This window comes from Pieris brassicae, chromosome W (assembly GCF_905147105.1).
Source record: "Pieris brassicae chromosome W, ilPieBrab1.1, whole genome shotgun sequence".
Classification (NCBI taxonomy): Eukaryota; Metazoa; Arthropoda; class Insecta; order Lepidoptera; family Pieridae; genus Pieris; species Pieris brassicae.
Window position 1 is genome coordinate 2,629,109 of NC_059679.1, and position 72,089 is coordinate 2,701,197.

General features: G+C 38.3%; 1 protein-coding gene and 1 long non-coding RNA gene across 2 annotated transcripts; one reads left to right on the forward strand and one right to left on the reverse strand.

Annotated features, from left to right (window-relative positions):
• Positions 1 to 1,523: 1,523 nt before the first annotated feature.
• Positions 1,524 to 52,921, reverse strand: LOC123718344 (ankyrin repeat and zinc finger domain-containing protein 1-like). The gene is given in 12 exon segments (XM_045674760.1): positions 1,524 to 1,664; positions 2,990 to 3,143; positions 3,629 to 3,769; positions 4,283 to 4,440; positions 5,499 to 5,545; positions 32,582 to 32,589; positions 40,223 to 40,393; positions 42,263 to 42,482; positions 42,485 to 42,524; positions 51,637 to 51,797; positions 52,033 to 52,242; positions 52,627 to 52,921. Coding segments are annotated over 12 exon segments (1,575 nt in total). The 5' UTR covers positions 52,751 to 52,921.
• A 2,885-nt stretch (positions 52,922 to 55,806) lies between these two features.
• Positions 55,807 to 56,231, forward strand: LOC123718311. The gene is made up of 2 exons (XR_006754988.1): positions 55,807 to 55,913; positions 56,022 to 56,231. It is a non-coding gene; the product is annotated as an uncharacterized LOC123718311 (long non-coding RNA).
• Positions 56,232 to 72,089: the final 15,858 nt, after the last annotated feature.

A 72,089-nucleotide genomic window follows, 5' to 3' on the forward strand; every position in this document is an offset into this window, starting at 1 on the left:
TTTATAATTGAACAGAAGGCTAGGAAATGCTCCCTTGTTTCCAAATTTCTAGTTTCCATGTTAAAATTGGCAAATCTTATTATCATACTATTTTGCTTTACGTGTGAAACGTCAGGAGTACAATCCAGTATTATAGAAAAATATTTATTAATTCGACATAAATTTAAAATAAAGTGTTGAATTTATATACCGAGTATGAAAATTAATTATTTGATTTTATCAAGGTATGTCAGCATATAATTGAAATCATAAGACATAAACACAATCAAATCCGTTCTTTTGATTCTCTAAGTAATTTATGTAAACTAAAACTCAAGGAAACTTCAAACGTAAATATTATTGGCATAACTTACTTTATAGAAGAGCTTATCACTACCTTAGAGGCCGCAACCCACTTACAAACCTGGTGTTATAATTGTCCATGGGCGGCTGGTAACATTTAAACAAGGGATATAACCGTTTGTTTATTTATTAACTTCTTAGACCTCGACTGATTTGCTGTTTATAATTTAACAGCTATTAATATAAACCATGCTACATTATGGAAGACTTTAGCAATGTGACGATACATGACGAAGCGTCATGTATTCGTATACGTCAATACACGCTAATAACGCACAATACACAGTACTTTACATTAACTTCCTTTACCCAGTAGATTTTTGGTGAAACAAGTTAAAAATACAACTTACTTACAGAATCGTCACATCTTAATTCTTTTGTCAAACAAACACATAAATTCGTGATAATTAACTTTGCTCTAATTTTTTTTTTGTATTGTCAAAGGTGTGAGAATTCAATGACAAGAATTCAACTATTTATTATAAGTGTCTGTAATATTTTTAACTATACAGGTATTTTTTAATATTTTTTTTATGTACTAGCAGGCAAACGGGCAAGAGGCTCACCTGATGTGAAGCGATACCGCCGCCCATGGACACTCACATTGCCAGAAGGCTTGCAAGTTGCCGGCCTTTTAAAAATTGGTACGCTCTTTTCTTGAAGGACCCTAAGTCGAATTGGTTCGGAAATACTTTAGTGGGCAGTGGGCATATTCTATGGCTTGTTACTCCTAATTAATTCTGTTTATTTATTTCCTTTTTTTTTAAATTTCTTCTGTCGAGACAAGCTCGGAATTTAAGGGTCCAATTAGTTATTGAAAATCCCAGATGGGATTATTATAATAAGAACTGCTCACTTGACGAAAATTATGGCGAAATTTCAATTTTTTATTGTAATCTTTGCAAAAAGGAACTAAAAGATACGCAAGGAATAATAAAAATATCTTCGAACAGATAAAATTTGGGAAAAAAGAGATGACGCCCACCAGAATCCTAGGAACATGGAAAGAAAGGGATAGAGAAGTAGGACTGGAAAATAGTGGCGAGGGTAAGACAAGTAGAAATAATATAATCCTAAATATGTATACAAGCTATTTTTATTATTATGTTATAACAACAGTTCCCTCCAACATTTTAACCGCGCCCAAATAAAACACAAAACTATGTAAAAAATATATATTTTCAAGCACTTTTATGTAGAGGTCTCACGTTTCTGTGATTCTGAAGGCACTTGACTGTACAAAACTTGTATGAGTCATACTCAAAGGGCACTTTTGGTAGATTCGAAGCACAGAGGAAACATCTTGGCACCTCAACTTTGACCTGTTAAAAAAACCTAAGTCTATCATCATATTTAAGACAAAAAATACCTACACTTAAAGTAGTAAAATCCGCATTAATACATTTGACCAAAAATACGCTAAGAAAAGCGATAAACCACAATTGTTTTTTTAATGTACAATGTAAACTCCATGTAACGTCCCTATATTTAACAACGTAAAGCGTCGAAAACAATTGGCTTTGGTTGGTTTAGCTTGTCTTCAATACAATGATACACTACATAGCATTACGCCTACTCCCAATAACGACCTTTATTATCCTAGCCCGCAATAAATTCGACTGTCGTCATCATGCATACGAACTTTCTAAGAAATTCGTTCTTTTGTTTACAAATTTGGATTGCTTGCATGTTTAGACTGTGGTTGACCAAGACTAAAAAGTATGAGTCATGTATTATCTATACGTTTATCTTCTCTCGATTTATCGACCACTTTGTAACGCCATAAATTTACCTAATAATTGGCTTATTGGCGATACCAAACTTAGTTAGGCCTTGGGTAACAATACTTTAAAACAGATAATGCCAGTGTGTCAAATTAACTAATGCAAACTATAAAAAAAAATAACTCAATGGCGCTACAACCTTTTCTTTTTTTAGGTCTGGGCCTCAGATTTCTGTATCTGTTTCATGATCATTTGTTAATCTAATAGGCAAGAAGGTGATCAGCCTTCTGTGCCTGGATCGGACTTATTGGGTCTTAGGTAAGCCGGTTTCCTCACGATGTTTTCCTTCACCGTTCGAGCTAATGTTTAATGCGCACATAGAAAGAAAATCCATTGCTGCACAGCCGGGGATCGAACCTACGACCTCATGGATGAGAGTCGAACGCTGAAGCCGCTAGGCCAACACTGCTCTTAACTCAAACCATAGATGGCGCAATTATCAGTAATGGTCATATTAATAATGAGTGTTTATTCAAAAATTAAGCAATCGCAATTAATCTAAAACATTCAAGGTGCCAGATAAATTTGTTTTCAAATTATTTGCAGATTAGCTATTCCCTAATTTTTGGCCTGGTCTTCATGAAATAGTTGGTTGTCGTGGGTCATGTCGTAATTAATTTACCTATCTAGCTACGACATTGAGGACACAAGGTCGTGTATTGATATAGGTCACACGTTCAAATCCGGATCGAAGGACCGAAATGTATACTTTGACAGATGACAGATTTTACTTAAGAATTCCATTCGCGTGAAACAGAATTCTAATCATGTACCTTATACAGTAAGTTATAAAACTAAGATAATCTAGGCAAACAGAAACGTAGGTTTGTACTTACAATATCAAGAAACAAATATCCAAATACCTTCTGGGCGTCCGTTAAATGTAAGAAGTGATAAGTCTTATTCTTCTCCACTTGTTTCTCTTTCTCTCTTAATCTCTTCGCGCGTTTCTGTTGTAACTTCTTCTCTTTCTCAATCTCTAACATTTCAGGTGTTAACGGACCCGGTATTTGTGACGTTAAGGAATGTTATATTTTTATAATACATAACGAATAACAGCATGCGCTACCTCGATCAAATAGCAAATTATAAAATAATTGTATTAGAATTATTCGAAAAGATTGAACTCCAATGAAAAGATAGAATTTCACTAACAGAACTCATGAATTTATTCAAAATATAATTAATGAACTCTAACGAAGAACGAGATCGATCGAGCGATCTTTAAGCTCATATTTTCCCAAGATCCACCCTTGAAAATCTCAGGAATTATTATAGTCCATTGAAAAAAATGTTTATTACGGAAAATAAGATACAGGTATAAGTTATTGATAACTTTTGTACTTGAATCGCAAGATATGTTTAGATTTGTACAAGAAATTACCTTCTTTGATCTCAGACTGACTTATCTTTTTCACTGCTCTACAATTGTCCATGAAAATATTATGAATTTAATGAAGCGCTTCGACCATTTTGTTAAACAATCAAAACATTATAATACCTTATTGTAATTATATTTTTCGGGATATTGAGCCTGGAACATTCTGAATGCGACTCGAGTATCGTGATGGGGTGTCGCTGCGTATGGAGTTTGAAGCTGATGATTCTTTATACATGGGTCTCCACCGGCTGTCAGGATTTGACTAAAAGATTTTTGATACAAAATAAAAACTATAAAGATATTAATTACTAATCAAAACTTAAAGTACAAGTAATTTTTTACATGTAGGTTACATTATTGATCAGTATTGCCCTCTTTTAGGACGTGACGTCTCATTCGTGAATTTTTCAATCTGCACGATTAACACTTCATCAGAGTAAAGACAAACACCGTGTGAAAACCGGCAAGTCTCACAACCCGAAAATCTACATGTCAGGCACAGAAGGTTGACAAACTATTTGTCTACAAAAGGAAAATTTACAAAATGTTCAATCTGGGGCTAAGCGTCACTTATCAAAAAAACTTTCTAAATTTGTTTGCCAGTAAACAAATCAAAAAAATAAAACTTTTGTTTTCTTTACTTTAATTTTAATTAAATTTCCTTCCGTCCGTAGTCCATAGACGAAAACCAGTGAATTGATAAGAAATAAATTAATATATCCTTTTATTAAAATATAAAATTTGCCTCAGAAAATCGACCAGCTAGATAACTTACGTAACCATATCTAGTTTGGCAGCTATGGCAGCCTTATGAAGGGCTGTGTTGCCATCAGTCGGATGTTGAGTGTTACACGCCTCTTCTAAATCACCTTCCCAAGTCTCAATTATTGTCTCGAGTGAATTCTGTTCATTGCCAGATATTTCTTTCCACATCTGAAATTAAAATATGTATTTAAGTGTTACAAATACTCATCAAGTTTTTTCGTTACGGAGTTACGTGCATTTTATAACAGACTGAGTAAAAGAAAAAAATGAGAATTATATTTTTTGTTTGGCATCTCTTTAAGTGAGGGAGACAATTTGACTATGGTAAAACACAGTACAGGTAATAATTGTGTAATTTATTTTTAGAAAATGGCGAGCAATCCGGCGATGGAGCCGATGGATGCTCGTGAGTACTACTTATTACTAGTTGGAACTGAATTCGGGTATATATTAATTATTTCCCGCTGTGATTCATCTTGATACTATGTATTTGCTTGTTGTTCCCACAGTAATGTATATGCATGCTCCTTTCACCATTCCTATTGCTGCTAGGGATGGTGATAGGATGCATTTGTTTTTGTATTTTTATGTATATTTTTTTATTATTATAATTAATAATAATAATAATAAACTTCTTTATTTCTCTCATATAATATTACAGTTAAGAAGGTATTGGGAGACTGGATCCCAAGCTAGTTAAGAACCTGTGATATGGATAACCAGGCTTCTATTACACAGTAAAGTCATACTGAGTCATAACAACAAAACAGTCAACTAGATTACTACAGAAATAAGGTTAACTGAAAATAATGTATAATATATACGATTAATTTATTTTTGGATTTGTGTGCGTGTATGTTAGGATGTGTTAGTGTGTATGTGAGAGGGTGTGAGTGTAGTGTGTGTGAGAGGGAGTGGGAGTCTGTGTATTAGTGTGTATGTGTGTAAGTGCATATGTGTGGGTACGTAAAGAGGCATGATTTTATGGTTTCTTACAAGCATTTTGGAGAAAAGAATGACCAAATCAACTTGAGAACTGGGAGTAAATCTTAATTTAATGAAATTTTTGACGTATTAATATTTTATTGAACTTTATCAATATTAAACACGTTCAAAATTTTATGCAAGATATATCAGAAAATTTAGACATCGCTTCCCGCTTTGTACCCATAATATTCATAAATGTATGTAAATGTAAAGAATATACTTTGTAAGTTATTGCAAACCTTTTTAACATTTGCTGGTATTTTAACTACAACTTTTTTCAGCTTCTCTAGTAGTTGGGATTCCCGGCGACTGCCTCACATCAAAGTTCCCCAAAAACGTAAAAATCATGGTTGGCCAAACCTAAAAAAAAAAGTTTGTACTCTACCCCCACTAAACAGGCCGTGTGGAGTCGAATGCACTCACTCCTGACGTGATAGCTCTAACCGTTCCAGAGATAGCTTTCCCAAAACCCTTGCTAATTACTTACTAATCACCACCTTATCAGCTACGAATGCATCGTTATCTACCGGGCCATAGATCGATGTTGCTACATTCACTAACCCGATCTATGGCTCTAACCTAACCTACGGGTCTAAGCAAACAACAATAAATATACCTAACCTACATTAACACCATTATCTACAATAAAATTAGATGTAAGGGTTACATATTTAAATAAAACATTTTTATTCCAGGTATTATTCTTTTATGTATACGTCCATTATATTTCTATACAAATTTACTAGCACCGTATCATTGTTCTCTGAGTCACATGTAAAATTTCTAAGGAAGTCTTCTAATCTCATCCCCCTGAACTTGTAATATATGTATACCAAACAGTACTCTCCGCACACCGCCGATCGGTAATCCTGAACCGTAAGGCTATTGTATCTCCACATGCAACAATTCCTCCTTAAAAATCCTTCTATTGCTTCAATAGGTTTACGTCCAAACGAATCAAAGTATTCCCCAACTCTTTCAACGTTTATATGAATAGCCACCCAATGAGACCCCGGCTGTGAATCAGGGTCAAGATTGCATATGATAAGTGCTGGCACCTGAGCATACATCGGCAATCGATTTGAAGGATATACGTTGCTCTGGAGGCTGGGATGTATTCTACGATGACTCATTTGCACTTCTAGCGTGTTCATACTTTAATACGCGTTTACTCCCCTACTCTTTCACTCTTTTACTGACTACATTTATTACTATTGTTACGAGCTAGGGGATCGGATAGAAAATGCCGTAGATTTCTTCAAGGGTTTATTTCTTGAAAAATCAATGAGGAATTTATGGGCACAAAATTAATTGCAGAGATTCACTAATAACACACAAAAACACAGTCACTAAATACTTCACTTATGCACACTTCACACAGTACTTTATCACTTTATCGTTTCGGTGTTTCTCTTTTGTTATCGCATTCAAAACTAAAGGCGACTAGTCGCGTTTCGGCTCGCTTATATATCCCTGGGAATAATTCTAAACAATATTCGAGAACTTTCTAGGCGGGCTTGCTACTGAGTAGCGATTGCACAATTCTAGAACGTCCGCACTCTTTGTCTCTTTCGCACGTTGCGAAAATGAGAATTATATCAAAATTCTGATCTTCTCTCTCTCTCTCTCGTATCATTTCGTCCTTGTCTCACACCTAGAAAGTTCGGTCTAGAATATTCCTTCATCAAAGGGGTATAACTAGGCCTGAAAACGCCTGAAAACGGGTCTCCTGAAAACTGCACCACTCGACTACACATGTTCTGAAACCGACTGAAAGGAAAACTAGGGTAACATTATTGAAAATTAAAATTTTCTAATATGTGATTGACCCTCTCCTGAAACGGTCAGAAATCATATTACAGCTTGCTGAAAAGTTCTCTAACTAGTGGAAAAATCTAGAAACATGGCAGTCGACCCGTCTTCGTAACACTACCCCCTCCTTAGACATGCTCGTCCCGAGCATCATTACCTTCTTTACAGGAGGCCATTATCTTTTCCCATCGAGATCTAGTCTGCGGATCCTTAACAGCTGCACAAGCTCTACATTTCTTGATCCAGTCGTCTACATCTGCACGATAATGTATCCAATAAAACATTTCCTTAACCTTCATAAGAGTCCGATTTACTCCTAAATGTCCACTAGACAAGTCACTATGACACATTTCTAATATGTCGCGAACCTTGAATCTTGGCACAACGAACTGCAAATGATCGCCTTGAGCATTTTTCAATTTGCGACATAACACTCCATTATGTAGAACTAAATTATCCCATTCAGCCCAGTAACTCTTAGTAGTGGTACTTGTTGTTGCAACTTTACTCCATTGTGGCTTGACAGCTGAAGATTTCATCCAATCCAGAATTGGTTTAATGTCGGAATCTTGTTGTTGCTGTTCCTGAATTAATTTCCCACACCAATCTGTAGTTATGGTGTCTGTCCGTAGTATCCTCACGTGGTCATTTACCATTCCATCCTGTTCGTTAACTTTTTCGCTCGGTCTTTGAGACACATCATCTGAACTCCTTCTTAGCTCTCTTTCATGGGTAGATAACATGTCAGAAAATTTCTTTAACTGTCCCTCTGCCTTTGATAGAAGTATTGACAGGGCTTCCTTATAGTTATCCAGAACTGTTCGAACTGCGTTCCACTCTTGTTGATTACTAGCCTGTCCGTCCACATTGATTACTCTACAGGCGTCATAACCACTTTCTGAAGAGTTGCCTTTAAAGCAAACTTCCTGTTCTCCACACTTGAACATCCCTTTTTCCAGATCTATTTTACATTTATAATACTTCATGAAGTCTAATCCCATTATGCAGTCATCTACTATGTCGGCAAGAACAACCTTGTGTCTGTATAAACTTCCACCAATCTTGAAGGTTGCGATACCTTCTCCCCGGTCGGTTATGCGCTGACCTGTTGCCGTCACAAGCTGTACAATTCCTCTAGAAGGGCTTTTATAAAATGTCTTCAAAAGCTGGTATCTGATCACTGTTCGTGAAGCTCCGGTATCAAGTGTCAGATCACACTTAGTGCCATTGACTTCTCCTTCTATGACTAAGGTATTCCTACGTCTAACCTTCACATCACCTCGGAAGTCTTTCTTAGGGCACGAAAACCTCATGTGCCCTACTTCCCTACAGATATAACAGGTTGGCCCTCGTTGACCATTAGCTTTTTCTGTGATAGCCCTAATGCGGTAAGGTTGAGGGTCTTTCCGAAACGCCTCCACCTCCAACGCATGGGCGAGAGCATCCTTAAGTTCCTTATGGTGACCAAGGTTCACAGCCATTCGAATTTTACGGTCTCGAATACCGTCGACAAAAGCTTGAACCAACATCTTGTCTGCAACATCTGGTGAGGATGCGTAGGCCTTCCTTACCAGCTTCTCTATTTCAAGTCCCCATTTTTGCAAACTTTCATTTGTCTGTTGTATTCTATCCTTCAATTGCGCCCTATAAACGTGCTCTAAATGTGCGTCTCCATACCGTGATTCCAGGGCATCTAGCAGTTGCTTCAACGTCACCTTACCTTTCTTGGTATCTAATATGGAGAGGGCTTCGTCTCGCAGTCCCAGAATAAGGGCGGTAACAGCTTGATCGTCAGTCCACCCCTTTGACTCTGCTACATTCTCAAACTGCAGCTTGTACGCGCCCCAAGAAGATGTACCATCAAAGGGAGGCACTTTCATATATCCAGGTGGTGCAACAGATTTCATTTTCTATTCCAAGGATACGTTTATCCTGCTTGGATAGCTTACAATCCATATCAGATTCCAAATTCTCGATTTTTTTATCTACCTGTACTTTCAGGTCACAAAGTTTTTCTCCGATACGGCGAGCCTGTTCCTCCATCATCTGATGAGCCTGCTCCTCTTGACGTCGTGCCTTCTCCTCTATCATGCGATGTGTCTGAGCCTGTTCTTCCATCACTTGGCGTGTATGTTCTTCTTGACGGCGTGCCTGGTCTTCCATTATTTGTCGTGCCTGTTCTTCTTGACGGCGTGTCTGTTCTTCAATCATTTGGCGTGTCTGTTCTTCTTGACGGCGTGCCTGTTCTTCCATCATTAGTCTTGTCTGTTCTTCCTGACGGCGTACCTGTTCTTCCTGACGGCGTGCCTGGTCTTCCATCATTTGCTGCAGATTTATGCATCCCGCTCAACAAGCGACAGGGAGATTAAAAAATATTAAAAAAATATATATATCCCGTATTGAAAAAAATCGTTGGAGCTTCGACCGTTAGCCTCAGATTTTGGTATTTACATAATATTATATTTCCAGGTTGTATTGATCATGAAAGCCACGGCATTAACTTCAGCAGAGATGCCACAGATCTTCATGTATCTTGCTCTGACGCCACTTATTGGTGTCGTTCTGTGTGTGCCAATCAGAGCCTGCGTCAACACTTTTAAAATTTATAAATCACAAAATGTTCAAAAGATAACTTATTAGTTTTGTAAATACAATAAAATACATGAAAACACATGACCGTATTTTATTATACCACAGGTGATACTTCAAATAGCCTATAGTGATACCTATAATCAAAGGCTATGGTTATAAATAAAACAAATCAATGGCGCTACCACCTTTTTAGTTCTGGGCCTCAGATTTATGTATCTATTTCATGATAATGAGTAAATTGAAAAGGTAAGTAGGTGATCAGCCTTCTGTGCCTGAAGTACGCCTTTGACTTTTTGGGTCTAAGGCAAGTCGTTTTCCTCACGATGTTTTTCATCACCGTTCGAGCTAATGTTAAATGCGCACATTAAAAGAAAATCCATTGGTGCACAGCCGGGGATCGAACCTACGACCGCAGGGATGAGCGTCGCGCGCTAAAGCCACAAGGACAACACTGCTATGGTTATAAACAACTCCTTAATCTCAGCCACTCAGGCCTTGAAGCCAGTCAGCGGTTTGACTCGCCATGGCCTTCCTTCCTCCACAACCTCAATATATAAGGAACCTTGGGCTGACTACGAAACCGAAGTCACTGATGCTATAGGGAGTTACAAAACATTGCTGCTTACCATAAAACTTCCAATAGGGATCTGAATATTGAACTTATAAAAATAAATATGTGAAAATTAGGTTAAACGCCGTAAGAACGCGTCTTATAATGAAGCTTTTTGCATGGACCTACGCTCTGGTGTCCTTGGTGCGCAACTACCCACTTTCTTCGATTAAAATTACGATGTCTAAAGTGTATACAAATAGCACACTGGATATCAATATCTATAACATTTTTAAAACTCGTTCGAGATGAACTTAAAAGTTAAACAATAAAAAGACGCATTATGGTATAATTGTAACCTGTTACGTACCTTTGCTTAAGAAGCTCAAAGTATCTATTCCCTGTATATATATTTTAGGAATGTCCTTATTCGTTCTTCATAATCTACATAATGTACTTACTTTTGAAAAAAACCTTATTCGATTAATCGTTACTTGCGAGAAAAATTATAATTAATATAAATTTAATAATGTGACGATGTAGTTATAATAATATCTGCTACTTTGAATGGTCCAGTGAATAGGCTATCTCGCTCTTACAACTTGATTGATGATTGATGGGTTTTACAACAGTCTGACAAGTTACAGTAACCTTGTTATTAATGCTCTTAATGAGCTTTAAGTTTTCATTAAGTTTAGGTTATTTTGTTGTTTTATCTTTTTAGTTTTATTATTATTTTTTATTGTGTTTGTTGGTTTTAATTTTCTCCATTGATTCTCTAATATATAATAATTGATGTGTTTTTTATGTGTAATTTGTGATGTCATATTTTCTTGTATTTTTTAAGGCATGCACCTTGCACATTATTTTAGAACGTGGAAATAAATAAATAAATAAAATAATATAAGAATTTACTTGACATAACTCACAGTGTAATTGTAACTTCTAGTCTACCTTTTAAGGAAAATATGTGTGGCAGAATATGCGAACTTTAGATAACCATAAAATTTTTGTACTGTATTCTTGCAAATAAATGATTATTATTACATATGATTACAACGGTTCTAGATTGTTGCAAGTTTAAATAATAGACTGCCTACACACTTCTCTAGATATTTTATTCTCTAGAAAACATAAAAATAGCTATTTAGCGAATGCTTCAAGTTCCACGCTGACTATCTATAGTCCACTATTCCAGCTGTGTTAGTTTTGAGCAACGACTTTAATCGTCAAAACGTAACTGATAGAAACTATTTTTTTCTCTAAATAACAACGTTGTAACTAATAAAAACGTCCGTCGTCTTACCGATAGCAATTTTTTCCTTCAATATTGTATTGTATGATAGTAATGTGTAGGACATTTATTTGAAAAAATTAAGCTATGTTTTTAAGGACTTTTTGCTCTTCTGTATTTGTCGTGGAGTATTTGCTGTTTCTCTTTGTTCCTGGTGATGTTCTTTAGGAGTGGTTGTCTCTGATAAATATAATAAATTCAGTTTTGTTTATTTAATAGAAGGCAAATGGGCAGACGTTAAGTAATACCGCCGCCGACGGACTCACCTTGCCAGAAGGCTCGCAAGTGCGTTGCGGCCTTTCAAGAATTGGTACGCTCTTTCCTTGAAGGACCCCAAAGTCGAATTAATTTAATTTTTTGTTTTGTGAATGTTGAATAACATTAAACAAATATTGTTTTGGTTATCGAGACTAGGAAACATTTCTCTCAAAGAAATTTTGGATAACAACTAGTGTATATAATAAACACTTAATTCACACGAATTAGTATATAAAAAATCTTACGCAATCGTATTCTTCTCGTCTGTTGGAGATAGACCGTAGTCCCAAATGTCTGCACTTAGTGCCGAACACTTGAGGTGTCTTCCATTTCCTCATGTCACCCTTACGCCCACGCGATCTTGGCTCCACGTTCCAGAACATTTGGACTCTTTCTTTTCTAATTAATATTAATGAGGCATTTGTAATGGCAGCTGAATCAAACAGACCCTTAATTGGAATGGCATTGGAATGTTTCTTCCCACTAGGAAGAAAAGATAGGGTGCCCACCAAAAACTTGGGAAGATGAAATATAAGGGATACATCGTCGCAAGGAATAGGGACAAATGAAAGAAGCTGGAGGAGGCCTTCATTACGTCGGAGGTCGAGTACTAGTGAAAACGTACGTGACCTCAGTAGAAGTAGGTAGTAGTACGGATTCCCGGCGACTGCCTCACGTCAAAGTTCCCCAAAAACGTAAAAATCATGGTTGGCCAAACCTAAAAAAAAAAAAAAATTTACTCTACCCCCACTAAACAGGTCGTGTGGAGTCGAATGCACTCACTCCTGAAGTGATAGCTCTAACCGTTCCAGAGATAGCTTTCCCAAAACCCTTGCTAATTACTTACTAATCACCACCTTATCAGCTACTATTTCCTGCACGAAATTCTCACTCATTATCTAATTACTTAATGACTCAGTACGAATGCATCGTTATCTACTTTCCTACATTCACTAACCCGATCTATGGCTCTAAAAGAAAAATAGAATAAACTATGTCTAACCTAACCTAACCTACGGGTCTAAGCAAACAACAATAAATATACCTAACCTACATTAACACCATTATCTATAATAAAATTAGATTGTAAGGGTTACATATTTAAATAAAACATTTTTATTCCAGGTATTATTCTTTTATGTATATGTCCATTATATTTCTATACAAATTTACTAGCACCGTATCATTGTTCTCTGAGTCACACGTAAAATTTCTAAGGAAGTCTTCCAATCTCATCCCCCTGAACTTGTAATATATGTATACCAAACAGTACTCTCCGCACACCGCCGATAGGTAATCCTGAACCGTAAGGCTATTGTATCTCCACATGCAACAATTCCTCCTTAAAAATCCTTCTATTGCTTCAATAGGTTTACGTCCAAACGAATCAAAGTATTCCCCAACTCTTTCAACGTTTATATGAATAGCCACCCAATGAGACCCCGGCTGTGAATCAGGGTCAAGATTGCATATGATAAGTGCTTGAACCTGAGCATACATCGGCAATCGATTTGAAGGATATACGTTGCTCTGGAGGCTGGGATGTATTCTACGAAGACTCATTTGCACTTCTTGTGTGTTCATACTTTAATACAAACAATTCCTTATGCGTTGTTATTCGTTGATACATGGCTCATTACTGACTTAGAGCGGCTGTTTACAAAGATACTTATACCTTTTCATAGGAACATATATTGTGCAAAAATTACTAGATTCAAATATTTTAGATTTTCTGCGGCGAGCATCATCAGTGTTTTGTTTTTTAGGGTAGTTTTACTTTAGGTTGTTTGGTCCTTATTTGGTTAAAATAAAACTTCCTAATAATTCGTTGAGAAGAGGTGAAGATGGAATGTGGAATGTCTTTAAAAACTGTAGATTTATATACAAAAATTATCCTACCTGGCCACTAGTGGTAAACATGTGGTACCAAGATGCGAAGGGTGCGTAGACAATAAAAATCGAGGTCCTTTTTGTTGCGCGCAACCGTCGAAGGGTACGAACGTGTTCTTCTCAGAACAGTTCGACATCGTGGTCTAACGGTAACGCAATTAACTGTTCTTTTCAGAACAAATTATTGTTTCATGACGACACGTACTAATCACCTACAGGATTCCCCCTCTAGCGAAGCGTACTGGCAGGCGTATAACGCGGCCTCGGCGAGTTGTTCTTGTAGGTATTGAGGTGTTCCCAGTGTCTTGTTGTTTCAGGTTGTTGTCATCTTGATGTTTCAGGGTGTTGTCATTTTGATGTTTCAGGCTATTTGATGGTTCATGTAGTTCGCTCGCACTTGATGTGTTTTGCTTGTTGCAGGTACTCGTTGTTGTATCAGTAGGCACATCTTGCTCGGCGATAGTGTAGGCAGGTTTGAGTCTGTCGATAGAGATATTCATTTCACGGTTAGGTAACTGCAGCGTGAATATCTTGCTGTCTCGTTTCAGCACGCGATAGGGTCCGTCGTAAGGTGCTTGTAATGGCTTCTTTACGGCGTCTATGCGTACGAATACGTATTCACATGATTGCAGGTCGCGGTGAACGAATATGGGTTTTGTGTTACTGTGTGGTTGACTCGGCATTGGTTGCAAGTTACGTATTGCGTCGCGCAGCTGATCGATGTAGCCAGAGTCCATGATGACGTCATTGCAGGTCGTTGATAACAAATCACCGGGTAAGCGTATGTTGCAACCGTAGGTAAGCTGAGCGGCGCTTACGACGGTGTCACTTCGCATAGCGGCGCGTAATCCGAGTAGGACGGTTGGGAGCTCGTTGATCCAGCTTCTTGCGGTCTGTAGTCTTGCTTTTAATGCGGCTTTAAGGACACGGTGCCATCGTTCGATGATACCGTTACACTGTGCGTGGTATGAAGTTGTACGCGTTTTTTCGATTCCTAGTAAGCGAGAAAGAGATGCAAATACTCTGCTTTCGAATTGGCGTCCTTGGTCCGTTGTTATTGTTACAGGACAACCGAAACGGGAAATCCAACCTTCGTATACCGCTTTGGCGACGTCTTCAGCTGATATTTCGCATAATGGGTATGCTTCGGGCCATCTTGTTGCTCTGTCGATCATTGTCACGAGGTATCGATGACCGCTGGCCGCGGTAGGTAGCGGACCAACGATATCGATGTGAACGTGTTCGAATCGTTCGGTTGGTGAAAAAAATGATAATTGACTTGATGTGTGGCGTTGTATTTTGGCGCGCTGACACTGTAGGCATACTTTTGCCCACTTGCCGACGTCTGCGTTCATTGAGGGCCAAAAGTAACGTTGCGTAATTAATTTTCTCGTAGTCTTGATTCCAGGGTGGCTAACGTTATGTACTGCGTTGAATGCGGTACGTCGGTATTCTTCTGGTAGGTACGGACGTAACTGTGAGGTTGAAGTTTCGCAGTGTAATTTGATATTTGAGACGGGCAGGTTGACTTTCTTGAAACATAAGTTGCTCTGTAGACTGAGTGCTTTAATGGTATCGCTATCGCGTTCTTGAGCTTCTGCAAGTAGATTGTAGTCGATCGGCGATGGACAGGTGATTGCTTCGACATGTGATAATGCATCTGCGGCTGCATTTTGAGATCCACTGACGTGTCGTATATCAGTGGTAAATTCGCTGATATAAAGTAGCTGTCGGGTGCGTCTCGGTGATTCGCTGTTTGTATTTGTTTTTGTGTAAGCGAAAGTTAGCGGCTTGTGGTCGGTGAATATAATTATTTGTCGTCCCTCGAACATTTTGCGGAAATGTTTGACAGCCATGTAGATGGCGAGTAGCTCTCGATCGTAGGTACTGTAGCGAGTCTGTGCGTCGGTGAATTTCTTCGAGAAATAGCCGAGTGGTTGCCATGAGTTGTTGATAAATTGGTTGAGTGCGGCACCAGCTGTTTTGTCGCTAGCGTCGCTGAATATAGCAAGTGTCGCCTGGTGAGACGGATGAGCAAGTAAAGCGGCGTTTTTTATGCTCTCTTTACATGCTTCATAAGCTTGCGTTGATTCAGTGGTCCAGTCGATCTTAGTTTTGTTACGCTTTTTGACGTTGTGCAGGTAGGTATTTAACGGCGCTTGAATGGTGGCGGCATCTTTGATATTTTCACGGTAAAAGTTTATCATACCGAGAAAACGTCGTAGTTCTTCTACGGTTTGTGGTTTTGGAAAATCTGTAATAGCTTGTACCTTCTCTTGGGGTGGCTGTATTCCTTCCGCTGTGACTTGGTGACCGAGGAATTTCACAGTTGGCTGGCCGAAAACACATTTTGATGGGTTGATGGTGATGCCGTATTCTTCTAGTCGCTGTTATACGATGCGTAGATGTTTTCGGTGCTCTTCCTCGTCGATTGATGCTATGAGTAGATCATCAACGAAAGGAAATACGAAGTCGAGTTCACGCAGTACTTCGTGAATAAAGCGTTGGAAAGTCTGTCCGGCGTTCTTTAGACCAGGACACATGCGCGGAAACTCGAAAAGACCAAAAGGTGTGATGATGGCGGTTTTCTCCACATCTTGCTCGCTGACTGGCAGTTGTTGGTACGCGCGATTGAGGTCGAGTGTGGAGAAAATTTTCTTCCCTGCGAGTTGGTATGTGAAGTCACGTATACGTGGTATGGAATACCGATCGGGCTTGGTTATGGCGTTGAGTCTTCGGTAATCGCCACACCCGCGTAGGTCTCCATTCTTCTTTGGCACGATGTGAAGAGGTGATGCCCAAGGGCTTTTGCTTGGTCTGCATAACCCTTGATCGATCATGTTTTGGAATTCCTTCCTGACCATTTCGTAACGATGCGGTGCAATGGGGCGTGGCTTGCAGTGAAGGGGCGGTCCATTTGTTTCAATGAAGTGTTCAACGGAATGTTTGGGACTAAGCTTCATTGAAGTGATTCTGGTTGTGCCTGGGAAATCTGCTAGAATGCTGTGGTAATTTTGCTCAATGTCAATACTACGAACTGTAGGTATGTCTGCAGTACTGAGTTGAGCGTTTGTTACCAGTTTTGTTTTCCCGTCGATCAGTCTTCTGTTTTTTACGTCGACAATGAGGTGGTGGTGGTGCAAGAAATCTGCTCCCAGGATTGCCTTAGACACATCTGCTACGACGAATTTCCATGTATATGGTCTTCGGAGGTTAAGATCGAGTTGGAGTGACTTCTCTCCGTATGTTGGAATGACCGTGTTGTTGGCGGCGTAGAGTTGAAATGGCAGTGGTTTTTCACGTGAGCCTTTTGTCTTTGGTAGCACGGAGATATTGGCTCCTGTGTCGACCAAAAAGGTGAGTTTCATTACCCTGTCGGTAACGAAAAGGCGGTGTGATGATTCGGTAACGCCGGTTCCCGCCGCGGCCAGCGTTACTTTTAGTTTTCCGACTGGTTTATGGGCTTGAAACTGCATGGTGGTGTGCATTTCTTCGCGTCCATACCGTAGCGATGATGGTAATAGCAGTACGGCATTGGGGATTTTTTCCGGCTTCGATCTTCCATCTGCGACTCTCGTCGGTTTTCGTTTCGATTTGTTGATGCGTTCCGCGAGCGTGATTGTGAATGTGAATGGTAGCGAGAACGACTGTTGCGGTAGTTGTCGCCGTTGACGTCGACGTTGTACTCGTAGCTCGGCAACTTCCAAAGACAACCTCCTTATTTCACCGATGAGGGTGTCGATGGTTGGTTGTTCTGGAATTGGCACACGGAGTGACAGTGAGATACCGGAGACTTCTTGGCTCGACGGATGTGATGAAACTTGACGCTCTGCACCGGAATTTTCTGTGTTCGTCATCTTCAATTTTCTTGGTGTTCTTCTCGGGGTCACCACTTTAGGGTAGTTTTACTTTAGGTTGTTTGGTCCTTATTTGGTTAAAATAAAACTTCCTAATAATTCGTTGAGAAGAGGTGAAGATGGAATGTGGAATGTCTTTAAAAACTGTAGATTTATATACAAAAATTATCCTACCTGGCCACTAGTGGTAAACGTGTGGTACCAAGATGCGAAGGGTGCGTAGACAATAAAAATCGAGGTCCTTTTTGTTGCGCGCAACCGTCGAAGGGTACGAACGTGTTCTTCTCAGAACAGTTCGACATCGTGGTCTAACGGTAACGCAATTAACTGTTCTTTTCAGAACAAATTATTGTTTCATGACGACACGTACTAATCACCTACAGTTTCAAATCAATCATTAAATATCCATGAGCTTCTATAATAGCATCGGTATATGAATCTTCAATAAATTCTTCCGGTGAAACTTGTCTAGCTAGAAATCGTATTTGTGTTTTGTCACGGGGATTTTTAAAATAAATAATATAACTTGAATTAAGTGAAATGTCGCGCTGTCCTCTTCCTTGATGAAATAAATTTTGGGTTATGTAAAAAACACTCAAATTTCTATGGTGACTACCTTTTGTAAATATATCTAATAATAATATAAAATAATTTGGATTTTTACCATCAAACATATGCAATTCCGGTAGTCCTTGGTGGTAATTTACTCCGGGTATATTATATAGCGGCTGCATTTCATCATAACACCATGTTATTTCTAAAAAAATCTCATTACATATACTACTTTTATGCTTAATGAAATTTACAACAAAGTTAGATTTTCCACACCCACTAGGTCCTGCTACGATGGCAGCAAAGGGATGAATAAAATGAATCATTATTTTTTGACTTCTGTCTTCTTCAGGGAAAGGAATAAAACTAAGTTGATATTTTAAAAACAATTTATTTATATGAAATATACAAAAAATGTAAGTGTTATATGACAATATTAATGTATACGTTTATACATTATACATGTACAAAACAAATTTATTTTACATAAAAATTTACAATTTGTTATATTTACAATAATGATTAACTTAATTACATACTATTGATTTGGTAATGACCTATAGGTAACGTATCGATTTTGTTTCGTAAAATGTACCGCTTAGTGTCATTAAAAGATAAACACACCTTATTTATTTCCTGTGTAAAAATTGTATGTTTTAATGATCTAAACCGATACATTTTACAATACTGTACGTTTTTATTACACAAACACGACTTATAATTATCCAACGTTAATTTTTATTGACACATTTGTTAACACCCTTCGCCTTAGTAATAATTTTATCATCTACCTGTAATTCATACATTTTTGATCGCAAACCCACAAATTCTGTAAAGATTTTACCACAATTTTCATCTTTAAAATAACCTAATTTTTTCTTATTTACTTGAGGAAAATTAAAAACATTGTTTGGATCATAATCTGATGTATCGAAATGTGTACAAATGTCTAGCTTTATATCATTATAAAAGTTACTAATAAATATTTGATAAATGAGACTGTTAGTATCTGTATACAGTAGTTTCAGATTTGAAGTAAATTTCTCTTTCATGTAATTATAGTGGAAATCATACATCAGCGTTTTAGATATATCTAATATACAAAATCCGAGAATTAATTTTATTTTGTTTAATTGAATTGCAACAAGACTATCAGAAAATATTGAAACACTGTGAAAATGTGGTTGAGCAATTGGATCCCCAGCTCCCAATACTCTGCCCCTATTTTCCCAGTGGGTTAACAGTTTAACGTTAACTCGTTTCTCAATATATTCCATAGTCTTACCAAAAACAGCGATGTTCATGAGTTTATAGAAATCTTTCTCAAAATCGGAATTAGCTCGAGTTCTTAATTGTGTATTAAGGTCTATATATTTCTTTAACCATGGACTCTGCTTAAATTTTAATATTCTATAAACTTTCCATAATTTTAAACCCATTTTCAAACATTGAATTAAATTTCGATAGTGAATAATATATTTGGATTTATTTTTTAAGTTTGGAATCAATCTAATTTCCTTAGCGTCCCCAACTGGTATATTTTCTGGACAAAGAGGTAAATCTGAATGTTTATCATGTAAATCCACCGGATACTCCAGATCTACTTCTAAGATAAAACCTATATCCGATGAACAACTAACATTAATATCTGTATCAACACTAACCCACTCAAAACCACCTGTAGGTAGATATTGTGACATTGCCCAACCATATAGATTATTGGCATCGAAATACATTAAGAATGACTCTTTATCTTTCGCATTATAGTCAGACATGTAAACATTATTTGCTTTTGCATAGCGAGTGCTACATTGCGAAACACCACCACGAATTCCTGATTTAATAAAAGCAATCATATCTATATCAGAAAGTAATTCAATTTCTGTTTTAGTATGTTTTAACATAGCATCCCAACTTAATCCAGGTGCTGTATAGTAATGAGCCGGGTCTAAATCGTACGTTTTAATGCAAACACACCTAAAATTTTCAAAAATATCTGCTAACAATAAAACATCAGTTTTTAAATAAAGATTTGAATAATCCAACATATTTTTATAATTAAAATGATTCCAAACATCTTTGGCATGGTTGTAATCTTCATTAGAAATAATGGAATCTGTAAGAGTACTGTAAAAGTGTGGAAGATCTGGAAGTTGATTGTAGTTTAAAGTATCAAAATCTTTAATGAATTCATATGGAAATACACCTTTTTTAGTCAGCCGTTTAAAGTCTTCTGAATTCGGAAAGCATTTTGATAATTCATTAAAATTATTCTTTGTTAAATTTTTTGACGACATTTTTGACCTGTGTCGACACAGGAGCCAATATCTCCGTGCTACCAAAGACTAAAGGCTCACGTGAAAAACCACTGCCATTTCAACTCTACGCCGCCAATTATTGACATTGAGCAAAATTACCACAGCATACTAGCAGATTTCCCAGGCACAACCAGAATCACTTCAATGAAGCTTAGTCCCAAACATTCCGTTGAACACTTCATTGAAACAAATGGACCGCCCCTTCACTGCAAGCCACGCCCCATTGCACCGCATCGTTACGAAATGGTCAGGAAGGAATTCCAAAACATGATCGATCAAGGGTTATGCAGACCAAGCAAAAGCCCTTGGGCATCACCTCTTCACGTCGTGCCAAAGAAGAATGGAGACCTACGCGTGTGTGGCGATTACCGAAGGCTCAACGCCATAACCAAGCCCGATCGGTATCCCATACCACGCATACGTGACTTCACATACCAACTCGCAGGGAAGAAAATTTTCTCCACACTCGACCTCAATCGCGCGTACCAACAACTGCCAGTCAGCGAGCAAGATGTGGAGAAAACCGCCATCATCACACCTTTTGGTCTTTTCGAGTTTCCGCGCATGTGTCCTGGTCTAAAGAACGCCGGACAGACTTTCCAACGCTTTATTCATGAAGTACTGCGCGAACTCGACTTCGTATTCCCTTTCGTTGATGATCTACTCATAGCATCAATCGACGAGGAAGAGCACCGAAAACATCTACGCATCGTATTACAGCGACTAGAAGAATACGGCATCACCATCAACCCATCAAAATGTGTTTTCGGCCAGCCAACTGTGAAATTCCTCGGTCACCAAGTCACAGCGGAAGGAATACAGCCACCCCAAGAGAAGGTACAAGCTATTACAGACTTTCCAAAACCACAAACCGTAGAAGAACTACGACGTTTTCTCGGTATGATAAACTTTTACCGTGAAAATATCAAAGATGCCGCCACCATACAAGCGCCGTTAAATACCTACCTGCACAACGTCAAGAAGCGTGACAAAACTAAGATCGACTGGACCACTGAATCAACGCAAGCTTATGAAGCATGTAAAGAGAGCATAAAAAACGCCGCTTTACTTGCTCATTCGTCTCACCAGGCGACACTTTCTATATTCAGCGACGCTAGCGACAAAACAGCTGGTGCCGCACTCAAGCAATTTAACAACAACTCATGGCAACCACTCGGCTATTTCTCGAAGAAATTCACCGATGCACAGACTCGCTACAGTACCTACGATCGAGAGCTACTCGCCGTCTACATGGCTGTCAAACATTTCCGCAAAATGTTCGAGGGACGACAAATAATTATATTCACCGACCACAAGCCGCTAACTTTCGCTTACACAAAAACAAATACAAACAGCGAATCACCGAGACGCACCCGACAGCTACTTTATATCAGCGAATTTACCACTGATATACGACACGTCAGTGGATCTCAAAATGCAGCCGCAGATGCATTATCACATGTCGAAGCAATCACCTGTCCATCGCCGATCGACTACAATCTACTTGCAGAAGCTCAAGAACGCGATAGCGATACCATTAAAGCACTCAGTCTACAGAGCAACTTATGTTTCAAGAAAGTCAACCTGCCCGTCTCAAATATCAAATTACACTGCGAAACTTCAACCTCACAGTTACGTCCGTACCTACCAGAAGAATACCGACGTACCGCATTCAACGCAGTACATAACGTTAGCCACCCTGGAATCAAGACTACGAGAAAATTAATTACGCAACGTTACTTCTGGCCCTCAATGAACGCAGACGTCGGCAAGTGGGCAAAAGTATGCCTACAGTGTCAGCGCGCCAAAATACAACGCCACACATCAAGTCGATTATCAATTTTTTCACCAACCGAACGATTCGAACACGTTCACATTGATATCGTTGGTCCGCTACCTACCGCGGCCAGCGGTCATCGATACCTCGTGACAATGATCGACAGAGCAACAAGATGGCCCGAAGCATACCCATTATGCGAAATATCAGCTGAAGACGTCGCTAAAGCGGTATACGAAGGTTGGATTTCCCGTTTCGGTTGTCCTATAACAATAACAACGGACCAAGGACGCCAATTCGAAAGCAGAGTATTTGCATCTCTTTCTCGCTTACTCGGGATCGAAAAAACGCGTACAACTTCATACCACGCACAGTGTAACGGTATCATCGAACGATGGCACCGTGTCCTTAAAGCCGCATTAAAGGCAAGACTACAGACCGCAAGAAGCTGGATCAACGAGCTACCAACCGTCCTACTCGGATTACGCGCCGCTATGCGAAGTTACACCGGCGTAAGCGCCGCCCAACTTACCTACGGATGCAACATATGCTTACCCGGTGATTTCTTATCAACGACCCGCAATGACGTCATCATGGACTCTGGCTACATCGATCAGCTGCGCGACGCAATACGTAACTTGCAACCAATGCCGAGTCAACCACACAGCAACACAAAACCCATATTCGTTCACCGCGACCTGCAAACATGTGAATACGTATTCGTACTGTTATATATTTAAAGCCTTAGAGACCACCCTATGTCAACTTCTATTTTAGCAAGCTGGCATTCTCCTATTCAACTGCCATGAGCATTATCTTTCAGCTAAAGTTAGTCCCACTTTACGATTTAAACCGAGCAGTTGTCTTTCTAAATCTATATTTCTAAATAAATCCTTTGTGTAAAGATAATCCTTTTTTTTAAAAACTCTAAATCCGGGACGTCGTATAACATTGGTGGCAGCTCAAGGGATTTTTTTTAAAAAATCCTCGGTACGCCTCAGTTTGGCAGTCGCGACTAACGAGTGATTACAAAAGTGAATATTTCTGTGAATAACTAGATTTTCCTATTCGCTGTGAATTCTGAAATTGTTTTGTAAAGAAACATCCGCCGTCTCCGCCCTATACATCAAAGATGTTCATCAGTAAAACTGCAGCATCCCTGTAAGTCTTCAAAAATCCTATATATTCGTATTTCAGTGTGTTGTGTGAAAACAATTAGTGAAGTTTAAAGTGCTAAAAATAGAAAGGTTGTTTTATAAAATTACAATCTCATAATTGGTTACAATACCAATTAGAAATCAGTGCATCGCCTAATCAGTTCTCAGTAACGCTAGCCGTCGTCGCGTCGTTATCAGTATTGTTTTGTCTAAGCCATATCCTACGTGACAATGCCTAAGGAAGATGTTATTGTACGCGAGTCTAAGAATAGGTCAGCCACAGACGTTGATTTAAATATACTAATTAAATTCATAAATAAATTTGATGGTAACCGCGAAAAATTAAGTGCATTTTTAAATAATTGTAGAAATGCGGTAGAACTTGCTATTCAGAACCAACGGGACATTTTACTAAAATGTATTGTAAGTCAATTAGAAGGACGCGCAGAAACAGCTTGTTGTGTAAAAGAATTTGAGAATTGGCACCAGCTTGAAGACTTCTTAAAATCTCAATTTGGTGATAAAAAGCACTGCTGCATGCTGCGCTGCTTTCTGATTTACAAGAATGTCGTCAATTAGGCAACGAAACGGTCAACCAGTTTGCATTACGAATAGAGTCTTGCTTATCAAAATTATTATCCGAAATTAATATAACTATCCCTACTAAGAAAAAGGACGAACTGGCAGGCCGCGTCGCAGCTATGAAAGACTTAGCGTTACACACGTTTGTAGTCGGCCTAAATCCAAGATTGTCTACTGTAGTTCGATGCCGTGACCCTGAATCTTTGAACGACGCCATTAATTTCGCTACTTCGGAAAAAAAGATTATCAATGCTTTGACACGACGAAACACTAATTACGCCCAAACTCCAAATACTCAGAATCAGGCGCGATTCCGCCCATCTCACTCATCATATCCACCAAATAGATCAGCTTTACAATATGGCACTAATAATAATACAACATCTGCCGCGTTTAGGCCCTCTAATCCTATAGTGTGCCGATATTGCAAGGCTCCAGGTCATACTATTGAAGGTTGTCGCAAACGAGAATAAAATAATAGGAAATTTGGAAACAATCAAAATTCAAGCTACAACCGCACAAACCCTACTACTTCCTTTCAAAATCGGAACCAACCGATTCATGCAATAGCTTCTTATGAAGATTATGGTGTCGATGAGACAGATAATCCTTTAAACGAATAAAGGACTCCCGACGGTGTCTCCCGAGTCTGAAATTTCAACGTCCTCTATTGCTATATCCAAATGACACCTCAAATTCTATATCCTATTACAATTCCAAGGTCACACAACAGGGTAACCAGCCCCAAAATAAAGACCATATTAATATTTCTAAATCCAAGGTCACACAACAGGGTAACCAGCCCCAAAACGAAGACCATATTCTTATTTCTAAATCCAAGGTCACACAGCAGGGTAACCAGCCCCAAAACGAAGACCATATTCTCATTTCTAAATCCAAGGTCACACAGCAGGGTAACCAGCCCCAAAACGAAGACCATATTCTCATTTCTAAATCCAAGTTCACACAGCAGGGTAACCAGCCCCAAAACGAAGACCATGCTCCTATTTCTAAATCGAAGGTCACACAGCAGGGTAGTCAAACTCATAGTGGTAGCAACGTTAATAAATCAATTTCAAAATCCTCTGTACCACATAACCCTAAATTTAACAATGGTGCAATAAATTCCCAACAAAGGACATATGCATCTATAGTATCTGGCACTCTAAAATATATGCCTGCCATATCTCCTCTTACAAGATCCATGGTCGATACCCCAAACACCACGCCTGAGATTTTTTTTTTTTTTTTATATACATGTGTCTTTACTACGACATCATGGAACATTACGATCTAGCCTAATTTAAGACTAATAAGTAATTTAAGTCTAACCTAATTTACTAAAAAGGATTGTAATAAGTAAGTGTCCAATAACGCTACTTATAGTCTCTATTAAAGGGAAGACACTCTGTTCTTGTGTTTTCATTTTTTCATTCACTGTTTAGCACTTAATATTAAAGTACACTAACACTAATTCACTAGTTCAAATGGTTTTATCCTTTTCAATCTTCTCACTAGGTCAGTGGTATCAAGGAGTTGAACAGCCTCGACATTCACGTGATGGTGGAGCCTATGTTCGTGTGCTCCAGCAGCCTTTTTTATTAATGTGGTGACGTCCTCTACATTAAGGTCCCGATGGAGGTCGTAATTGCGAATGTACCAGGGAGCATTGACTATTCCCCTGAGCACTTTGTTTTGGAATCGTTGGATTACTTGGATATTACTATTACTGGTACAGCCCCACAGCTGGCAACCATAAGTCCATACAGGTGTCAGGACTTGTTTGTAGATCAATAATTTATTTTGTACTGATAACGTGGAATGCCTTCCGAGCAACCAGTACAATTTAGAGTAACGGAGATCCAACTCTTCGCGTTTCTTTTTAACATGGACCTTCCATCGGAGTTTGGTGTCTAGCGTCATACCTAGGTACTTAGCTGAATTTTGGAACGGCACTTTGACGTTATCAATATATACTGGCAGGTAATTTGATGTTTTGTTGGAAAAGTTTATGTGAACTGATTTAGACTGATTTAGTTTTATCCGCCATTTTTTGGTCCACAAGCCAACAATATTTATGGCTTTTTGTAATTTTACTACCGCTTCCTTTTCAGTAGTCGCCGTAGACATGATAGCAGTATCATCGGCAAAGGTCGCGATAACGTTATCTTTTAGATCAGGAATATCGTATGTGTATAAGAGGTACAGGACCGGACCTAATACACTCCCTTGCGGCACCCCAGCTTTTATTTCTTTTAGTTCTGAATAATCATCATCTTGTCGTACTCTAAACATTATTTGTGTTAAATATGACTCAAGGATATTTGAAAATTGACGAGGCAGTAATTTCCTTAATTTATGAACAAGTCCTCGATGCCACACTTTATCAAATGCTTGAGCTACATCCAGAAAGACAGTGGAGCAGACTTTTTGTTCTTCTGCCTTCTTTTAACGCCTGAGATAAAAACAATATATATAACAAAATACATAACGTTACTTCAAATCCATCCGAAAAATACTTACCCTTTGTGGAAGTTCAAACCTCTGTATCTACCAAACTACTTAAGCTCCTTGTTGATAGTGGTGCATCTATTAGCCTTATAAAGAAATCATCTATTCAAAACATGCCTGAAATAGACGAACACACTATAACATTTTCAGGAATTGGAACTGCAGATAAACCAATGAGGTCATTTGGACGTATGCCTATCGAATTCAACTCTCTGAAGTATCGATTTCACATTATTGATAACATAAATTTTCCTTACGATGGTATAAATGGAAACGATGTCCTATCAGACAACTACTCAAACATTGATTTTAAGAATGAATCGCTTATGATTAGTCAAGTTGAACTTGCTTTAAAATTTAATGAACCAATATATACTATTGCTCCCCGAACTGAAACCATCATAGAATGCTCGGTACTTAATCCAGAAATAGGTGAAGGCTTGATGGTAGATCAAAATCCCGTCTACTCAATTCTAATTGCTAACTGCATTGTCAAGGTGAAACCTAATTCTAGAATAAACATTTCTGTTGTAAATATCTCTGAATCTCCAATTACGTTAAACTCAAACTTAAAATTAAAACTTACGCCCTTGGAAAATAAAGAAAATCACCAAATATTCAATATATCTCATACAATCCCCAACAATGCCGTTAACAGAACTGAGCAGGTCTTAGACCTTTTAAGAGTCACTCACCTTAATAACGAAGAACGAGAATCATTATTTAATCTTTGCGCTGAATTTTCGGATATATTCCACCTCCCTGAAGATTCTCTGACTTGTACTAATGCTCTCGAGCACCAGATACCAACTTCTTCCTCTGTACCCATTAATACAAAATCATATCGATTTCCTGAAGTGCATAAACAAGAGGAGGATTGTGCATGAACAACAATCAGATTAATAAAATGCTTAATGAAGGAATTATCAAACCGTCAACTTCTCCATGGTCATCTCCGATCTGGATAGTTCCAAAAAAGCTCGATGCTTCTGGTCAGCGTAAATGGCGCATTGTTATCGACTATCGCCGATTAAATGATATCACTATTGGAGATTCTTACCCTATTCCTAATATTTCAGAAATTTTAGACCAATTGGGTAAATGTAAATATTTTAGTACACTCGACTTAGCTTCCGGCTTTCATCAAATTAAAATGTCTGAAGCTGACGCTCCCAAAACTGCTTTTTCCATCCCACAAGGACACTTCGAATTTGCGCGGATGCCGTTTGGGCTCAAAAATGCCCCTTCCACGTTTCAGATGAATTCCGCTCTATCAGGCCTGCAAGGGCTGCAATGCTTTGTCTATTTAGTAATCTACTCATTTGATCTCCAAAAACATATGAAAAACCTCTCAAATGTCTTTGACATACTCCGACAGTTTAATCTCAAACTTCAGCCAGATAAATGCGAATTTCTGCGCAAAGAAGTTTCTTATCTCGGTCACATAATAACTGACGAAGGTGTCAAGCCGAATCCCGAAAAAACCAGAGCAGTCCAAGATTTTCCCCAACCCAAATGTCCTAAAGACATTAAATCCTTCATGGGGTTAGTGTCCTACTATCGTCGTTTTATACCTAACCTGTCTAAAATTGCTAAACCCCTTACAAACCTCTTAAAGAAGGATGGTCCGTTCATGTGGCAACATGAACAACAGTTAGCCTCTGAAATTCTTAAAAATAGCTTGATCTCCGCACCTATACTTGCTTACCCTGATTTTAACCAACCATTCAATCTCACATGCGACGCATCTAACTATGCAATCTCCGCTATCTTGTCACAAGGGCCTATAGGAAAAGACCGCCCCATCGCTTTTGCGTCTAGAACACTATCTAAAGCCGAAAGTAACTACAGTGTTACCGAAAAGGAATGCTTGGCTATCATATGGGGAACTAAAACCTTTAGACCATACCTGTATGGTAACAAATTTACAATTTTCACAGACCATAAACCACTCAAATGGTTATTTAATTGTAAGGATCCTGGATCCAAGCTTGTAAGGTGGCGTTTAAAACTCGAAGAGTTCGACTACAACATTGAATATAAGAAGGGAAAAATCAATAGTAACGCCGACGCTCTGTCTCGATTTCCCGTCAATCCAATTATCAAAGATCAGACTGATTCTCAACGAGTAATACCGTCTTCAAGTGAGAATGATCCACTTCCCTTTAGTCCTCTTACAATAGATGATCTAGGTATCCAACTCCCTTCGACATCCAATGCTGATAGTGACAGCCTACCCAATATCGATCTTTTAGAAAACGATGAAATGTTGATTTCTACTACTAGCCCTGAGAATGAGACCAACTCACCTTCACAAAACCCTTCACGCTTTTCACCTCTTCAAGGCATTTCAAATTCTAACACTGACTACAACGACTTCCTGAAAACTTTCTCAAACAAAAATGAAAACTTCAACACTCATATAAAGGAACACAATGAAAGTCTCCTTAAGAGTAATTCTAAAGCCATCTTAATCCCAGTATCAATCGACTTCGATGAATCAAATCCATATCTCCAAGACATTCTGTCCACACTACCCGACTCTGCCAATATCCTAAATTCAGAAAGAGAACTACATTCGTTTCAAAAAATCGAAAATAAAAACAAGATATACTATCTTTTCTAGTCTACTATTTCGACGACTGTACATATCCAGATATATTCAAAACTCTCAAAACAGCCCGAGACGATATCTTGCTTTCCGCGAACATTGGAGAAATAGCCATATCTGACTTTAAAAGTCTCTTCGAACAACATTCCTTTGTTAAAATATATGGCATGCTTATGTACTTATTTAATAATACTAACATAACAGTAAATATACACCATAATACCATCCTATATCCTGTTCCTTCCGAGATCACTAAAATCCTTCAAGAAAACCATGATATCCCGATTGCAGGACATCTGGGCTCAAATAGGATGTATAATAGAATCAAAGAACGATATTACTGGAAGAATATGCGTACAGATATAGAAAATTATATACAAAACTGTAAATTATGTCAATCAAACAAAGCACTGAGGAAGATCAACCAATCACCCATGCAAATCACGACTACCGCTACACGCCCATTTGAAAGAATTAGTCTCGACATAGTTGGCCCTTTGCCTGAAGCTGGATTTCAAAAACTTAAATTCATACTTACTCTTCAGGATGATTTAACCAAGTTTTCCATTTCATACCCAATATCAAACGCTACAGCAGAAGAAACCTGCGAAGGTTTAGTTCACTTTATTTCCCTATTTGGTATCCCTAAAACCATATTAACAGACCAAGGAACTAATTTCACTGCCGAATTATTTAAACGCACATGCGAATTTTTAAAGATTAAACAAATTTGGTCATCACCTTACCACCCTCAAACGCAAGGCGCTTTAGAAAGAAGCCATTCAACTTTAAAGGAATATTTAAAATCTTACGTAAATGAAAATCAGACAAACTGGCATAAGTTCGTATATACCGCCATGTTAACCTATAATAGTAGTGTCCACACAACGACTAAATTCACTCCATACGAACTTGTTTTCGGCCACAAGCCATATATCCCTGACTCAATATTTGAATCATGCCCTGACGTTACATATCCAGAGTATATTAAAATGCTCCATCACCGATTAAAAATTTCTCGAGAAAAGGCTTTGGAAAATATCAAAACATCCAAAGAAAGATCAAAAACCTACTATGATAAACACACGCGGCCTACACAGTATAAAGTAGGTGACTATGTTTATTTAAAAAATCACGTCAGGCTGCGCAAGGCCCTTTCGCCAATTTGGAAAGGTCCCTATAAAATCGTTAAAGTCCACGATAATAATACTTTACACCTTTTAATAAATCGACGTCATGTTAAACATCATTTTGATGAAGTAAAACCAGCTCACGAGATCTAATTTAAATTTTATTTTATAAATGTTTTTATTTTTATTATATACATATACTTTGTATATCAAATATTATTATCAAATTTTATTGTTGTATTTTACTTTTTTATAAGTAACATTATTTTAATCCTTTTAATAGTATTATAACACTTTCACATATTTTCCAGGGTCATCGCATTTCTCTGCAATGTCACCCTAGGTGAAACTGAAAATCAGTATGTCAAAAATATAGTGAAAGGTCCTGGGATCTTCTTCGACCCTGTTGGCACACTAAAGATAATAAACGACCAATTCCATATTGTAATTCCCGTAGAGATCATTCCCATAAAAAATCATATAATGGACATAAATAAAGTGTTCAATAACGTTCAGTCTTATTGTCAGAGAAGCGAATTAATTAGTGTTTCGCAATGTCATAACTTATTGCAACCTTTAGAAGCAATCCTTAAAGATCTCCAACGTGACTTTAATGCCGTTTCACATCTAGTATCCGATAATTACATTTCGAAAAGATCCGCATGGTTTTCGGAATAGGCACTGTATTTAAACACATATTCGGTACCTTGACCGAAGATGATGCGAAGACCTATGAAGACGCTATTAAAACCCTTTATGAAAATGATAAAAAAGATTTCAGGAACATTGAATAAAACCGTAATTGCTTCCCAATCTGCCATTTCCAATATAAATCAATCCTTACATGAAATGAACCTTAATCAAGCAAAATTGAATGGTGTCGTCAAAGAATTAGCGTCTACGGTATCCAATATAACAAATGCTTTTAATGAGGTTTATTTTAGGAATAATTTTTATAACATTTTAAATATTTTGCAATCAAATTTACTGACTTTATCATTTAAGGTGGAAGACTTAATTAATTCCATTTTACTCATTAAAAGTAACACCTTGCATCCTTCAGTTCTAACCCCAAACCAATTGTACAATGATATTGTAAATCATTTTAAGTTACTCCCTAAGTACAGAGATTTTCCTGTAATGATATAAGGAATATTCATATTCTAATTAATATAGCCGATTTAACTTGTTACTATTTTAACAAAAAATTAATGTTTATTGTAAAGATTCCACTTGTAACCTTAGAACATTTTAATATCTATAAAACTGTGCCATTGCCTATTCCACATACGGAGGGTAATTTAAATTATTTCGCTATGATCCTCCCTTCGGAACAATTTTTAGCCTTGAGCACAGATAAACTATCTTATATCTATCTCAAAGATTTAAATGATTGTAAAAGCATACTTACCTATACTTACCTTTGTGAAATAACCGATGTCTACGCAGTACTTAATAACCCTTCATGTGAAATCGAAATAATTAATAAAGCCTTAACTACCCTTCCAGAAAATTGTCCTGTTAAAGTCATGTTTGGTGATTTAGATATTTGGCATAAGCTAAATAATAACAAATGGATATTTGTACAATCAAAGTCCACTAAATTGTCTATTGAATGTAATCAAAATGTATCTGAGTTAGTTATATCCGGTACAGGTGTACTAAATTTACCAATAGATTGTGTGGGTTTTCATAAAAACCTTAAGTTGGTGACTAAAGTGTATCCTAAAACATATGTCCCCGCTGTATCCTCGAATTTTGATATTATTGACGATGATTGTTGTAAAAGTGTAAACAAATTAAGTAATAACTTATCTATTCCAAAAATCAATATTATTAACCTTGATAATTTAAAATCAATTAAAGCTATTTCAGACATGTCAATGAAGGATCTAAATGAGATCAAGAATCCTAATAATTTTAATAATCATGTTAGCTTTCCTATTTTAAGTATTTTCTCTGTAATCCTAGTTTTTAGTTTTGTTTTTGTATATTTTTATAAGAAAGGCAAATGTTCGAGAAAACTCCAAGTTTCCAATAATATCCCGGTTGAGCAACATAATAATCTAGAAAACCAGAGTAATCCTTCAGTAGCCCGCTTGCGAGTTTGTTAAATATTAAGGAAACTTACAAATAAACCGTAAGTTTCCTAATAACGAGGGGGTTGTTATATATTTAAAACCTTAGAGACCACCCTATGTCAACTTCTATTTTAGCAAGCTGGCATTCTCCTATTCAACTGCCATGAGCATTATCTTTCAGCTAAAGTTAGTCCCACTTTACGATTCAAACCGAGCAGTTGTCTTTCTAAATCTATATTTCTAAATAAATCCTTTGTGTAAAGATAATCCTTTTTTTTAAAACTCTAAATCCGGGACGTCGTATAACAGTACGCGTAGACGCCGTAAAGAAGCCATTACAAGCACCTTACGACGGACCCTATCGCGTGCTGAAACGAGACAGAAAGATATTCACGCTGCAGTTACCTAACCGTGAAATGAATATCTCTATCGACAGACTCAAACCTGCCTACACTATCGCCGAGCAAGATGTGCCTACTGATACAACAACGAGTACCTGCAACAAGCAAAACACATCAAGTGCGAGCGAACTACATGAACCATCAAACACCCTGAAACATCAAGATGACAACAACCTGAAACAACAAGACACTGGGAACACCTCAATACCTACAAGAACAACTCGCCGAGGCCGCGTTATACGCCTGCCGGTACGCTTCGCTAGAGGGGGAATCCTGTAGGTGATTAGTACGTGTCGTAATGAAACAGTGATGTGTCCTGACAAGGACAGTTGTAAACGTTATCGTCATGAAACAATAATTTGTTCTGAAAAGAACAGTTAATTGGCGTTATCGTTAGACCACGATATCAAACTGTTCTGAGAAGAACACGTTCGTACCCTTCGACGGTTGCGCGCAGAAAAGGACAACTTTTTTTTTTTCCCAGTTGGTTTATGCTACACCCTCCCTCGCGAGGCGTATGCCCCCTTCAGGTGGTGTTTTTGTTCGCGCCCTGCTGATACAGGACGGTACGGGGGCGGGCATATAGCCCTTGGTGGGGGCTGCAGGCGCGCGGGGAGACTCAGTCTCTACCCGCTGCACGCAGCCTATGGGGTCACGTCCGGGGTGTCAAATCCGGTGGTATTGAGGGGGCCAAGGAGTAGTCTCGACTTGGCCCTGGTGTCATGATAAGTGGTATAGGGCAACTAGCGCGACTCGCGGTCAAGCTCCGCCGGGTGAGACCCCCGGTGGCCCCGGAGGAGGCCCAGCGAGAGCGGAGAAGAGCTCACGCGGGTACTTGTATCGGTCGGGCGGCCTGGAGTGCCACGGCGCAATGTTTTGAAGGTGAGGATGTTGAGAGGCGTCCGCTCGATCAAACATCCTCATCGCGAGCCGTGCGACGAACTCGTCGATCGACTCCATCCGCAAGTCTCGCGCTATGGTGGCGTTCCTCACGTAGCGTGGTGCCTTTACTGCGCGTCGTAAGACGGTGTTTTGCACGATGCGCAGTCTTCGGCGGTTGGTCTCCCTGGCGTAGGAGAACCACGCCGGTGCCGCGTACGTGAGGTGAGGGCGCACATACAGTTTGTGTAGCGCGAGCTTGGTGCGGAGGGGTAGGTTGCCTGTGATCAGTGGGCGAAGCGTGTGCGCCGCCCACTTTGCGCTCCTTACAGCCCTGGAGATGTGGTGCTTCATGGTAAGACTCCGGTCTATGGTGACCCCTAGGTAGGTGACCGGCGTCTTCCACGGCACGTCTCTATCCAGGAAGCGTAAGGGTGGTGGCAACCTACCCCGGCCGAAGGCAATTGCCTGTGTCTTGTCCGGGTTGGCGGCGAGTCTCCACTTGTCCAGCCACTCTGGCAGGAGGTCCAGAGCGCGTTGGAGTTTTCGGGCAGCGTGCGAGGTCCCCAGCGATGTCGCCACGTACGCCGTGTCGTCGGCGTAGAGGGCGAGTGTGCACCCCTCGGGGCACGGAACGTCGTCGGTGTAGGTGGTGTACAGCAGGGGCGATAACACGCTGCCTTGCGGGATTCCCGCCGTGATGGGTCGCGGTCTCGACGCAGCCTCTCCCGTCGCAACGAAAAACGTGCGCTCGGTGAGAAAGGCGCGGAGCACGGCGACCATTCGGCAGGGCAGTGGAGACTCGATGAGCTTCAGCACGAGGCCGTCGTGCCAGACACGGTCAAAGGCCTTCGCCATGTCCAGCATAACGGCGGCGGCCCCCTCCTTTTTGTTGAGGGCCGAGGCTGCAGTGTAGAGCACCTTCGTCAGCTGCAGCGTCGTGCTGTGTTTGCCGCGGAAGCCGAACTGTTCGGGCCTCGGCTGCAGGTACTGTTCGATCCTCTGCAGCAACAGCCACTCGAACAGTTTCGACTGCGTCGAGAGCAAGGTGATGGGTCGATAGCTCTCGGGTTGGGTAGAGTCCTTCCCGGGCTTCGATATTAAGATCACCTTGCCCTCTTTCCATGATCTGGGGAAGTGCGTATACCGGAGGATACCCGTGAAGAGGCGTGTCAGCGCGACTATCCACCTCATGGGCAGATGGCGCAGCGCCTCGTGGGTGTGTGGGTGTGCGCATTTCGGCGTGGCCCCCTTTGGTAGGGGGCAGTCGGCGGAGTGGTGTTCCTCCCCGCACCGCACACAGGCTAAGGCCCGGTGGCATTGGTGCGAGGAGTGCCTAAATCCTTGGCAGCGGTGGCACTGAGCGGGGCCCCTTTTGCCCCGCCAAGATTCAATGGTGACCCCCGGTATACACAACAGCTCCTTTATGTTTTATATAGCGGGGGTGAGGTCGGGGGTGCGGCGCAGGATAATAAGAAAAATGCAGCCCGGTCTGCCCCTTCTGGCACGTATAGGCTGAGCGTGCTCCGGCTCGAACCCTAAGTCGCGCAGCTCCGACAAGATGGCCTCGGGCTCCGTGTCCGCCAGAATGCCTCTTAGCGCCACCTTCAGCTGCCGCTCTGCTGGTAGGGAGTATGAGAAGTATACGACTTTGACGCCGCTACTCTCTAACTCCCCTAGGTACCGCTGCACCAAACGGTACTCCTCCTCATCTTGGGGTATGATCTTTAGCCCCTGCCCGAATGCGCGCGCATTAATTGTGCGCCCAAGCCGCCGCTTCATCTCCCTGACGTGCGTTGTCCAGTCAGGGATAGACTCGATAACGAACGGCGGATACTTGGGCTTTGGAGGCGCGGGGGGCAGGGGTGCAAGGGGGGGCCGGCGGGCTACTGCCAGCGAGGCGGTCGTTGCGGCGTAAGAGGCCGCTGCGTTATCAATGTTATTATTATTCGCCGCATCTTGCGGCGTCGGAAGAGCCGTCGCAAGGGCTGCGCGGGGCGCGGGGGGTGCGGGGAGCGCCGCGGTAGGCGCCGTGTCTGTGGGCATGTCCGTCAAGCGCCGGCGGCGCGGGTCTCGTTGCGAGAGCGGCGCCGGTTGCGCTTGTGTAGTTGGTGCCATAAATTTGACACCAGGTGGAGTGGTCTGCGTACAGACACGCTTGGGTGCCGACCCGGCGGCGTCCTCATCGGAGTCGTGCGGCGGCGGGCGGCGTAATTGTACGCGTCTTGCCTCGACAAGCGCGTCGTGTTCGTCACTTGATAATGGCGAGGTTAACTTAGAAGGCGCCTGCGGGTTTGCGCTAGGTACTTACACATAGCGCGTGCGAGCCCGTCTGTAGCGAACCGGCCTATGATTGTCTGCGCAACAAATAGCGCATCCAATTCATAGCCGGCGCGGGGTGAGACGGGCTGCGATGGCCGCAGGTCGCCTTCTAAGTAGGCCAACAACTCATCTGGGTCGTGCCCATGAGCGTGGCTATGATCCTCGGCACTACGAATATCAACACCGGTACTTACATTTATTATTCGGTCGCATGTCGCATAGGTACTCTCGTCGTCCGTATACCGCGACGAGAGCTGCGATTGTTCAACGCCACTTTTAACACAAACACAAACACTTTCACTATCACTTTCACTATGTACCGCGAGGGGGGCTCGAGCGCCAGCCGGGCGCGAGTCACCAGCGACCTCGGGGTCCGCGTGAGTTAGCGTAGGATCGTCTGAAATGTTTTGTACGTCCGTAGTAGTAAACACTGCGGGGGCGGGGTTGTGGGGGGCCGGTTCGACAGGGTGTCGAACGGCAGTATACCGCGACGAGAGCTGTTTTGCAAAAACAGCTTTTTCGCCCGGTTTTTCGTCTCCGGGTCCCGGGGCTCGATCGCTACGCGAGCGAGAGCCGCTCAAGGACCGGTTACGCGACGTTGTTGGTTGCGACGACGACGGCGGCGGCGGCGGTAACGCGGCTCGACCGCGAGAGCGGGAGCGTTCGTTGGCACGCGGGCCGGGCGCATCGCGACGCGGTTTTCGCTCCATAGCTGGAGCCGGATTCTGCCAGGCACAGCCTGAACACCTTAGCTCGGTCCGCACATGCGCATCCTCCGGTGAGACCCGCTGGTGGGAGGCCGGACTAGGCGCAGCACTTTCTTGGCTTCGGCGTCGGCGTAAGTTGGTCCCTCAGATAGCCACCTAACGGTGCCAAACGGTTATCTGTCGGTTAACGCCTTGTGCGGGAGTGTTTTTGTCCGGGGTGCATACACCGTGCCTTTTTCAAGGCGCGTAACAGCCCCTCCGCTTCCTTCAAGTCCTGTGCACGGCCGGGCCTCCTAGTAGGCACGTATTGGGGAGTAGGTACGCCAACTACTCTCTAGCAACCGGCTAAACACAGGTCCACTGTTGGACGGGTCCTGTCACATCCGTAGGGGCTCTTATACCCAATCTCCTACGGGCTGGTTAGGTCGGTGACAAACCACACCTCCGCTATCACCAGCGGAGTCACACCACATTGTAGGGCAAAATCACTAGCTTAGATACTCACCTCACTTAGGCAAACTAGGTACACACTCCCGTCGTCAACCTGTTGGCTTCCCGCCTTCAGAATGGCGTCCGGGGATCCACCCCCTGACATAAGAAGAATTTTGCTCTTTCTCCAAGAGCGTTTCCCCGACGCATTGCGGGCTTTTAACGAGTCCGTAACCGCGGATGCACCGCGTTCGCCGTCGCCATCGCCGCGTAAGGCGAAGAAAAATGCCTCCGCGAAGGCATCGAAACCCGTTACCCGCCCTCGCTCGCGCTCGCGCTCACCACTCCCTGAAGTGGGAAGCGCCAGCGATGAGGAGACGGGTTTAAATTCACGCCCGTCATCGGTCATGTCGACCCAATCCACTCCGGCAGTAGCGGCCGACGAAGCCGCACAAAATTCATCTTCCGAGAGCGACGGCTTTCAAACCGTCGGCCGGAAGAAAAAGCGTTCGGCCAACGGCGGTCCCCCCGCCAAAAGGCCCACTCAAGCCGCCAACCCTCAGAAGAGGGATCTTAGTTCCCTTTTATCGGGAAAACCTGCGCCCCCCGCCCCCGCGGACCGCATCAAAACCCCCCCGCCCGTGTACGTTAGGGACAAGGGCGCCTGGCCGGCCCTATCAAAGATTCTCGACACTAAGTCGATAACTTACAAGGCCCGAACGCTGAGGGATAACCTCTGCGTTCAGGTATTTACCTCCGACCATCATCGGTTTTTTACCTCATACTTTCGCTCTGAAGGTATTGGTGGCCACACCTTCCCCCTACCCGAGGAGCGCGTCCTAAGGGTAGTCATTAAGGGCATCCCAAAGGAGATAGACTCCGGGATAGTCCAATCGGACCTTGTCGAGCAGGGATACCCCGTAAGGGATGTATTCCGTATGCTCAAAAGAACTACCAAAGAAGAGTACGACATGGTACTCGCAGTCTTAGACCCTACCCCGAGTGGGAAGAAGATTTTTAGCCTGAGAGAGTATTGTAAGCTCTCGGGGCTGAGGGTTGAAACCCCCCTGAAACATTCCTTCACACGACAGTGCCACCGCTGTCAACTATACGGGCATGCGGCCCGTAACTGTTTCGCTAGGGCACGGTGCGTAAAGTGCCTAGGCGACCACGGCACGGCGGACTGCAAAAGAACGCTTCCGTGCGCTGAGCCGCCGGCGTGCGTGCTTTGCGGGCAACAGGGCCACCCAGCGAATTATCGCGGGTGCCCTCGTGCCCCCAAGGCGCATAAGCCGGCGTCTGGGCGCACGGCGGGGCGCGATGCGGTCCGTCGTGGCGCAGGAGCAAAGCCCACGTACGCGCCGGCCCCACTTCCTAAGAATAGTACCTGGACCAAGCCCCCCGTTACGGAGGGCCCTCCCCAGCTCACGTCAGAGGCCTTCCCGCCTCTGCCAACAAAATCGCCACCCGTAAAGCCTTCCCAGGCGCCGGCGCCGACCCCCGTCATAACGGAGAGGCCCACACGCAAGGTGAGCCCTCCGGCTAAAGCCCTCAGCCACACGGCGGAGGCCGCCGCGGAATCAGAAAAGGTCCGCGACGCCTTAAATCTCGCGTTTAGCATCGTAGACGCGTTAGACATAGACGCTCTTGTCGCCTTCTCCGAGGCTTTCAAATCCGCCAATAACGCGGAAGACAAGAAGCAACTTGTAATCAAGCACGTCCAGCTCCTTAAGTCCGTGCGACAATTTGCAGACTCCACCACACCGCAATAGCTACGACCACGTCTAGGATCAAGGCTCGATCACTGTCCGTAGTGACTTTCAATGCAAACGGTTTCAAGCCGCAGGCAGATTTGGTTCGAGATTTCCTCGTTCGCCACCAAATAGATATTTTCCTAGTACAGGAATCTTTCCTCAAGCCCAGCGTTCGCGCTCCCAGATTCGCGAATTACAACGTAGTGCGAAACGACCGACCTCCGGCGAAAGGCGGTACGCTCATTTATTATAGACGAGCGCTTCACTGCTCGCCGTTAGACCCGCCCTCCCTTACCAACATAGAGTGCTCTGTGTTGCGCGTAGCCATGACCGGCCATCAGCCGATTATTATCGCGTCGGTGTACCTCCCTCCCGCCAAGGACATACTAGAGAGCGATCTCAGAACCCTGTTTGCGATGGGCCCCTCGGTCTTATTAGTCGGGGATCTCAATAGCAAACACGGGGACTGGAATAGCTCAAAACAGAACCCTAATTGGTTAGCCCTCAATAGGCTTATAGACGTGCTCAATTTCAACGTCATTGCCCCCATACAACCGACTCGCCGTGGCACAACAGGCAACGGCCTTCTCTCAACGGACGTCATAGACGTAGCGGTTTTACGTAACGTGGCACTACAGCCGCGAAGCGTAGACGTTACACGAGTTAGACTCGGATCACTTCCAGGTTTACTTTGAATTCGGCCCTCCTAACACTCGAGAGAAGAGGTTCAAGTCCATTGTCGACTGGCAGAAGTTAGACGAGGCCCTCAAGCCCGCCGACACCTCTGCCCTCCCAAATGTCCCCGACAATTTAGTCTCGTCCGCTCACGCGTTAGACGCGATCTCCTCGGTCACTAATCACATTCAGACCAAGGTCGCCGAGTCGTCCCGGAAGGTCCCAGATGAGTTCGCTCAACGCTGGGAGCTTCCCCCGGACGCGAGGCGTCTATTGACCGAGAAGAACGCGGCGACTCGCGCCTTCGCCAGAGCACCGACCGACGAAAACCGCAGAGCACTCCGAAACACCAAACCGAAGAGCGCATGCGGGAAATTAGAAACGAACGCTGGGACCGTCTTACCAGCGAATTGTCACCTTCGCACACGGCCTATTGGTCTCTCGCGCGTTCCCTTAAAACCGACACGGTGGCGTCCATGCCCCCTCTCAAGCGTTATTGTTGTTTGCTTAGACCCGTAGGTTAGGTTAGGTTAGACATAGTTTATTCTATTTTTCTTTTAGAGCCATAGATCGGGTTAGTGAATGTAGGAAAGTAGATAACGATGCATTCGTAGCTGATAAGGTGGTGATTAGTAAGCAAGGGTTTTGGGAAAGCTATCTCTGGAACGGTTAGAGCTATCACGTCAGGAGTGAGTGCATTCGACTCCACACGGCCTGTTTAGTGGGGGTAGAGTACAAACTTTTTTTTTGTAGGTTTGGCCAACCATGATTTTTACGTTTTTGGGGAACTTTGATGTGAGGCAGTCGCCGGGAATCCCAACTACTTTCTTTTGTTTTCCTCTGGTTTCTTTTTCTTATTTGCCTTCTTTTCTTCTAATACGCCTTGTTCGCTATAGGAGCTGCGCGCACTGATTGAATTGTTGCCAATAATCAGGTCCTTACGAGAATTCGTTAGAACACCTTTCGAGCTTTGTTCCGATAGCGTTTTTATCCAACTTATACAAAAAAATGTGTTCGTGTAGTAGTGTACACACGTAAGAAGTGAAACTTCTTTATGACGTTATTTTTCAAATAATGATCTACTATATGCAACTTTACTGAAATCGGTTAAATAAAGTTAAATTAGATTTAGTTTAACATTAGGGTTTTATTATCATAGACACAAATAATAATACAATTATTTCATTTTACCTTATTACTACTAAGATTATTACAGAATTTCATTAATTGTTATATAATTATTACTATCATTGTTATCGTTATTATATATTTTTGTTATTAATGGCTTCGAATCTCTTCGAATCAGCCGTAGTAGGGACAAAAAAGATGGCATGTAATGAAAAAATGTGACGCGTAACCCCAAAACGTGACGGTATTTTTTTCCAACGCCCCTTGAAATCTTACCCTTTGAAATCTATTTTTAAGGTAACTTTGGAAAAGACCCAATTGAGAACCACGGATACCCAAAGATTCAAGTTTGTTTAAGAGAAGGCGGGCAGACACTGTGTCAAATGCCTTAGCAAGGTCCAAAAATATCGCTATAAGTTTTTGCTTTCGGTCAAGTTTGGCTACAATGTGATCAGTAAGTTCGTGAACGGCGTCGTTTGTAGAACTACCCGTACGGAAACCAAATTGCGAACTAGAAATGAGATTCTTGGTCTCAAGATAGTTAACAAGGCGTTTGTTTATAAGTTTCTCAATTACTTTTGCAATCGTGGGTAGTTTAGATATTGGTCTATAATTATTGACACATCCTCTGTCACCACCCTTGAAAATCGGAACAATATCAGCCAGCTTAAGCTGATCCGGAAAAACGCCTGTGGAAAAAATCAAATTTACAATGAATGTCAATGGTGGGACTATTATTAGATGATACCGTTTTAATATAGCACCTGAAATATTATGCCGTCCAGTACATTTATCTTTTTTTAAGTTGAGAATACAGTTACGATCTTCATTTTCATCGGTACTATCCAAAACTAAGGATGATAGTGGATTGGCCATTGAGGATATACAACCCCTACCAGAGAAATATGCCTTTTCAGCCAGATCTTTACCAATAGAAACAAAGAATTTATTAATAAAATTGACCGATTCAGAGGGGTAATCAGGAGAAATAAGTTGCTCAGCAGGTCTGCAGAGTTTTGATGTATGCGTTAATTTCCTAATAGTGTCCCAGAGTGCTTTATTATTTGTGTTTGCCGCCGCTTTTAACTCTTTCGCCTCATATTCCCATATTCCCTTTTAAGTTTCTTAAGGAGCCAGTTGCAAAAATTTCTGTACCTTTTGTAGGTTATTTTCTTACTTTCATTGTTCAGGTCTTTTTTATATCTTTTATGAAGTTTATCTCGATTTCGTACACATCTTAGAAGACCAGAAGTCATCCAAGGCTTCTTTAGCCTCTTGCGATTAGGTACGGTGCGATTTTGAGTATTAGATTTTATTTTAGCATTAATCTCCGAGATAAGAAAAGAAGTAGCAACATTTGCATCTGAAACCCGATAGATCGGTTCAAAGCAAAGGTTTTTCATATCATTATCTAGGCCTACAAAATCAATTTTACTATGGATGAAGTCTTTATTTTGTTTGTGAGATTGCTGGTCTTCTAGTATGAGAACTACGCTGTCATGATCAGTTACAGATGATTCAACAACATAACAAGCGGAAGAAAAAGTACTTTTCATAAAAGCGTGATCAAGGCACGTCTTGTTGTGAGTGGATATTGTATGTGCGGGTAACAGACCATGAGAAGCTAGTAGATTTAAGTAAAATTGAGAATTGTTTGGCATAATATCGATATTGATATCACCAATAATTATGACTGAAGATAATTTAAGATTGGTAAGAATTTCGTTTAGCGACTCTATAAATTGGGAGACGTCTTTATACCCTGGCGGTCTGTAAATGGCAATGACGGTAGTATTGCAGGCATATTCCCATGCTGATCTCTAGCACTTTGTTCTTGCCCACGTCTAGTAACGTACGAATGGTGTGTTTTATGGACAACTGGAACAGCCGCAGAGAAGATAGCCCCAGCAAAATGTCCACCAGATACCATCAATACGGCCCAGCGCTGGTATCCCGCTCTATCCAGGCATAGCCTTTTCCATCAGTTGACATCTCTTCCTAAAACAAATTTCCAATGTACCTCTTAGCTCTTTATGTTATCAATGTTATGTGCTTTCTTCCAATTTTTTTTACCCTCTCTGATAAACCCAGTATAATATAATTATATTTATTGCGCAATCATGTGTGCGCAAAGTGTCTATTTAAAATACAACTTAGAAAAGTAACAGAACATCAGACCATAGAAAAAATGGGAATACGCCCAATTACATATTTTTTTTTCCAACTTTTTCATTATTTTGAATTTGAAACACGTATATTATTGAAAAACTCCTTTGAATTTGCGCCATTTACCATATTTTTTTGTTTTCAAATTACAATATCGAATAGAGTGTTAAATAAAATAGGATAGCAGTGATCGTGGGTAGTTCACAAAGTGGGTATGAAGCCGTCCGTCATATACCAGACCAGGAACCAGCCAGCCTGAAAAGCTTGGTATCAGTCGTATATTCATATATCGTACTATCAACAGATACAACAATAGTCGTCGTCTATCAAGACCGACCAGAAATGATCGGGGCGGAGGCGTGCTGTTAGAACTACAAAGGCTGTTAATGCTGTTAAAGCTAGAATTCGTCGAAACCCCATTAGGTAGCAAAAAATCTTATCGCGAGAAATGAAGACTCTGTCGCTTATTATAAAACAAGACCTGAAGCTCGGTACTCATCGTCGATATGTACAGGACATGCTCTAAATAAATCTTTATAATTAAAGAGAGTGGATCGATCAAAACGCCTTCCACTATACGTAGGTGAAAAGCACAGAAATATCCTCTTTACCGATGAAAAAGACATTAAAAAACACTACAGTAAGCAAAATGATAAAGTGTACGCTCACAGTTCAGTACGCTCGAGTTAAAACTTCTCAGCAGAAATCTGCACCTGGCCACAAGGCTTAAACCAATGCTCCGGACTTTATAAGAGCTGAAGACTGGCCCTCATCTAGCTCGGACCTCAACCCTTTAGAATTCAAATTATGGTCAGTTTAAGAGGAAATGGCCTGCTCTTAACGACACGGCGACATTGAGTCTCTTAAAGAATCTTTGGAGCAAGCAGTGGCGTAAATCCATAGACTCATGGCCAAACAGATTAAAGGTCTGTATAACAGCCAAAGGTGGCCATTTCGAATATTATTTTTGTTGTTGGTGAAACTTTAATAGATTTACGTACAAATTTTAATAATATTACATTGCTTCTTTAAAGAAAATGCATTTTCATGTGTAAGAGAACTTATGGCTGGACTGGGTACAACATCCTGGGGTAATTCCACATGTATTCATGTATTCATGTATTTATTTGCATTCCATAACGTTACAAAAGATGTTTATGAGGCTTAAAGCTAGGTACAATATTATGGACCCTGTTAGGGCACAGCAAAAGAAGGCATTACAAAACCTATATAACATAGCTAATAGCAACACAATAAAAATAGCACATAAAACTTCACACTCCAGGCTAGTACTAATTACATAGAATAACATTTTTTTATTTATTGAATTTTGTATATTTAGGGATTAATAATCATGAAATTAAGCTATATTTTTATCTTCTAGGTACTCATTAACACTATAATAACATTTACGTATAAGAAGTTTTTTTTAGTTTGTTTGTAAATATATGTATCTTTTTTTCATTTCTTAGTGTCTCCGGTAGTTTATTATAAATTTTGATTGACATGACTAGTGGGCTTGATGCATGTATTTGTAATCGGGAAGATGGTAGGTTTAGGCGTTTTTTGTGTCGAAGTGTATATCTTGTCTGTATGTCTTCGCGTGTGGTGTAAAATTCTTTGTGTGTATGGGCAAATTTACAGATTTCCAATATGTATAATGAGGGTAGAGTGATAATGTTTAGTTTTATGAAATGTGGTTTGCAGCTGTCTGTTTGTTCTATGTTAACTATGATCTGAATTAACTTTTTTTGAGTTGTGAATAGTGCTGGTGCGTCGGTGCTATTTCCCCACATACTAATAGTTAGTGAGGATCATCATTATAGCCACATCTGAAAGAAAAATGTTAGTCATGGTTGGGGGTGAGCTCTGAGAGACAGTTATCTCTGGACTATACCAAGGGGATGCATTATCGCCCGTGCTCTTTACTTTAGTTTTAGAACACGAAAGACGTTGCCAAACGGAGTAAAACTAGGTGGGGTTCATAAGGTGGTGGACTATGCCGACAATCAAGCCCTTTTAGGAGATAACGGTGGAGTCCGGGAGATCGCTAGTGTTGAAAGTAGAAATGCGCTAAGTCTGACCAAGAAAACACCGAAAAAAACAAGAATACTACATATGAAGGAACTGCTCAATTTCGGTATTTGGGTTTCACCGTAAAAGCTGCCACAGTAGAGAAGACGAAATTGAAATCCGCATTAAAAATACCATTCGATGCAAGTGCAGCCCTGCATAAGATCTTAGTATCCAAGCCTCTCAGCAGAAACACAAAAAATCGTATAAACTATACTGTACTGTACACTGTTCACGAATATATCACGAATATCAGTGCAATTAAAATTTTATATAATGCGTTTATGTACCCGACCCTAAGTGTTCTGGGTATGGTGGGTTACAACCAGCTACGCCTCAGAAGAGAGCTAGCTGTGTCTGTGTATTTATTTAAGATACTTCAGGTCGGGTTCATAATCTGCATATAATGGAGACTGGGTCTACGGATACAAAGTAGAAACCTGAGGCTTTTGGATGTACCACGCGCACATTCCAACTTGGTTAGCGAAGCGCCACTCACGCGACTATACAAATAATCAACAAAATTTCTATTGAGGTAGACCTATTTTTTGTACACTGGCCCAGTTCACAAGAGTTGGGGTGTACGGGATGTATTAGGAGACTAACGAAAACAACGAGATCATAATTAAGACTGCCTTTTATGTTAAACATTGATTAAATAGGTTTTATAATTAGGTTACACGTGTTACATAAAATATGACCTTAAAAGATACATGTGTTATTCATACACTACACCACCCTTCTTAAAGAAGAAAAAAAAATACATTGTTTTTTTTTACAAACATATATCAAAAACTAATATTGATTATAAAAAATATCTCATTATGCTAATACTAATTATCATTATATAAAATAATTATGATTATGATTACATAGTTAGTTAAGAGACATATAATTTAGTCCTATTTTTATGAATTATATCTAACTTGTTATTTTTTATAATTTCCACATTTGGCGGTATGTCCCTAATCACTTTGTAAGGACCAGAATATAATTCATCAAATTTATTACCACCTTCATTTTTCACTAAAACTAAATCATTTTCCTTATATGCAACAGGGTGAGTATATTTGTCGTAATTTATTTTTCTTTTGAATTTACTATTAAGCAAATTATCTCTCGCTTCTTTTTGTGAAAGCTATATACGATATTTTAATTAACATTGATAACTTTTGTAATTATATACAGGTTCCACTAAGTCTTTACACAAATTACTTGGAAGAATACATTTCTTACCAAACACTAGTTCATAAGGTGTAAACTTTGTTTCTGAATGCACCGAAGTGTTGTATGCAAAACACCAAAAGGGAAGCCAGTGGCTCCAAGTCTCTGGATGTTTATCAGTATGAATTCTAAGAAAAGAATTTAAATGTTTGTGAGCTACTTCTAAAGCTCCTATGCTTTGATGATGATATGCCGTTGAATTTAATTGTCTAATTTGCAACAATTTACACATTTCTTGAAATATGGATGATATGAATTCCTTAAATCGGTACCTTATTTCGCTACCTCGTCTGTCTTTTTGGAAAGTAAAGGATAAGCTTAAAGATATTTACTAAGCTCACATTGTAAAGCGAGTATATAAGAAAAATTATTATTATCAGTTACTAAGGGGCCAACCAGATCTAAAAACACTTTTTCAAATGCCTAATTAGCCGTAGTTGTAATAATCATAGGCTCTTTATGTGGAGTTGAATATTTTTGTCGTTGGCATTTATCACAACGTCTTACAAATTCTTTTATATCTTTATCAATTCCAGGCCAATAGTAATATTTCTTAATATTATTCAACATTCGTCTCATACCAGCATGGCCACTACTAGGTAGGAGATGAAAGTCGTTCAAAATTACTCGCCTGTCATCTTTGGTATTTATTCTCTCTACATCCTTTATAATGCAAATACGTGATCCGGACCTACCTTTACTATTTTTTATTACTTCTAACAATTTACAAATAAATTCTGTATTATCCTTATTTTTCACTATACATACTTCCTCAACATTTATATCTTTACATAACTTATCTAGTTCTCTCACGAATTCACCTCGTGTACTCCGCGATTGAGATCCTAAATATTTTATAAAAATAGTTCGTTTACTGCTTACGAAACAAAACAAATCAGTTTCATTATTTATGATACCTTCATTTTTCATTTTTTCATATCTTTTTAAATCGATAAATACTAATTCCACTGATTGCTTCGGTTTAATATGAGTTCCTAAGACATTTGGTTGATCAGGCCAAATATCCGAGGTTTGCATATCAACCGAATAATCTTTAAGCTTCCTAGTTTGTGCACGAGTCAAAACGTTAATGACATTCTCATTCATTTCTTTGAGTTCATTTAACGATATTCGAGATAAAGCGTCCGCAACGCTGTTATTATAACCTTTTATATATTCTACATCAAAATTATATTCTTCTAGAGCCAGTCTGAATTTCGTTAACCTTCGATGGGTCTTTCAAATTAAAAAGGTAAATTAAAGGTTTATGATCTGTACGAATTTTGAAATATCTACCATACAAATATGGACGAAAATATTTATCCGCCCACACTATTGCCAATAACTCTTTTTCTATTACAGGATAATTCTTCTCGGCTTTGTTTAATGTTCTACTTGCAAATGCAATAGGACGTCCGTCTTTATTAGCTAAAACAGATCCTATTGCATAGTTAGATGCATCAGTTTCTAAAATAAATTCATTTTGTTGTTGTTATCATAGGAGGTGAGATAAGTTTTTGTTTTAGTGTTTCAAATGCGTTTTGACACTCATGATTCCAATTAAATGACACATTTTACAAAGTGCATTTAAAGGTCGCGCAATTTCAGCAAAATTTTGAATAAATTTTCGATAATAATTTACAAAAGCTACAAATCTCTTAACTTCGTCACAATTTTTTGGGAAGGGATAATTTTTTACTGTATTTATTTTTCCTGGATCAGGTTGTATTCCTTTATTAGATATTACGTGTCCTAAATATAAAATCTCTTTCTTTAAGAAATCGCACTTCGAAGGATTTAATTTCAAATTAACTTTTCGTAACCTTTCGAAAATATCTTGCAGATTTTTATTATGTATACTTAAATATCTCCCGAAACAAATCAAATCGTCTAAATATATTAAGCATTTTTCGTAATTAAGACCTGCTAAAGCTATATTCATCATTCGAGAGAAAGAACTAGGACTTGTTTTCAAGCCCATAGGCATCCGAGTCATTTGAAACTGACCAGAGCCAAATGCTGTCAATTTTCGGCTATTTTTATCAAGTTTCACGTTATAATAACCTTGATACAGGTCTAAATGACTGAAATAAACACTTCCAGATAATGATTCTAAAATTTCAGTTATATCCGGTAAAGGATATTTATCATCTACTATGCACTTATTCAATTTCCGGTAATCAATAACTAATCGCCATTTTTTAGCACCTGTTGAATCTAATTTTTTCGGTACTAATAATACAGGGCTTGACCAATCACTTTGACTTGGTTCTGCTATGCCTTCTTTAATCATTTTATCTATTTGCTTAATTTCATGTTTCTGAGCTTGAGGTAATCTATACTGCTTAGAAAAAATCGGTAGTAGTGTAGTGCCTAGTTTCAAATGTATGGTGTGAGTATAAGTATTAGTTGTTTGTAACTTATCTCCCGGTAAATAGAAAATGTCAGCATACTTGGCACATAATTTTTCAACAGAGGTTTGTTCTTCATCACTCATATGAGAAAAATTTATACAGGAAAATAATTGTTTAACTCTCTCTGCTTTATTCTCTATTTTATTGAAAGAACAAAGATTATACTCACTCAATTTGTGAATATAATAATTAATTTTTGGTAAGAGTATATGATTCTCCGTTGTATTTAATATTTTAATAGGTATTACACCGTTTTTAGGCGTCGCGATTAAACTCGCTAAATAAACTCCGTCTTGTATCTCTGCTGAGCAAATAACACAATCTTCCTGGAATTCTGTCTGAATATAATGAATCGATTCACATCTAGGGGAAATTTCTAATTGACTTACATTTATTTGTAATAGGCAGAATAATTGTTTTATTAAACCCATCACGCATTATCAAAATATTTTTCTCAAAATCTAAAACGGAATTGAACCTTCTTAAAAAATCTCGACCAATTATACCACTACACATAATCGGCAATGTATTAAACACATAAAACTTATGAGTAATAATTAAATCATCGCAGCTCAATTGTATAAACACGTATCCTATTGCTTGGACTTTGCCCCCAAGACCACTGATAATTATACTTTCGCGATGCATTGTAAGATTTAAATCTAACACATGTTTATATTTAATAGCACACAAAGATGCGCCAGTATCTACTAAAAATGAAAATGTTTTTTTATACCTTTATTAAAAAGTTTGTGAAACAGTCGCTATCACATGATAAAATTGAATGATTTATTTCATTAGTCACCAAAAAATGTTTCTGGTTTTTCTAAATTTGGAATTGAATTTACAGTCTGATTTTCGTTCATAACGTGAACATTCGGTTGTTGCCGTATCCTTTGATTTCCACTAAACGTACCTCTATGCTGCTGACCTCTGAACTGGTGAACTCGCATTGGAGTGCCTCGGGCGCTGAACTGATGATTCCATCCTCGCTGGTTGCCTCGAAAACCTCGTCCTCTCCCCTTATAGGTAGGGAACTGGTTGTAGTTTACTCCTCGGTGACTTCTAAAATTATTCCTTGCACCCCTATATTTAGAATTAAAATAATGATTTTTATGCATACCCAAAATTTCTCCCGAACCAGATGCGCTGGTGACTTCTTCATCAAGAGCCGCTTGGATAGCGTCCTTCAGGGTACTAAAATTCCTAGCTGCTATGATAGTGCTGAGCCTACAATTTCGCAAACCATCAGCGAATTTTTTAACAGCAATATTTTCATTTAATGGCTTCAAAATTTTATAACTCTCTGAATTTCCGTTTGCTTGCGATATCGTAAGATTCACAAATAATTCAGATAATTGTTGTCCATAATCTGAAATAGATAAATTATTTTGTTTCATATTTTCTAATTTACTCGAAATTGCAGTTGCCGCCTTGCGAGGTAATTTACAAGTTCTTTTTGCATATCCGCAATTAAATCCCTCACATTTGAATAACTAGTATTTAATCTTAATTTTGCAGCTTGAGATAATCTACTTTTTAAAACAAAATTTATTAAATTATTTTTACACGTTTCTTTTTCCAATAAAGAATTATAATATTCAATATTGTCTATTAATTGTTTAGTATTGGCCTCGGTATCTGTCATAACGGGCAATAAATTCAAAGCGGTTTTTAAATCAAAAGTATTCATTGTTACAGTAGTTTCAGAGTTCGGTAAATCACTGCGACATAAATCAATTATTTCGTTCTATAATGTTAAAAACTGGTTACAAAAACTTCTCACAAGTTGATCATCATCATCGTACTTCCTTAATTTTAAATTATATTCATTTAGCTAGTTTAAATATCGCCCATATATTTCATTAGTTGCATTTAATTTATTTATTAGAACATCACCTTGGGCCTATTTTTATTAAATATGTTGTAACTTCTTTCAATTCGCTATATAAAGACTGTAAATAAATTGCCATAACTTACCATTACATTTTTATACATTTTCGAAAGTATATATAAATAACATTATTTTATTATAGTTAAAATTATTAATTAACATAACAGTCCATTAAATATAGCCGTACCATATAAACGCAAACGCACATACACGATTTAATAATACGTAATTTACTAGGAAATAATTTTATCTAACCGAGCACTTATCGAACCATGCACTTATCATCGCTTTTCACTACACAACACCTGGGTAGAGTTTATTCGGAGCTCGTGCCTGAATATCACCCTCAAGACATCCAGAAGTCGTCGACAGAGATATGATCATGAGCAATATGTTAGTAGTCGACATATGCCATTGTATTTGGTCTGCCGTAGCCTGATTTATCGCACTTGCAGCATTCTGAGCGATGACCTTTCTGAGATTTTTGGTTACCCATTGCCTTAATTCAGGATTTCAAACCAATACACACGAATTACGTCTAATTTATCCAAACGATAGCTCTGTTTTAATAATGCCATTTTTTATAACATATTATAATTTTTCTACTGCGTTAAAACACACAATACACTGTCTTAAAAAAGTTCCACTCCCGTTTTGGTAATGAGGTTTCGTATAACAGAGGCGCGCGGGTGGTCGACCATCCTGGCAGGGTCGCCATGTACGGGATGTATTAGGAGACGAACGAAAACAACGAGATCATAATTAAGACTGCATTTTATTAATGTTAAACATTGATTAAATAGGTTTTATAATTAGGTTACACGTGTTACATAAAATATGACCTTAAAAGATACATGGGTTATTCATACACTACAGGGGCGATAGGAAGTCCGAAAAAATGCCGTAATAGAAGAGTTGGTAGCCAAGCCCAACATTATAGGCGAATACAAGGACCATCAATTACGTTGGCACCTTGAGCGCCTGGGCCAAGATCGGGCGGTGTAGAAGACTTACCAGAGCCCGCCTAGTGGTCTCTAGTAAAACGTTACGATGCGTTCCATGCGGGGCGGGGATTTAATGAAATTTGAATTACGAGTTATTGTTAATATTATTTTCAACTTTCCAGTACTTTTTACACCATATAATGGTAAGTTTTAGGTATAAAGAGTCACTGGGTACAGAAAACGTTACGTAATACTTTCGTGACGTAATAATTGAACGCTCGCTAACCCACGAGAATATTTGCATTTAAGAATGTACAGTACAGAAATGTCACACAAACAAATTTATCAAGTCAGTCAGTAGATCAATGCTTGCAAAAACTAAATGTAAATTGGACTAACCTTTTTATGATAATACATCAATATACACAATAAACTTGTCCAGCTTGGTTGGTAAAAAATGCTTTACAATGTCTTGTTGCTGCTGCAAACAGATCACTAGCTGGTTTTGAGTTTGTACTTTCAGTTTCGGAATCACTGCCTGATACACTGGAGTCATCTAAAACATTTAAAGAACTCATTAAATACAATGGCAACATTTTTTTGGTATTTAACTATGTTTTAATCTTAAATTACTTTAAATAGAAAGCACTATAACCTTACATTAAGAAAATATTAGTATAGACAAACAAGTTCTTACACTGCACATGTCCTTTAATAAATAATAGATAGTACATTAACACTTTTTTTTATGTGTACCTATTTATATACATTATGGTAATCAGTAACTCTACCTTGCCGTGAATTAAACTGTCCAAGTGTCAATGCAGACTTTCCAAATAACTTCCTCTTCAAGTTATGAGTATGCCAGTGATTTTTATAATGTGCAGTCTGCTGGGCTCTCGTCTCAAATCAACCAGCACCACAACATGAACAACAGTTCCCATCACTAGCTCCAATTATAGTTAAGGCATTGAGACGCTTTAAAACACTCTGTTCATCAACTGAAAATTTCATAACATTTATCAATAATTAATATAATATTATCCCTAGTGACTAAATAAATGTGAGAAAACACTTTTTTAACGGATTTAAGCTATGTATTATTATAAACTTATAATTATTTTACATAATTTTAATTTTTTCTTATATTATATCTCTTTCTTACACTAAAAATAGAATACAAAACCAAACTTTAACCCTCAGATTAAACTTACACTTATACACTAAGTATAAATCTTGAATAAATCATACCCTGTCTCTTGGAAAAGTATACTGAAGTGAAATAAGAATCAATAGTTACATATATGTCACCCTCAATATTTTTATCCACCATATCTATGGATTGCTTATAGAAAAAGTAAGTAAAAGTAAGTAAGGGATTATACCAATTTGGTGTGACTCTGTTATCATGCATGCTGCCACCTGTATGCCTTTAAGTAACTTTTCGTAATCGTCTAAATCAAAGACTCGGACTGTTTTTGGCTTTATTAAATCTGTTTTAGAAGACATTTTCTATAAAATTACATCACTTTATTTAAATAAACTTAATTTTTTTGGACAATATATTATGCAATGCAATAATTGAACACACAGTTATTTAACTAATCTAGGTCGTATTGTACGTTCCCTGTGTTCTGCTGAGGTCTTTTAACTTTTCGTTAAATAATTTCCCTAATTTTTTACACATCACCTTTTCCCTCCCGATAACATAACCTACGCTAAGATAGATACTAAAATGAGCAACATTACTTTACAGTATACACACAATAATTGACAACTGGCATTTTTTGACAGTTCGCTTTATTAAATTAAATGTCATATGATTTTCATGTACGACAACCACTCCAGACAAGTCCTTAAAAACCAATGTCAAGTATGTGGGCAATGATGCCAGACTAGGAGAAATCGTCTCAAAATTTAGGGAGTTTTATAGCCTATGGGGAAAATTTATCAAGACCAAATTTTTGAAAGTACATTAGAGTATGAAATCTAGTTATAAAAGAATTGAATTTTTCATTAAATTATATAAATAAAAAATATTATATGTATTATATCATAATAAATAATAATAATAATAAAAAAAACATTGCTAAGAGTAATGCTGCAGGCATTTGTTTTTAGTATTTTGCTATTAACCTACATTTATGACAGAGTTCTGAAAAATTATATTCTGAAGCTATATTATTCGAATTGTAATTCGTTATTTCGCGTATAACTTAATAAATTATTCATAAATACAAATTATTTAAATTTTACACAGAGATGAAAACATCTTATAATTAAATATTGCATTCAAACATAAATTGTAAATGCCATTCAAGCAGAAAATTCAATTCTATGTATCGTTTTATTCTATTTCTATTCACATCACTTGCAAGCTATGATTCTGAGAAAATATTGTTTTGCAGAAACCTAGAGTGCTTATATACAGGCAAACGGGTCTATGGGGTAAGGGAGGAAGGTGATGGTTTCCGATTAAATATCTTTGAAGACGAGTGCCGCTTACTACGTTATGGATGTAATGTTACCGAGGACCAAGGTAGGATACTATAATCATATATTTAATGAGTATCTTATTGTAAGAATTATAGTGTACAAGCAAAAAAATTACGACCTTATTGCTGTTATGATATGTCACATGGAACCTGAACGAACACCAATGCAACAATATATTTCTTTATAAGTAATCATAACGTATATATAAGTAACCATGGGTCCGAAGAAGATGATAACTATTAAATTTAAGCGTAAAATTACTTTCTTATCCAAAGGCACTAAAAAACAAGTAACTATGTGGAACCAGCTGGCCACTGAAGTATTTCCGAACCAATTCGACTTAGGGTCCTTCAATAAAAGAGCGTACCAATTCTTGAAAGGCCGGCAACGCACTTGCGAGCCTTCTGGCAATGTGAGTGTCTATGAACGGCGGTATCACTTAACACCTGCCCGTTTGTCTCCTAATACACAAAAAAGGTATTTTGGGTGCTGGATCGGATTATTGGCATTTCAATTAATTTTATTGGGGAAAACTGCTGTATTATACTGTTAAGATATTTAGTATATTACTACTATATTATACACTCAATATCTTATTTCTAAAATCGTTATTTTTACTATTCATTTATATAAGTAAAATACATTTTTAAAGTTATATATTATAATATTATATGATAGACTCAAGTACGACGATATGGAGTACAGCTCACATCTCACCAGCCCTTTCAAATATCAGCTTCTTCCATTTGACCAAATTCAGCAAAGGGCTTGTCAAATTGTCAATCTCCAATGTATTACTGATCGGCTTGGATCTCTTTCTCTACGCAGAGACATTGCGTCTCTTTGCGTTTCCTACAAAGTGTACTATAGTGACTGTTCTGAAGAATTGTTTAAGTTGATCCATTCTGTCTCATTTCAACGAAATTTCATAACCTTAATGGCTGGAAGTCTTCGGTCACGGTCCGTTTCCCAAGGCACTTTCTTTTGCGAACTAGTGAACTGTGGTATCGACTCCCGGTGGGGGTCTTCCCTGAAAGATGCGACCTCAAACTATTCGAAGCTACAGTGTATTCCTCCCTCAAGGCCGGCAACGCACCTACAAAAAATGGGTGTCCATGGGCTGTGTACGGTTCCTGGGTCAACGGGATGCTTCAAATAATAGAGATTTATTGATTTACTCTATATTTACCACTCGCGTGTTACAATAGAATATGAGCGAAATAATGACGTGCTAATTGCTATATACCGAATGAATACAATTTAACAGTCAAAGAGAGTGCCTACGTCTGGCTATGCTCTCGGGGTGTAACTCCCATGATTTAGTTCGCTATAAACGAATGTAGAAGAGAGTGCCTGCGTCGGGCTATACTCTCGGGACGTAACTCCGACGATTTGGGAAATCGTCACGCTTATAAGTGATCGAAATGTACATCCATGGCACGTACAAACATAGGAATTTGTCAAGCTTGTAAACGAGCAAGAATGTACGAACCTTGGCACGTACATAGGGATCATCACGCTTATAATTCTAAGATAGCCTGAGTGAGCAAAATGTACAGCTTTGGCTCGTACATACTCCCCCATTAGATAGTTCTAACATACTATCAAAGGACCTAAATAAAGCTGCTTGTTTACGAAGCAACTCTTCGGTTTTTTTTGAATACCTGAAGGATTTCAGGCTGTCAGTGAAAGAAGCTTGGAACAAATTCTCCATTATGGTATATATTATTAACTAGTTTATATATAATATACTTAGTAAATTCTTAAACGAATGTTTTATAAAATACGTAGTAACAATGCGTTACCATTCGCTTCTGCCTGATAAAATGCTCAGAATAAATGAGATAATTCTCAGAATTATAGTGCTCAAAACAAATGGAAAGGACTTACCTACTGCAATGGCTGCTTTCCTCTTCTTGTTATGTTGCGTGTAGATTACTACCCGACGTCTTCCGCCACACCGTGTTGACGGATACGGGATTGTTTATTATCTTTTAAAAGGACCTCCTAGACCCTTTGCTTGCTTCTCTGCTATGCTTTTCTGCTACGCTTCTCTGTAAATGCTTGTACCTCCAGGATACATTCTGTGCTTTAAACAATTGGAGAGGACTTACTGTACCGAGCGCTGTCGCTTGCCTCTCTATGTTGAAGATTGACGTCCGTCGCCTTGTTCTAGGTTGAAAGGACGCCGATATATTTTGACCCGTCTGGATTCTTGAAAAAATTTGGGAGAGGGCTTACTGCAGTTTACCTCTCTCCGTTGAAGATTGTCGCCTTGTACTAGGTTGAAAGGACGCCGATATATTTGGACTAGTCTGGATCCTTGAAAACGTTGCTCTCCTCTTTTCTATTGATGCGGATGATGGTATTTGATTTGCTTGATGACCCAACGAACCAGCAGTGGGATGTTTTTCCACGGCGCCGATCTTCAGGAAAACGGAGTAAAACGCGAACGCGATCAACTGAACGCGAAAGACCCGCTATTCCCGGATAGCTCGAAGGACCAAAATGTACGATTCTGGATGGCTCGAAGGACCAAAATGTACGGTTCCTGGGTCAACGGGATGCTTCAAATAATAGAGATTTATTGATTTACTCTATATTTACCACTCGCGTGTTACAATAGAATATGAGCGAAATAATGACGTGCTAATTGCTATATACCGAATGAATACAATTTAACAGTCAAAGAGAGTGCCTACGTCTGGCTATGCTCTCGGGGTGTAACTCCCATGATTTAGTTCGCTATAAACGAATGTAGAAGAGAGTGCCTGCGTCGGGCTATACTCTCGGGACGTAACTCCGACGATTTGGGAAATCGTCACGCTTATAAGTGATCGAAATGTACATCCATGGCACGTACAAACATAGGAATTTGTCAAGCTTGTAAACGAGCAAGAATGTACGAACCTTGGCACGTACATAGGGATCATCACGCTTATAATTCTAAGATAGCCTGAGTGAGCAAAATGTACAGCTTTGGCTCGTACAGGCTGCGATGACATCCCTTTTTGGGTGTACCGTAAGCTCGTTTGCCCGTGTATTAGATATAAATAAATATTTAAAATTGTTTTATTAAATAATCGTTCTCAAATATACTAATTCAATTCGGTATTCCAGACATACTTTAACATAACACAAACGTTAATCCCATTGAGGCAGATCACACATAGACCCAAGCTCCGACTAATTAGTAACACTAGGTAAATAAACTCTTTAACTTCCTGTTTCCGGTTGTAACATACGGCATACTCATGTCTCATAGCTAACTAGAACCGCTTTGAAGACTGAATCGCTATATTGCACATACTACGAGTAATACTAAGTTATACAAATGTTTAATCTGTATTATGTTCAAAAATATATTGTTTATATAACACGCAGTCTGTAACGGACGGGTACTGCCTTTTAAATATCCAGGATATAAATATAGCCTATGTTAGTCGGGGGATATAATTTTTTTAATCAGTTCAGAACTTTTCAGTATTTTCGTTATAAGCGTTCAAAAATATGAATGTTTTCTCCATAAAGGGTTCGCATTTATAACGGGTTATCAACTTATTATCAACAACTTTTGTAAACTTTAAGCTGGAGTTAAAGTTTTAGCATAGAACTTTGTCTTCGCTGAAATCCTTAAGAAACTTTAACTTTAAAGCATAACTCGCTAATTATTTTTAAATATGTTGAAAAAAGTAATAATTTTACCAAAAAGCTGCTCGTATGGTTTTATAGTATCGTTAAAGTAGACAGAAACTTTTGCGTACTTATACAACTATTATATGTAAAAAATACGAAGACGTCTTTATATTTTATTATACAACGTATATAAATCTTGTTAAATAAACGTAGACACTCAGACTAATTAGGGTGGCATAAACGAGCATAACAATGTTGAAGATATCAGACGATAACAAAAGCTTTTATCGGCTAATGTTATTGAGATAAGTAAGTAGCTTTGAAGCAACAAGTATTTATAAGTATTTATTGAGAACGTGTTGTCTATATCAATAATTTGTATTTTGATTTATATTTACAAATATTTAATATTTAAAAACCACTGGTCGCCTCAGAGTTCCGTATACATCTCGTGATTTTTTTTTCTGATTAGGTAGCCCTAGCGTCTGAGATATCATCGATTTTTAGTCTAACTCACGATATTTTCCTTCCCCGTATAATAGAGTATTAAAAGCCATTGAAAACTCCATCAGTACACAGCCGTGATTCAAATACACGGCGTCTGAGTTTAGAGCCAACAATAGTCACTAAAAATAAATAAATAATCAATTTACTAGTCCTGTTATTTTGTTACTACTATGTACTTAAAAAGCTTCGTGAAGCTTAACGTGGCATAAAACTTGGTCCGTTTATAAATAAGATAGTTTCGGATTTATCGGAACGCTGTTCACTTGCCTGAAAATTATGAATGTAACAGAAATAGAAATACGCCACAAGCAACCTGAATATCTAATATAATAGTAATTTACGCCGTATTAAATCTGCCCACGACTTCTAAACTTTTATCATGGAATGATTTACTATAAAAGGATTTTCACGTGTGTAGGAGTTTTGAAATCTTTTCAGAAAATGATAGACACATTACGTCATGTTATCATTATAACGCTTCTTGCACTTTTCGCTTGCTTTTCGATGTTCTAGCTAATCTAATAAATACGCAAGGAAAATCTCTGAACCGTTGCATTCTCTCAGTAAAATATTAAATTTTAATTGAACAAACTTCGTGGGAGTCTAGACTAGTTCATAGTATGATTTGATAAATCCGATTCATTATTGACACACGAAAGTCGTCTTTAGCACTATTTACTTTGAACATTACCCTCAGAGTCAATCAATAAGAAAAAAACTATCTTCAATTGTTTCTTCAGATATCAAGAACTTGTGAGATGAATATTAAAATTATTTTGGTGTCGTACATTTATCAACGAATTATTATAACACTACGGAGATAAGATAGGTAACTGCGGGCGCAGCTCGTTGTGGAACAGTTAGATATACACTGTAAACTCTTTATAACGAATTTCAAGGGACCGAGCATATTTTTTTGCATGCTATCTTCATGAAACAAATAGAATTTTTCAATTTGTTTTATGAATAGGCGGCAAGTGCCTGTTAAACAGTTGGTATAATGGTTCAGAATCGTCCACCAAATCGCTTAAAAAAATCGGTTCTTTGTTTTTCCAAATGTTAGCAACAGCAGATGGACTGGGACCTAAACGTTTCCCAATATCAATTTTTTTATCGCTCGTATCACACAAACTTTTTCGTTAACACATAACGCTTTTATTTTACTGTTTGACATCCATCCAGCCATCTTGACAGTTTCACAGTTTGTTTACGACTGATAATACACGATAGGTGACGATGGTGTGTTTAGTAACTGAGACCAAAATTTCCTACAGGCAGTGTAATCTAAGAATATTGGCACACGTGTTAATGCAATTAACAATAACAAGGCGAGACGGCTGATTATGACCTCAGATGTCTTCCTTAGAAATTTCGGCACCTCAAAAGAATTGCTGTCCGTTATAAAGAGGGAATTAATATATTGTTTTTGTGTTAAACCAAACAAATTTAACTAATTTTTACTATATAGAGGGTTAATCGTTATAACGAACGACATTATAAAGAGTTTACACTGTATTTATATATTTATACCGGCAACGCACTCACGAGCTTTCTTAGCTTAAGTGTCCGTGGGTGATGTTACATAACATCCTTAAGAAGAAATGTTGGCTTAGAATGTCGGCTACGCACTCGCGAGCCCTCTGGCATTAAGAGTCCATATCACTAAACATCAGGTGAGCCTCCTACCGCCCCTGTTCTATATAAAAAAATATCAGGATTATGTAACCTAACATTAGTTAAGTTTCTAGTTATTAACTAAAATGTATACTACATGTATACATATTAGTTAATAACTAGAAAAGCACTGTTGACCTAGTGGCTTCAGCGTGCGATTCTCATCCCTGAGGTCGTAGGCTCGATGCACGGCTGTTCACCAATGGACTTTCTTTCTATGTGCGCATTTAACATTCGCTCAAACCAAAACCGGCTTGTCTTAGACCCAAAAAGGCGACGACGTGGAGGAGGAGGCTGATCACTTACTTGCGTATTAAATTCAAAAATGATCATGAAACAGTTACAGAAATCTGAGGCCCAAGCCTAAAAAAGAAAAATTGTAAGGGCACTGGTTTATTTATTATAATAATTAGTAGCGAAAAACCAAATGTTTTAACACAACATGGCAATAATTTTACACTTGTTGCCATTATAATACACTTATATTCTTTATACGTATGTGTTACTTAGATTTAAGAACCCATAAATAAGCCAAGTTAGTTATTTGTCGCAACCCCATTATGCCTAATGGTATGTTAGTTATAAGCTCATGTTTTAAACGATTAATCCCAGCTGCCCACCCAGCTTCAAACAAAGAGTTTCATTTATTTGAACATCCCTCCAAAAACCGCCACCGAACTCAGGTACGAAAGTTACAGCCCTATTAGTTTATGGTTTAAGCATCTGTAGTATTTAGTAAAGATACGATTACAGGTGTTAGTACATTATTTAAGGCTTCTTCTTTCTTCTAAAGGAAATAAAGATATTATTAATAAAATCCTATATAGAGCCGGGCATAATATGGCGAGGGGGCCGATGGCTGGCCATGGGTCATGCTCGTGAACGGGTGCTGCTTGTGGTGACTGGTCGTACTTGAATTCGTGTATACGGTGATGTTAGTTATTTCGACTATGTATTGTATTGCGTGTGGTTCCCACGAGAATGTAAGTGCTCGCTCCTATTTCACCATGCCTCCTGCTGATGTTATGTGGAACATGGTGTAATGGTTCCAGCTCCTTACAAACGTTGTATAATACAAAAAAAATTGGCGATTTAAAAAGTGGCGGAGAGTTTATTTTCATTTCTTCTCTTCCGTTCTACGCCCTTGATTTGAGAACTGGCAGTAAATGTAAAATTAGAAGCATTTAATGTATATTTCTTTTTTTTGACGTTCATAAGTGTACCTACAAGAATAAATGATTTTTGACTTTGACTTTGACGCTCATCCCTGAGATCGTAGGTTCGATCCCCGGCAGTGCACCACTGGACTTTCTTTCTATGTGCGCATTTTACATTAGCTCGAAGGAGAACATCGTGAGGAAACCGACGTGTCTCAGACGCAAAAACGCGACGAGACGTTAGGCACAGAAGGCTGATCAGCTACTCGCTTATTCAATTTACAAATTATTGTGAAACAGATACAGAAATGTGAGACCAAGAAATAAAAAGGTTGTAGCGCCATTGACTTATTTTATTTTATTGATAAAATATTATTTGGTATTCACGAATGTTATTTTCGTTCGCAAATGTAAATACTTTTTAAATATCCTTTGTTTTAATAACACAACCTAAAATTGTCGTGTATTTTAATAAAAAATTTAATTGCATTTCCTTTCAATATCAGTTTTGATTTGGAATTTATACAATCCCGTCGGAATCCTTTGGAAAGCTAAGGGCAGGCGACGGTAATAACCTATTTACTTTCAACTGAATGGTGTAAAGAAAAAAACATATAATTATAATGTAATAGTTTTATGAAATTAAAGGCCTTTTATTATTATACATGATACTGCTGGTAGCAGAATTATTCTAGAGAATTTTGATCGTGCGTTTAAACCCTATACTGTTAACCAATACATTGAGACGTACTGCAACGGTGACGGGAACCGTTGTATGGGAACCTAAGATCCAAAAAATTAATTATGGTAACATGACTAGACACTATAAAGAAAAAATATTAAGGCAACGAATACAGGAAATGGTTAGTCCATACTCCATGGACATTTAGTATGTCTGTTTGATTTGTTTGTGTTTGTTTATTTCTTTATTAAATATATAATACTATATCTACAGTATGCAATAAGCTATCTTTTCTAATATATATAACATTTTTAGTATTCGTAAAATAAACAACAAACAATACAATAAAAACATTACACTTTCAGTTTTAGATCTTACTAGTAAATTTTTGCTTATTGTAAAGCAAAATATACTATAAAAAACAGTGTATTATGTTTCGGTTTTGTTTTATTTTTAGTATAAATAGGTAAAAATGTTAACTTTGTTTTATGTAAATGTTTGAATGTGAATCCATTTTGTGTATAATGCATATGTTTGGATAATACTGATGAACAAATAAATAAATAATTGTAGTTAAAAGAAACATAATTCTTCTTATATACCACGATTGAATCGTCCATTTCTTAATTACGGTAGCAAAAAGTATGTTCCTCGTTAAATTCCGAAGTAATCGTATTAAATTCTAAATATAGAAACGAGACTAGATACTCTCCTACGTTTAGATGCGACAATTTATACATCTATATTATAATATATGCTCTACCATAAGAACTTTTATTTACTAGCCAATACTAATATAGATACTCAGACCTTATTGTTATTCATAAAACGCTGGGATACGCATTTGCGAGCCTTCTGGCAATGTGAGTGTCCATGGGCGGCGGTATCACTAAACATCAGATAAGACGCCTGCCCGTTTGCATCCTATTCCATAGAAAAAAGAAGACCTACATAACAAAAAATGGATCAATGATATGAATATAATATATATTAATCAGTACGATTGCTTTTCCAGAAATGTCCAGACACCTATGCTCCCGTGTGTGGTGTAGCCGGCATCATGGTAAGGGAACCAGCCCTGATGTTCAAAAAGGACTATTTCATGGATGTCGCGCAGTACAAGATGTTTTGGGAGAACAAAAGTAGTACTTCACATAGCTCTTGTAAGTATTAGTAATATCAAATGCAAATCAGGTAATTATAGCAGGTCATGATGTGCAGTAGAAGGTGTTTACCTGCCATCATATAGATACTACGTGATAAGGGTAGATTGCAAATGTATTTGAAGGATTTATTATCGCGCAAATATTTAACTTGAAGTTTTGAGTCGGCCAGAGCCACATCGTGTTGGCAGACACAAAGGCATTACTTGCGATAAAAAAACATTGAACGACTCGATTTGGAACTGTAAAAGAAAATTTAATTTGATTCAGTGATTACTGTAGACAAAATATACTTTACGTTAATGTATTATAAATTGTTTAAATTTTAATTCTTGTTAATTAAATGCTTTCAAAGAAAAGCTGATTAGATTTTTAAAAGGTAAATGCTATTACTGGGGAGTTATGTTGTCCTAAGTTTACAGGAATAGTTCAATAAATAATATATAGGACGGATTTTACATCAGTGGAGTATTTGGTAACCCTTCTTAACAAAATTCATGCCGAATAAAGAATGTTATCATTATTAATCTTTAATTGACCAAGGCGTTAATTAAAAATATTACCTGTTGTCTATGATATCGTCGGTTAAAAGGCCGGCAACACAGCAATGTTTCAAATTTTCGCTTTGTTGTTATATAAAAATCGTGGCACTCTGCTGGTTAAGCGATGCCGAAAAAATTATTTTTATGTATAATAATGTAGTTTTTGAGTTTATCCCTTACAAACACAAGTAAATGAAGCCTTTATTTATAAGAAAAATAACAAATTCTAATTAGAAATAACAAATGACAGTCATTATATGTTTTGTGGTCAAGATGTTTTCTGATGTAGGTCTTACTTTTCACCATTTCTTTAAAAATTAAAGAAATTCAGATAAACATGTTGAAACCTCCGTATCTCTTAAAAAAACCTACAATTTTTTTGTCTCAACAATTAGTTGTTAGAAGGCTCTATAAACAATATTTAATTAACACAACACCATTTTGCACCTTTATAGCGGACTACTTACAAAAGAATAACACACAAAGTTCACAAAATAACATGCAGCAATAACTATAAGTATTACGCTAATTACGAGGCAGAAGAAAAATGATTTTTTAAATAAATTTAAAGACTGAGCTCGTATGATATAAATTGGTAAGGAATTCCATAGCAGGATACTTTGCACAGTGAAGGAGGAATTATAGAATTCAGTTTTATGAGTTAGGAGTTTCAAGAATTAGTTACGGAACGCAAATCAAAACTACCGCCAGGTAGGAACATACAATTTTGCTTTAAGTAACTAGGAGCTTTATGATTAAAAGGAACATTATAGAGAAGTTGTAAAATGTGCATCTTACGCTGTAATTGAATGGGAAGCCACTTAAGCTTTCTTCGGAACTCCGAAATATGGTCAAATTTACGAAGTCCAAATATGAAACTGATGTAAACATTTTGTAAGCGCTCTAACTTATCAAGCTGCAACTCAGTTAAGTCAGGATAACACACATCAGCGTAATCAAGAATAGAAAGTAGAAGAGAATGAGAGAAGTAGAAATAGGCTAAAAATTGCGTAACCTATTTGTGCGTAATTATATTTTAATAGAATAAGTGGTAATTAAGTCGAATTATAAAGCGTAGGCCGTTAAAGGTTCTGAAAACGAAAATAGGTAACAAGACGTCAAAATCTTTCGCAAAGTTTCTTAGAAATCAATACTGTAAATGGATAGTGTGTAGGTGATCGGATCGCTTTGTAATATTAAGAGATGATTATTTACCTAATGACCAAGAGAAGACCTATTTGCGTATGTTTCGTCTATATTTTTGGGAGACGGCCGAACTAGTTATACGGTAACGCAGGTCCTGGTAAAATGCAATGTGAAACCACTGAATCATGAAGGTGTATTTGGTAGGTAGGTAGCAGCATCAAAAGGACAAAAAGAAAAGTTCCATCACAACTCTTTTTTGGCAACATGCAGTGGTGCAAACATAATATAGTAATGATCTTATATCTCAAAGCCGTATGATACAAAAATATATAAGGTATGCCCAAGTTTAAATTGTACATGGACAAAACAATTATATTATTTATATTTTTTTTAGATAAACGTAAACTAAAATCGAAATAAAAACGTGTTGTTAACTGAAAACGTATTACTTTAGATAAATTATATTTATTAAAATAAATGTTAAATATTAATGATAATTCGGTGATGTAGACGACTATTCCATTTTTATTGTTGAATTCATCAAACTTTCAACATAAATTACGTAAAATACGTTTGTAATAAACGAACATTTAATACGTTTGTATTAAATAATAAATAAAATGTCTGATTCCGTTGTTCTATCCGCCGATTGCATTGAATTAGTAGGTACCCTCTCATACCCTTTGTATATCTCCCATGCCATTACACGATACTGTGCCCGAAGGCGAAGCCATGTTGACTCGTCAATCGTTCGTTCAATCCCAGCTCGCTGTAACATGTCAACGTCAAAGGTAGAATATCGGATATTAATTTGACACATCGATAACTATAGTATCTAACATCAAACGTTTCGAATACAAATATAAGCTGGTATTGACCACTACATGTTATGATTGTTGTTACGCGATTATTAAATGGTTGTTTGTAACTGTTTATTTGTGTTTTAAGTATAGGTTTGGCATATACAGTTCTAATTTCGCTGTCAAATGGTTGGGGGTAGAGAGAAAATTAATGGTTATGTGTAATAATCATTTTGATACACGTCTTGACCGAAACGTTAGGTGGAAATATCGTTGACAAGAATTATCCATATATAGATATGTAGTTTCTTCCAATAGCATTTGTATTGTTACAAAATTAAACAGCTATATAATTTGCAAATATATTAAGACTATACCTAAATTAAGAAAAATGATATGGTTCAACGGATGTTTTATTGATAACTCAAACTCAAAATATCTTTATTCATATGAACATTAAAAAGAAGTTAAATTAATTGTAAATTTACATTTACTACCATCAAGTCAAGGGCGTAGAGCGGGTAAGAAGAACTGGTAAGAAACTTTTCGCCATTCTTTTTAATCGCCAAGTATTGAGTTATTATATAGATATTAAGGAATCTGTTCTAGGCATCCCTATATTAAGGAGGACATATTGGTATCTGGAAAAGTACCCGAGTGTTTTTACACACACAACAAACAAACAAAGAAATGTTAACTTAATAAATGAACTTAACAACGGCAAGTAGAAAGACTGTCCTACAGAAAAAAAATTACACGATTTTCAAAACTATTTTTTTACAAAGCCCGACGGCCTGGAATAAAATATGCCTTAGCGTGCCAGCCGTACGCCCCATATAACGTACGCTGTCCTACCATTTATTTAACAATATAATATAAGGATAATATCGACATTTATTAAGAAGTTTATTGAATAGGAATATTAAAAATTATTGTTGAAAACATTTGTTTTTAGCCTACATCGAATCCTCCTTTCTATTCTGTATGGGAGATGAAATGAACGCCTTATACAGGTTCTTACCAGCAATAGGTACTCTCCAACGCATGGGTCGACTGAAGAAGAAAGGGACGTTTCGGTTGAAAATGAAAAAAATTAGATTTATAAGCGTCGTTCCGGACGTCCTAATTTTATGGGTTAAATATATTTATGATACGAAATTGTTTTATTATATTACTTAAACTTCATTTATTTTTAAACTTCCATGTAATCTGTTTTAATAACGTCAAAATCAAGTAATTAAATGGACAGTGTGGGTGACATCCAGTGTAATTGTTTCGGGATGACAACTGGTAAATTAATCTAGTCGCTCGTCGAACTTATTAAAATCATACAAAGCAAAATGGATGTGATTTTCACGTGAATGTTCACGAAGCGGAAACTGCATAAAACACAAAGGACAGATTTCCTAGATATCCGTTTACAAAGAGGAATATTGAATTAGTATTTGTTGCGAATTCATTGTGCTAGGGTTTTAATAAAGGCGTATTCGCTTTTTGAAATTCCTCAAATAACATAGTCTTCTAACTATAACTACTATCTATCAACAACTTTTAATTTTGAAGTCTTACAAACAAGCGTCATTAGTGAAACTTACACTAATCTGTAGATACAAATGTCATATAGATGTCTAAGTATATATTTTGTCTAAGTTATAGTCTGTGGAGGGCGTGTAATAAAAGCGGATATGGCTTTGCTAGCGCATCACGAATAGGGTGATTGTTGCGCACACACTGTAGCGTGTCCATAACTTCCTCCTCTAATAAGTGCGCTAAGAAAAACGGATGTAGTTAACAGCAGAGCCTTATCCGCTTCCCGATTTGCAACGCGGCGGTTGCGTCCGCCTCTCCAGTCGATTGTTAGTTTGTGTTTTTTTACGTAATAGGAGGCAAACGGGCAGGAGGCTTCTATGTTAAGTGATACCACCATGGACACACATTTCCAAAAGGCTACACATACTACACACACACAAGTGCATTCCCGGGCTTTCAAGCATTAGTATTTGATATTTGACCACAGCAAGTATCCTTCACAGACCGGGCCATCCACTTATAGAAATAGTTTAGCGGAGGTCGGGTTTAGTACTTGCAGGTAAGGAAATCAATTTGAGTTAATGATGCCTAAATCAGAGGTTAGGCTAGTCGAGGATCCTATGTTTAGGTCGGAGGAAGCGCAGAACTTTGTCCACAGAACCTAGGTTTAACATATGCTAATGACTCTTAGTGCCATTTGTTTAAACAAAATTTTCAAAAAAATGTTTTTGTTGAGATAAAAAATATATTACTAAAAAAATATTCATCAACAAAATATTTGTTTAGAAAACAAAATCGTAAATTAATTAAGGTGAACGGAGATCACTTGTATAGACGAAGACGTAAAAGTATTTTCAAATCCTCTTATAATTGGTGCGTTGGTGTTCAATCGATGTATAAGATTCTTTGAATTGCTAAAAATAGGAGTTATTACCTTCAATTATCCTTACAAATTAGAAACGAAGTCCCAGAGTAGCGTCTGGCTATAAACGCAATATAATCAAACCCTATTGAACGGATTTTACAATAGTTTCACAATAGATAGTGTGATATCAGAGAAAGGTTAGCGTGTATTTAATATGGTTTTATGTAAATTGACGTTTTATGAACGTTTTTGTTGAAGAGGTTGCATATTACATAATGCTAAAATACACAAGAACATGGAAGGTACGGTCGGAATCATGTTAAATGTATATGACTGATATGAAATCTTATAAAATTTTATTTTTCAATAGATTTGTAGGTTATAGGAATAAGTTCAATCTCCGGCCATAATTTTCAGAGCGTCACGAGCGGAAGGTACCTTTTATATGTATTTTCTTGAAAAAAAAAATGTTTCATAACCATCACAGACACACACAGTCATATTGGAAGGAAGGAACTATATAATATATTATGTAGCGAGTTTACTACACTAATAACAAAACGACTTTGCGCCAATACCACCGTTCTTTTTTTTACGCGGATACAAGTCCGTCGGCATATGGCAATCTATCGCCGCGAGGTTGCTATATGCAAATGTAAAATTTGGCAATATTTCAAATAGTATTTCAAGTAGTTTCAATCATAGTGTCGAATAGTCTCGCTTACTACGTTTAATTATTTAAATAGCGTAAAAAAATTCCGTTTATATTAATAAAGAAATTTTCAAAGGTTTATGTATTTTACGATAAAGGCTTTAATCAACTAAAACTGTAAAGAAGGACTTAATAATAATAAATATATATTTCAAGAATACAAAATAGCAGAATCAGGAAATAGTAATGATCGTGAAACTGATACAATATTACTAGTCTGTACAATTTACAATGTGCATGAAATCAAAGTGAGACAATTATACAAATAGAGGTCTGACGCTATGCGATCGAAGTTTGAGATGTGAATGGCGTCTGTAAAGGACAGGTACGACGCAGGACTAACAAATAAACTTTTTAACAATATTAAACCGAGACTTATCTTTAATCTCTCAGCCGCTTACCTCAAAATAAAATATTAATTATATTATCTAAAAATTATTTCAAACAAAACATATCAATAATATTTATCGATAAAATACTAATGTAACCGGAATTTTTCACTCTGTAAAGCACATTATACATTCAAAAATGTATCATTTAGTTAATTGACCGTAACGTTTTAGTTAAATGCAATTCACATTATACAATTTATTTTAAAATAATTGTTGATTCTCTATCGCCTATAACAGATTCGCACGACTTTTGCTTATTAAATAAATTTGGACATAAATAATACATTGGGTCAGGGCAAATGTAGTATCCAACCTGTAAATTAATGTTTGAAATCAACCTAGTAGTTTTTAAGTTTATTCATTAAAAACAAACAAAGGAATTCGTAAGTTTGGAGGTTATAATCTACTAGCAATGCCCGCTTCCGCCCTCACCCATCTCGTGTGAAAACATTACAAACAAACATACATACTAAAACAGAATCTTTTCTCTTTATAATATTAGTATAGATAAGGTTATTGGTAAGTCCAGTCAGGAAGTGGAAGGGATATACCCCATAGACTTTTGAGTTATCATGTTTTATAGCTTTTTTCAAAAATATTTAATAGAATGCAACGTCAAAAATGTATATTGAAATGTTTTGTTTCTGATTTATAAAAACGACGAAACACTAGCTATTTATCAACAGTAGCAGTTATATAATAAAGGGTGTCGGCGCTGAGACTTTCCCGACCCTGTTTCTTCTGCATATCAATGACATGTTGCAACTTAGCAACATTCATTGCTATGCGGATGACAGCACTGGGGATACTCTTTACACTGGCCGGGCAGGTATTTCTCGGACAGTTGTCGATGAGTACCGGAACAAACTTGTGTCTGAAGTCGAAACTCTACTACGTGGAGTCTCGGACTGGGGTAGACTAAACCTAGTCCAATTTAACCCCAAGAAGACACAAGTTTGCGCGTTTTCCGTGAAAAAAATACCCTTTGTCGCTACTCCTCTTTTCGAAAACACTCTTCTTGAAGCCACAGCCAGCATCGGAATACTTGGCGTTGACATAACGAACTGTTATATATTTAAAACCTTAGAGACCACCCTATGTCAACTTCTATTTTAGCTAGCTGGAATTCTCCTATTCAACCGCCATGAGCATTATCTTTCAGCTAAAGTCAGTTCCACTTTACGATTCAAACCGAGCAGTTGCCTTTCTAAATCTATATTTCTAAATAAATCCTTTGTGTAAAATAAATTCTTTTTTTAAAACTCTAAATCCGGTACGGTACGCCTCAGTTTGGCAGTCGCGACTAACGAGTGATTACAAAAGTGAATATTTCTGTGAATAACTAGATTTTCCTATTCGCTGTGAATTCTGAAATTGTTTTGTACAGAAACATCCGCCGTCTCCGCCCCATACATCAAAGATGTTCATCGGTAAAACTGCAGCATCCCTGTAAGTCTTCCAAAAATCCTATATATTCGTATTTCAGTATGTTGTTGTTGTGTGAAAACAATTAGTGAAGTTTAAAGTGCTAAAAATAGAAAGGTTGTTTTATAAAATTACAATCTCATAATTGGTTACAATACCAATTAGAAATCAGTGCATCGCCTAATCAGTTCTCAGTAACGCTAGCCGTCGTCGCGTCGTTATCAGTATTGTTTTGTCTAAGCCATATCCTACGTGACAATGCCTAAGGAAGATGTTATTGTACGCGAGTCTAAGAATAGGTCAGCCACAGACGTTGATTTAAATATACTAATTAAATTCATAAATAAATTTGATGGTAACCGCGAAAAATTAAGTGCATTTTTAAATAATTGTAGAAATGCGGTAGAACTTGCTATTCAAAACCAACGGGACATTTTACTAAAATGTATTGTAAGTCAATTAGAAGGACGCGCAGAAACAGCTTGTTGTGTAAAAGAATTTGAGAATTGGCACCAGCTTGAAGACTTCTTAAAATCTCAATTTGGTGATAAAAAGCACTGCTGCATGCTGCGCTGCTTTCTGATTTACAAGAATGTCGTCAATTAGGCAACGAAACGGTCAACCAGTTTGCATTACGAATAGAATCTTGCTTATCAAAATTATTATCCGAAATTAATATAACTATCCCTACTAAGAAAAAGGACGAACTGGCAGGCCGCGTCGCAGCTATGAAAGACTTAGCGTTACACACGTTTGTAGTCGGCCTAAATCCAAGATTGTCTACTATAGTTCGATGCCGCGATCCTGAATCTTTGAACGACGCCATTAATTTCGCTACTTCGGAAGAAAAGATTATCAATGCTTTGACACGACGAAACACTAATTACGCGCAAACTCCAAATACTCAGAATCAGGCGCGATTCCGCCCATCTCAATCATCATATCCACAAAATAGATCAGTTTTACAACATGGCACTAATAATAATACAACATCTGCCGCGTTTAGGCCCTCTAATCCTATAGTGTGCCGATATTGCAAGGCTCCAGGGCATACTATTGAAGGTTGTCGCAAACGAGAATACAATAATAGGAAATTTGGAAACAATCAAAATTCAAGCTACAACCGCACAAACCCTACTACTTCCTTTCAAAATCGGAACCAACCGATTCATGCAATGGCTTCTTATGAAGATTATGGTGTCGATGAGACAGATAATCCTTTAAACGGATAAAGGACTCCCGACGGTGTCTCCCGAGTCCGAAATTAAAACGTCCTCTATTGCTATATCCAAATGTAAATTCTATATCCTATTACAATTCGAAGGTCACACAACAGGGTAACCAGCCCCAAAATAAAGACCATATTCCTATTTCTAAATCCAAGGTCACACAACAGGGTAACCAGCCCCAAAATAAAGACCATATTCCTATTTCTAAATCCAAGGTCACACAACAGGGTAACCAGCCCCAAAACGAAGACCATATTCTCATTTCTAAATCCAAGGTCACATAGCAGGGTAACCAGCCCCAAAACGAAGACCATATTCTCATTTCTAAATCCAAGGTCACACAGCAGGGTAACCAGCCCCAAAACGAAAACCATGCTCCTATTTCAAAGTCCAAAGTTACACAGCAGGGTAGTCAAACTCATAGTGGTAGTAACGTTAATAAATCAATTTCAAAATCCTCTGTACCACATAACCCTAATTCTAACAATGGTGCAATAAATTCCCAACAAAGGACATATGCATCTATAGTATCCGGCACTCTGAAATACATGCCTGCCATATCTCCTCTTACAACATCCATGGTCGATACCCCAAACACCACGCCTGAGATAAAAAAACAATATATATAACAAAATACATAACGTTACTTCAAATCCATCCGAAAAATACTTACCCTTTGTGGAAGTTCAAACCTCTGTATCTACCAAGCGACTTAAGCTCCTTGTTGACAGTGGTGCATCTATTAGCCTTATAAAGAAATCATCTATTCAAAACGTGCCTGAAATAGACGAACACACTATAACATTTTCAGGAATTGGAACTGCAGATAAACCAATGAGGTCATTTGGACGTATGCCTATCGAATTCAACTCTCTTAAGTATCGATTTCACA